General features: G+C 44.9%; 3 protein-coding genes across 3 annotated transcripts; 1 reads left to right on the forward strand and 2 right to left on the reverse strand.

Annotated features, from left to right (window-relative positions):
* Positions 1–23,594: 23,594 nt before the first annotated feature.
* On the reverse strand, positions 23,595–30,236 carry LOC109762731 (uncharacterized). The gene is made up of 3 exons (XM_020321603.1): positions 29,802–30,236; positions 28,372–28,377; positions 23,595–23,993 (listed from the first exon to the last, which is right to left on the reverse strand). Exons 1-3 carry the CDS (start codon positions 30,234–30,236, stop codon positions 23,595–23,597), a joined length of 840 nt encoding a protein of 279 aa, XP_020177192.1.
* A 2,564-nt stretch (positions 30,237–32,800) lies between these two features.
* Positions 32,801–34,507, forward strand: LOC109762725 (uncharacterized). Its single transcript, XM_073499578.1, has 3 exons — positions 32,801–32,884; positions 33,035–33,181; positions 33,827–34,507. The coding sequence occupies exons 1-3, from the start codon at positions 32,801–32,803 to the stop codon at positions 34,505–34,507; spliced, it is 912 nt and encodes a 303-aa protein (XP_073355679.1).
* A 2,463-nt stretch (positions 34,508–36,970) lies between these two features.
* Positions 36,971–39,012, reverse strand: LOC123497568 (uncharacterized). Its single transcript, XM_073499579.1, has 4 exons — positions 38,733–39,012; positions 38,430–38,644; positions 37,394–38,344; positions 36,971–37,303 (listed from the first exon to the last, which is right to left on the reverse strand). Exons 1-4 carry the CDS (start codon positions 39,010–39,012, stop codon positions 36,971–36,973), a joined length of 1,779 nt encoding a protein of 592 aa, XP_073355680.1.
* Between the last annotated feature and the right edge of the window lie 33,077 nt (positions 39,013–72,089).

Genomic DNA, 72,089 nt, shown 5'->3' on the forward strand with positions numbered 1-72,089 from the left:
AATAAAACAAGCAAAGACACATATCATACAAGACGCTCCAAGGAAAACACATATCATGTGACGAATAAAAATATAGCTTCGAGTAAAATACCGATAGTCGTTGGAAGAAAGCGGGGATGCCACTCGGGGGCATCCCCAAGCTTAGTTGGTTGCTCATTTTTGGATAATAGCTTGGGATTCCGGGGCATCCCCAAGCTTAGGCTCTTTCTATCCTTCCTTCATCCATCGTAAGATAACCCAAAACTTGAAAACTTCAATCACACAAAACTCAACAAAACCTTCGTGAGATCCGTTAGTATAAGAAAGAAAACCACTACTATAACTACTGTATCAAACCAATTCATATTTTGTTTTTGTATTATATCTACTGTATTCCAACTTTTCTATGGCAAAAATTCATCAAAGAAAACCATAGAGCCATCAAAATAAGCACACAACACAAAGAAAACAGAATCTGTCAAAACAGAACACTCTGTAGCAATCTGATACTCTTGAATACTTCTGTAAGTCCAAAAATTACGAAAAAATAGGACGACCAGGGTAATTTGTATATTAATCTTATGCAAGAAGAATCAGGGCAAAATCACTTTTATGTGATTTATGAAAATAATTTTCGTGAGTGCATAAGTTTCTGTTTTTCAGCAAGATCAAACAACTATCATCCAAGAAGATCCTAAAGGCTTTAGTTGGCACAAACACTAATTAAAACACACAAAAAAACAATCATACCAGTAGCATAATTGTGTAAACATACAAGAACATAAAGCAAAAAGCAAAAATAAATTTTATTCATTGGGTTGCCTCCCAACAAGCGCTATAGTTTAACGCCCTTAGCTAGGCATAAAACAAGGATCTAAGTATTGTGATCTTTGTTTCGAGATCCATAAGATGCCCTCATGATTTATTCATAAGGTGGCCTAATTCTTGTTCTAGGAAAGTGTTCCATACCCTTCCTCAAAGGAAATTGGAACTTAATACTGCCTTCTTTCATATCAATCACGACACCAATAGTGCGTAAAAACGGTCTACCAAGAATAATTGGACAAGACGGATTGCAATCAATATCAAGAACAATAAAATCTATGGGCACATAATTCCTATTTGCAAGAATAAGAACATCATTAATTCTTCCCATAGGCTTTTTAATAGTAGAATCCGCCAAGTGCAAATTCAAAGAACATTCTTCAAGATTGGTAAGACCAAGCACATCACATAAAGATTTCGGAATTGTAGAAACACTAGCACCCAAGTCACACAAAGCAAAACACTCATAATTTTTAATCTTGACTTTGATAGTAGGTTCCCATTCATCATGCAATTTTCTAGGAATTGATACTTCTAATTCCAATTTTTCTTCCAAAGTTTTCATTATAGCATCAGCAATATGTTATGTAAAAGCTTTGTTTTGTTCATAAGAATCGGGTGAATTTTGCATTGATTGCAACAAATAAATGCAATCAATCAAAGAGAAACTATCATAATTAAAGTCTTTGTCATCAAAAAGAGTGGGTGCATCACTAGCTAAAGTTTTGACCTCTCCAAACCCACTTTAATCAATTTTCTCAACAAGATTTTCACCCTCTGAATCATTGGGACGCCTTCTACCTAAAGTTGACTCTTCTCCAGTCCCTTTTTCATCAATCTTAACTTTACTAAACAAGGAATCAATAGAAGAAACACCAATCATTTTAATATCTTCATCACTTTTACGAAAGAAATCACTAGAAAACGCTTTTTCTAAAAATTCTCTTTTAGCTCTAAGCATAGCGATACTTTTCTTACTTTCATCCATAGAAACATAAAGAGCTTTCATTGATTCATCAACTTTAGGCACAAAAATTTTCAACTTGAGATTTTCCACATCATGAGCAATTCTATCAACACTTCTAGACAATTCATCAATCTTATTCAACTTTTCTTCTATGGAAGTGTTGAAAACCTTTTGTGTGTTGATAAATTCTTTAGTATTCTTATCAAGATCAGAGGTGTTCCTATTATTATTATAAGATTGATTTCCATAGGAATTACCATAATTATTAGAGGAATTACTAGGAAAACGCCTAGGATTCAAATTACCTCTATAAGCATTGTTATTGAAATTATTTCGAGAGATAAAATTCACATCTATGGCATCAATATTTTGCTCAATCAAAGTAGACAAAGGCATATCATTAAAATCAATAGGAGCACTTTTACTAGCAACCAATTTCATAAGAGCATAAACTTTATCACTAAGAAATTTCTTCAACCGAATTAACTTTTTTACTAGTAGGAGCCCTTTCGGTATGCCACTATGAATAATTTGCCATGATATTATCAAAAAATTTGGTGGCTTCACCCAAACTAATTTCCATAAAAGTACCACCTGTGGCGGAATCTAAAAGATTACGAGAAACAAAATTCAACCCTGCATAAATTTTTTGTATGATCATCCAAAGATTTAACCCATGAGTTGGGCAATTCCTTAGCATCATTTTCATCCTTCCCAAGATTGTGAAACATGCTCATGTTCAAGTTGCTTGAAATTCATGATCTAGGTTCTAAGGGAAATAATTTTTGCGGGCGGAAAAAACTTAGTGATAAAAGCATCTTTGCACTTATTCCAAGAATCGATACTATTTCAAGGCAAAGAAGAGAACCAAAGTTTTGCAGAATCTCGCAAGGAAAACGGAAATAATTTCATCTTCACCACATCATTGTCCAAATCTTTTTTTCTTTTGCATATCGCATAATTCCACGAAGGTATTAAGATGGGACGCGACATCCTCATTAGGAGTATCGGAAAAATTGATCTTTCATAACAAGATTCAACAAAGCAGTATTGATATCACAAGACTCCGCACTAGTGGCGGGAGGAGCAATCGGAGTGCCAATAAAATCATTGTTGTTGGTATTTGAGAAATCACATAACTTGGTGTTCTCTTGAGTCATGATGACCACACAACAAGATTGCACTCAAAAACAGATCCGGCAAGAAGACGGCGAACGGAAAAAGAGAGACGAATAAAACGGCAAATTTTTGTGAACTGGGGGAGAGGAAAACAAGAGGCAAATGGCAAATAATGTAAATTGCGAGGAGATGAGATTTGTGATTACGAACCTGGTATATGTTGAAGATCCTCCCCGGCAACGGCGCCAGAAATTCCTTTTGATGTTGCTTGAAGCTACATCGGTATTTCCCCAAAGAGGAAGGGATGATGCAGCACAGCGGCTGTAGGTATTTCCCTCATATAGGAAACCAAGGTTATCGAACTAGTAGGAGAACCAAGCAACACAACGTAAACAGCCCCTGCAGACAAATAAAAACACCTCGCAACCCGACATGTTAAAGGGGTTGTCAATCCCTTTCGGGTAACGGCGCCAAAAATTGCGTGTTGACGGGAGAAAGTTGTAATAGATTGAATAAATAGATCGCAAATAAAATAAAGTGCAGCGAAGTATTTTTGTATTTTTGGTTTAAAAGATCTGAACAAAAAGAGCAAATGAAATAGACCGCAAAGGCAAATATATGAGAAAGAAGACCAAGGGGCCGTAGGTTTCACTAGTGGCTTCTCTCTCGAAAAATAGCAAACAGTGGGTAAACATATTACTGTTGGGCAATTGATAGAACTTCAAATAATCCTGACGATATCCAGGCAATGATCATTATATAGGCATCACGTCCAAGATTAGTAGATCGACTCCTGCCTGCATCTACTACTATTACTCCACACATCGACCGCTATCCAACATGCATCTAGTGTATTAAGATCGTGGGAAAACGGAGTAATGCAATAAGAACGATGACATGATGTAGACAAGATCTCTCTATGTAGAGATAGACCCCATCATTTTATCCTTAGTAGCAACGATAGATACGTGTCGTTTCCCTTTCTGTCACTGGGATCAAGCACCGTAAGATCGAACCCACTACAAAGCACCTCTTCCCATTGCAAGATAAATAGATCAAGTTGGCCAAACAAAAAAAATATTGGAGAAGAAATATGAGGCTATAAGAGATCATGCATATAAGAGATCAAAGAAACTCAAATAAATTTCATGGATATAAAAAGGTATACTTGATCATAAACTCATAGTTCATTAGATCCCAACAATCACACCACAAAAAGAGTTACATCATATGGATCTCCAAGAGACCATTGTATCGAGAATTCAGCGAGAGAGAGGAAGCCATCTAGCTACTAACTACGGACCCGAAGGTCTACAAAGAACTACTCACGCATCATTAGAGAGGCACCAATGGAGGTGGTGAATCCCATCCGAGATGGTGTCTAGATTGGATCATGTGGTTCTGGACTCTGCGGCGGCTGGATGAATATTTCGTCGACTCCCCTAGGGTTTCTAGAATATTGGGATATTTATAGAGCAAAGAGGTGGTCCGGGGGCACCCGAGGTGGGCACAACCCACCAGGGCGCGCCTGGGCCTCCTGGCGCGCACTGGTGGGTTGTCCCCTCCTCGGGACTCCCCCAGGCACAGCCAGGGCCCAACAGGTTCCTTCTAGTCCATCAAAAATCTCTGTAAAGTTTCGTGGCATTTGGACTCCGTCTGATATTGATTTCCTGCGATGTAAAAACATGCAAAAAACAACAACTGGCACTTGACACTTAGGTTAGTACCAAAAAATGATATAAAATGACTATAAAATGATTATAAAACACCCAAGATTGATAACAAAACAGCATGGAACAATCAAAAGTTATAGATACGTTGGAGACGTATCAAGTGTCCGTGGGTCAATTATACGATATGCATCACAACAATCTTAGATTCATAATATTCAATCCAACACGAAGAACTTCAAGAGCATCCCGAGATTTCTACCGGAGAAAGGAATAAGAAAACACGTACCAACCCCTATGCATAGATTAGCTCAATGTCACCACGGGAATCCGCAAGTTGATAACCAAAACATATATCAAGTGGATCAATAGAACATCCCATTGTCACCACGGATATCCCATCGCAAGACATACATCGAGTGCTCTCATATCCAAAGATTCAATCCGACATAACAAAACCTCAAAGGAAAAGACTCAATTCATCACAAGGATATAGAGGGGAAGAAACACCATATGATCCAACTATAGTAACAAAGCTCGCGGTACATCAAGATCATGCCATACCAAGAACACGAGAGAGAGAGAGATCAAACAATAGCTACTGGTACATACCCTCAGCCCTGAGGGTGAACTACTCCCTCCTCGTCATGGAGAGCGCCGAGATGATGAAAATGGCCACTAGTGATGGTTTCCCCCTCCGGCAGGGTGCCGGAACGGGCTCCCGATTGTTTTTTCATGGCTACAAAGGCTTGCGGCAGCGGAACTCCCGATCCAGGTTTCTTTTCGGGGGTTTCTGTATTTATAGGAATTTTCGGCGTCGGTTTCACGTCAGGGCGGGTCCACGAGTCAACCACAAGGTCGGAGAGCGCGCCCTCCACCCTCGTGGAGGCCTTGTGGCTCTTCTGGCGCATCTCATTTGCTTCGGGGGCTTCTTCTGGTCCATAAAAAATCATCGTAAATTTTCAGCTCAATTGGACTCCGTTTGATATTTCTTTTCGGCAAAACTCAAAAACAAGGAAAAAACAAAAACTGGCACTAGGCTCTAGGTTAATAGGTTAGTCAAGCAAATCATATAAAATAGCATATAAATGCATATAAAACATCCAAGATAGATAATATAATAGCATGGAACAATAAAAAATTATAGATACGTTGGAGACGTATCAAGCATCCCCAAGCTTAATTCCTGCTCGCCCTCGAGTAGGTAAATGATAAAAACAGAATTTTTGATGTGGAATGCTAGCAAGTGCACATGTTTGATCAATGATAATTTCAATAACTTTTTCTAGCATCATTATATATCATAACAATGGCTCATATCATAAAGCTTTTCATGATCAAGTAACAAGCTATTTACATGTTAAAGCATAGATCATAAACTTTCTTGAAAACTAACAAACTATGTTCTCAGTCATCAAACAATTGCAATTCATCTTATTTTCAGGAAGGGTCTATGTAAGAGCTTTGATTTAGCAAATCCCACATACTCAACTATCATATAGTCTTCCATGATTGCTACCACTCAAAGCATATTTTTAGAACAAATAGCATTCATTGAACATAGAGAAAGATAGGGGCTTAATGTTTCGCCTCCCAACTTACTTATCATATAGAGAATTGTCAACAATAATAGTTCATGATCAAATATATTTGAATGGACATATATGCTTAGATCTTTCCCCATCACATGATGCTTTCCAACTAAAGAGTAGGTTGGAATGAGAAGGAATACTATTGACTCTTGCATAAAAGTAAAAGATAGGCCCTTCGCAGAGGGAAGCAGGGATTTGCAGAGGTGCCAGAGCTCAAAGCTTTTAAAACAGAGATGATAATAATTTTGAGAGGTATGCTTTCATTGTCAACATAACAACCAAGATTTCCCAATATCTTCCATACTAGACACATTATAGGCGGTTCCCAAACAGAAAGGTAAAGATTTTACTCCCCCTCCACCAACAATCACATTCCACGGCTGGTCCGAAACAACGGGCACCGTCCAACTATCCACAATCCTGGGGGAGTTTTGTTTAATTTATTTGCGATATTGTTTTTGATCTTTTGATCAAAGGACTGCGCATCCCGATTACCAGCCATTTTCTCATGAATGATGAGTGGAGTCCACTCACCGTGACAATAACCCACCTAGCATGGAAGATACTGACAGCTCCTAGTCGCTACATGAGCGATTCGGGCATATAAAACAAATTATTATTTGAAGGTTTAGAGTTTGGCACATGCAAATTTACTTGGAACGGTAGGTAAATACCGCATATAGGTAGATATGGTGGACACTAATGGAAGAAACTTGGTTCATGGATTTTGGATGCACAAGAAGTATTCCCGTTTAGTACAGAGATTTTGGCTAGCAAAAGATTCTAAAAATCAAGCACCACATGTTGGAGGATCCATAGCAATATAACTTATATACAAATATACCCAAGCATAACTCATTATGTTGTCTTCCTTGTCCAACTTCAACTAATTTGCCCAAGTTTGAAAATAATTAATGGGGCTCACAATCATAGAAGATGTCCAAGATAGTATATTTATATGTGAAATCTCCCTTCCTTCAATATTCTTTCATTAATTGTTCAAGTGACCAATACTATGTTTGCTAACTTTCAATAAATTTACCACCTCTACTTCTTATATGTGAAGTCATTACTCCCCATGGTATAAGCATATGAAACATATATAAATTCAGATTTATGATATTCAATTCATTCAACCATTTACTCATGGGATATAAGTGAAGCACGAGAGTAAATGACAAACTACTCCAAAAAGATATAAGTGAAGATCAATGAGTAGTCAAATAATTATTTAGCTATGTGAGGACTCTCTCTCACATTTAAGTATTTCAGATCTTAATATTTTATTCAAACAGCAAGCAAAACAAAATAAAATGACATTGCAAGTATAGCACAACCAATGTGAAGAAGCAAAAACTTAGGCTCAATCGAGGCTAACCGATAATTGTTGATGAAGAAAGGTGGGATGCCAACCGGGCCATCCCCAAGCTTAGATGCTTGAGACTTCTTGAAATGCTAATTAGGGATGCCTTGGGCATCCCCAAGCTTGAGATTTTGTGTCTCCTTAATTCTTCTCATATCATAGTTTCCCGGAATCTTAAAAACTTCATGCACACAAAACTGAACAAGAACTCATGAGATAAGTTAGTATAAACCAATGCAAAACCTTATCAATCTCTACTGTAGCAAATCACTAAAATTATTATTTGATATTTCCTACTAATTGCCTCCTCATATTTAATACTCCTATCCTCAAATAGATTCATTAAACAAGCAAACAATGCAAACATAACAGCAATCTGCCTAAACAGAACATTGTATAAAATGCAAGAGGAATCGTACTTTACTAACTCCAAAAATTCTGAAAAATTACCACACTGTAGAAAATTTGTTGTTACTCATTGTGTAAAAATTTCAAGATTTTATCATGTTCTGACTATTCACAAATATTCAAAACGTAACAGCAAACTTTCTGTTTTCAAACAACAACATATAGACTTGCAAAATAAGCATGGTAAAGGCTACACTTGACTTTTTATTGAACTAAAAGATGCAAAACATTACTCTAAATAACAACATTCAAATCCTAATAAAAGAAAATGACGCTCCAAGCAAAACACATATCATGTGGTGAATAAAAATATAGCCCCAGGTAAAGTACCGATGAACGAAGATGGAAGAGGGGATGCCATCCGGGGCATCCCCAAGCTTAGGCTCTTGGTTGTCCTTGAATATTACCTTGGGGTTCCTTGGGCCTCCCCAAGCTTAGGCTTTTGCCACTCCTTATTCCGTAGTCGATCAAGACTTTACCCAAAACTTGAAAACTTCACAGCACAAAACTCAACAGAAAACTCGTGAGCTCTGTTAGTATAATAAAAAAATCATTCACTTTGGTACTGTCAAGACAAGATTCATAAGTTTTTCTCACATGATGTCTATTGTACCCTATCATTTCTACAATTTATATTAAGCAATATAAGCCATAGAAACTAGAAAACAAGCAAACTATGCATCGAAAACAGAATCTGTCAAAAACAGAACAGTTTGTAAAAATTCTGAACAATTAGGACAATCTAGACAATTTGTATATCAATATTGTGTAAAAAATTCAGATCAAAAGCACGTTCCAGTGAATTTTCAAAATTCCTGTACTGGGAGCAAAAGTTTCTGTTTTTGAAGAGAATCAAGTAAACTATCATCCACACTATCCGAAAGGCTTTACTTGGCACTTTATTGAAACAAAAGCTATAAAACATGATTACTACAGTAGCTTAATCATGTGAACACATAAAAACAGTTGGGGTAAATATTGGGTTGCCTCCCAACAAGCGCTTTTCTTCAATGTCTTTCTAGCTAGGCATGATGATTTCAATGATGCTCACATGAAGGATAAGAATTGAAAGACAAATAGAGCATCATGAAGAATATGACTGGCACATTTAATTCTAACCCACTTCCTATGCCTAGGGATTTTGTGAGCAAACAATTTATGGGAACAAGAATCAACTAGCATAGGAATGTAAAACAAGCAAAACTTCAAGACCTTAAGCACATAGAGAGGAAACTTGATATGATTCAATTCCGACAAGCATATACTCCTCTCTCATAATAATTTTCAGTAGCATCATGAATGAATTCAACAATATAACCATCACATAAAGCATTATTTTCATGATTCACATGCACAAAAAATTTATTACTCTCCCCATAAGCAAATTCCTTCTCATTCATAATAGTGGGAGCAAACTCAACAAAATAACTATCATGGGATTGAAAATTGAGATCAAGATGACAAGTTTCATGGTTATCATTATTCTTTATAGCATACATGTCATCACAATAGTCATCATAGATAGGAGGCATGCTTACATCATAATAAATTTGCACATCAAAACTTGGGGGACTAAAAATACCATCTTCATCAAACATAGCATCCCCAAGTTTGTGGCTTTGCATATAATTAACATCATGGATATTCAAGGAATTCATACTAACAACATTGCAATCATGCTCATCATACAAAGATTTTATCCCAAACATTTTATAGACTTCTTCTTCTAACACTTGAGCACAATTTTCCTTTCCATCATTTTCACGAAAGATATGAAAAAGATGAAGCATGCGTGGCAACCTCAATTCCATTTTTTTGTAGTTTTCTTTTATAACTAAACTAGTGATGAAACAAGACACTAAAAGATTCGATTGCAAGATCTAAAGATATACCTTCAAGCACTAACCTCCCCGGCAACGGCACCATAAAAGAGCTTCGTTGACGGGGTGTTAGTGCCGCTTACCTAGCCTCCCAGGCAACGGCGCCAGAAAAGAGCTTGATATCTACTACACAACCTTCTTCTTGTAGACTCGTGTTGGGCCTCCAAGCGCAGAGTTTTGTAGGACAGTAGAAAATTTCCCTCAAGTGGATGACCTAATGTTTATCAATCTATGGGAGGCGTAGGGTGAAGATGGTCTCTCTCAAACAATCCTGCAACCGAATAACAAAGAGTCTCTTGTGTCCCCAACACACCCAATACAATGGCAAATTGTATAGGTGCACTAGTTCGGCGAAGAGATGGTGATACAAGTGTAATATGGATGGTAGATATAGGTTTTTGTAATCTGAAAATATAAAAACAGCAAGGTAACTAGTAACAAAAGTGAGCGAAAACGGTATTGTAATGCTTAGAAACAAGGCCTAGGGTTCATACTTTCACTAGTGTAAGTTCTCTCAACAATGATAACATAATTAGATCATATGGCAATCCCTCAACGTGCGACAAAACTTACTCCAGAGTTCCTATCGCGGAGAACATAAGATGAAATTTCTTGTATGGTACGAAACCACCTCAAAGTTATTCTTTCCGATCAATCCATTGAGCTATTCCTATAATGTCACAAACAGCCCTAGAGTTCGTAGTAAAATAATACCATATGACACACATCAATCAAACCCTAATATCACCTAGATACTCCAATGTCACCACAAGTATCCGTGGGTCAATTATACGATATGCATCACAAAATCTCAGATTCATAATCTTCAATCCAACACGAAGAACTTCAAGAGCATCCCGAGATTTCTATCGGAGAAAGGTATATGAAAACGCGTACCAACCCCTATGCATAGATTACCTCAATGTCACCACGGGAATCCGAAAATTGATAACCAAAACATACATCAAGTGGATCAATAGAACATCCCATTGGTACCACGGATATCCCATTGCAAGACATACATCAAGTGCTCTCACATCCAAAGGTTCAATCCGACATAACAAAACCTCAAAGGAAAAGACACAATTCATTCACAAGGATATAGAGGGGAAGAAACACCATATGATCCAACTATAGTAACAAAGCTCGTGGTACATCAAGATCGTGCCATATCAAGAACATGAGAGAGAGAGAGAGAGATCAAACACATAGCTACTGGTACATACCCTCAGCCCTGAGGGTGAACTACTCCCTCCTCGTCATGGAGAGCACCAAGATGATGAAGATGGCCACCGGTGATGGTTTCCCCCTCCGACAGGGTGCCAGAACGGGCTCCTGATTGTTTTTTGGTGGCTACAGAGGCTTGCGGCGACGGAACTCCCGATCTAGGTTTCTTTTCGGGGGTTTCTGTATTTATAGGAATTGTTGGCGTCGGTTTCATGTCGGGGGGCCACGAGTCAACCACAAGGTCGGAGGGCGCGCCCCCCCCCCCCGGGGGGGGGGGGGGGGGTAGGGCGCGCCCTCCACCCTTGTGGAGGCCTCGTGATTCTATTGGCCCAACTCTTTTGCTTCGGGGGCTTCTTCTGGTCCATAAAAAATCATCGTAAATTTTCGACTCAATTGGACTCCGTTTGATATTCCTTTTCTGCAAAACTCAAAAACAAGGAAAAAAACAGAAACTGGCACTGGGCACTAGATTAATAGGTTAGTCCCAAAAATCATATAAATGCATATAAAACATCCAAGATAGATAATATAATTGCATGGAACAATAAAAAATTATAGATACGTTGGAGACGTATTAGCCGAATCCCTCCTCTCTCCCTCACTCTCCCCCCTCTCTCCATATTCTCTCCCATGGTGCTCCTGCCCAAGCACACCTCCTCCTCTATGGCGCCCAACGAAGCCGCCTCCTCGCGCTGCTGGCGTCGAGGAGCTCGCCTGTCTTCCCCCTCGCCTCCATGCCACCACGACGAAGCAACTCACCACCGGCGACCAGCCCCGATGCACCCTCCATCTCCTTCCTCTCTCCCTTGTTTCTCTTTTTCCCTCTCCCCTCCCTCCGGTTATACTCACCTCACATGCCCATGCCTGCGCATGTCGTCGACATGGACAACCAGGAACTCTCTGTCTTGGCCCGGAAGAGGATCCTCACACCGTCATTTTAGCTGTCACCGGATCTGGTCTGCCGCTGCCTGTCCACACCTCCGGCGACCCCTGTCGTTGCTAGAACGAACCATTGACACCATTGACAGCACACACAGGATCGAGATTTTCTTTGACTTTTGAAAGTAATAGTATAAGCGCGGGTCACACACACACGCTACAGATAGTTAGTAGTAGCGCATGTGGAACCCGCCCTACTACTAATACACGTACTAGTAGCGCGGGATGCACCACGCTACTAGTACCAGTTAGCTGTAGCGCCGTAGTAGTAGCGCAGGCACCCGCGCTACTAATAGCTGTTTAACCCGCGCTACTACTAGGCTTTTTCCTAGCAGTTTAATATGAGTTAGGTTGAGATAAAAAAAATGATGCATCATACTACTGTTGCTAATCATAGTTTTAAGTAGCCATCTATAGCTCCGCAATAGCCCGCTATAGCCTTTTTAGCAGGGTTCCGCTAAATGGTCACCTTCACAAATAGCCCGCTATAGCTCCGCTTTAGCTGATTTGGAGGCCGGCCGCTATTTTCCATGGCCTGCTATTTAAAACATTGTTGCTAATTCCAAATTGCAGTTTTATGCTTCTTCTGTTTAGATAGTTGTTTCCAGATAAACTGCTTCTTCTTCTTCTTTTGCATTTTTGTTTTTTTTATACTTAGCGCCTTTGAAATGTAAATATTGTCCATCTTCCATCAGGTGCTCTTATACATACTTCTGTAATAATATTTCCTTCCCTGCCATGCTTCCTAATTATAATACATGTGCTTCTTTGGTCTAGATAATTTTACTCCATTTATGTTGTATATAGATCAAATTGTCTCTTATTTTCTCATATGTGCTTCCGTTGTACAGATGTATTGCGCCACACGATGCTAATCATGCATCATTAGTTTCCTAACCGGTCGCCTGAAGACATTGCATGTGCTTAACTCCACCACCAGCTCACTGACGAGCTCGTAGTCGCCTTGCTTAACTCTACCAGGAACGGGCCCTGCTCTACCTGCAGTTTTGGCCTCTAATCCACCTTTTCAGAGGGTTGTCTCGGTTTGGGAATGAGGCCAGCAGGGATAGGCTCTCACGCCATGGAGGAGGGTGACTTACTAGGTGACGAGGATGAAGCACATGGGAGTCCCGATTGATGCACTAGTTTGAAATTGGATTGCACGTATCGTTAATTCATCATTAAGGAATGCAAGAACCATAGTTTGTATTGTTCATTCTTCCATTGGTACATCTCCATGATGTTAAGCATGATAGAGTTCTTCTCCATATTTCTTGGATTTGTTCATCGATTTTTGTTAAATTTGTCTCACGATTATGTCTCGGATTGCAGGAAGCATAGAAGAAGGTAGTAAGATGCAGCATGTCTTCCCACAAGGTCATGGTGCGAGAGATAAGGTCTTCGCACTTTCGCTTGCAGTTCATGTCACTAATGTAGATGGTGCAGTGCTTCACGATCACCATGGAAGCAAATCCTCCATTTAAACAAGACAAATGTTTCGCCATTGTGGAAACATATCCCCATGTGTATAGTTTAAAATGTATATATTTCCCTTTTTGATCGAAAGAATATATGTTTGTATCACAATTCCCTGATATATGAAAATAGTATGATAATGATTTAGAAGCAAAATGTATATCTTTGGAAGTGGGGGTCAGCATTGTGCCCAGGCGATGCAAAACCTGAGCATATGCGTCTGTTATGTTGTATGGAAGCAAATCCTCATGTTTTCAGATGCAAGTTCAAAATTCTTTGGAAGCAAGTTCTCAGTTCTTTGGACCTAAAACCCAAATTCTTTGGAAGCAAAGTCCCAATTTAAATGACCTGTTGTAACTATCAAATTCTGGATCAAAGCAATCTCTGGTTACAATGGAAGTAATCTTCATGGCGAATGTAATAAACAAATTCTACCAAGATCGAAGTGATCGCCGATTGCCATGGAAGCAATTTGTGTGATTGATCGAAGCACATATTTCAACTAGATGGAAGTAATCTCCTGTTGCCCCGGTCCAGAAGAAAATTCTAATCTTTTTAAAGCAGTGTTTTCTAGATAAAGATTTTTAAAGCAATGTTTGATAGAAACAAATTAAACATGTCAAGAGGTCTTTTATGGTACAGTCGAAATAACTTTCCAGTCGCTTGAAGCATGTTTTTGTTTGCGTAGTAGACACAAATACGATCAAACTTGATCGAAGCGGTTGTCAGTTACCATGGAAGCAATTGTTTTGGCTGATTGAAGCAAAGAAATTCTAACACGATGGAAGGAATCTCCATTACCAAACAATTTCTAACTAGATGGAAGCAAACTGCATTCACCATGGAAAGACTTCCATAGGCTCACGTGTACAATCCAGACCCGAAATAAGGATTTTAAAAAATGGTATGAAAGAAAATCGCATGCATGGAAACCGACAACATGGCGCCCAATCAATTTGATATGCCCTGATTATTAGGAGCAGTTGGTAGGAAACAAATTGATTGCATTTAGTGCAAATCACGCATGCAAACTGATTAATGGGTCACACTTTTTAAGGAAGCGATCCCGCGTGAGGATGTACTGCCGAATCTGATGGTCATGATGCTTCTCATCCTACGGTCAATGACTAGTCTGATACATCGCAAGGGATCAATAGTCTGATCCCTAGCGCCTCCCTTTTTTTCCAGAGAAAACAAAGTGGGAAGGTAGGGAGGTTATATAGTGCAATTTTTTTTAACATTAGTATAGACACAAGCACTCATACATACGCACATACACTTACCCTTATGAACGCGCACACGCCCCCTATCCCTATGAGCACATCTGAGAGACTGGGCCGGCATATCACCTTGAGATTTTGTGAAGTCACTGTAGGCACCTCGTAGTCGACGGGAACATCTCCTCCCATTGAACGCATATCGTAAGAAATCCTAAAAAAAATCCAGAATAAATGCGAGCACCAGGACTTGAACCCTGGTGGGCTGGGGATACCACTGTCCACCTAACTATCCAACCACAAGTTGGTTCGCATATAGGGCAATTTAATTAGGGTGTCGTTTTGGTCATTTATTAGGGCTTTCTTTTGGGCGAGTGCAACAACTAGTGATGGGCCACTAAGTTGAATTGTATTACTCTCACACATTGTATTACATGGCCTCGATGGGCTTATATAGGGTACATCAGTAGAGTACAGAGAGGTGGGGTGAGAGGTTACATCGACATGCCTAGCATGCAGGACGTGCAGGCGCACGTTGAGCGAGAGAGAGGGGCTGGCCGTTTAGCCCAGCAGCAGACCCGGTCAGGTGGTTCAGCCACCTGATGACTGGAGAGTACGCGCAGTCGAACACCCCCCCGCAGCCTGAACGTGGGGCTCGCCAATGTTGAGGCTGGAACGAAAGTCGGTGAAGATGCGCGTCGGCAGCCCTTTCGTGAAGATGTCCGCGAACTGGGAGCTCGTGGGCACATGAAGGACCCGGATCTCGCCCAGTGCAACTCGCTCCCGTACAAAGTGGAGATCGATCTCAATGTGCTTCGTACGTTGGTGTTGCACTGGGTTGCTGGACATGTAGACGGTGCTAACGTTGTCGCAGTAGACCACGGTAGCTCGCGAGGGGTGTTGGTGAAGTTCTCCAAGAAGGTGGCGCAGCCACACTGCCTCGGCGACGGCGTTGGCAACCGCGCGGTACTCGGCCTCAGCGCTGGACCGAGAGACAGTGCTCTGGCGCTTCGACGACCAAGTGAGGAGGTTGCTGCCGAGGAAGACACAAGAGCCCGAGGTGGACTTCCGTGTGTCGGGGCAGCCGGCCCAGTCGGCGTCGGAGTAGGCAGTGAGCTCGGTGGCGGCGTCGCGGTGGATCTGAAGACCGAGTTGTGTCGTCCCGCGAACGTACCGGAGAATCCTTTTGACAAGCTGGAAGTGGCAATCCCGCGGTGCATGCATAAACAGACAACACTGTTGCACCGCGTAGGAGAGATCCGGATGCGTCAACGTCAGGTACTGGAGAGCACCGGCCAAGCTGCGGTAGAGGGATGGGTTGTGGAAGAGCGGCCCATCGTCGCTGGAGAGCTTGGCGAGCATGTCGATCGGCGTGGTGAGCGGCTTACAGTTGAGCATCCCGGCGCGGTCGAGAATCTCCAAGGCGTACTGTTCATGAGAGAGGAAGAGACCGCGAGCCGTGGTGGTGACGTTGATCCCGAGGAAGTGATGAAGCGCGCCGAGGTTCGTCATCGCGAACTCTCGATGAAGCGCCTGGATCACGGAGTGGAGGACGACACCCGAGCTGGCGGTGAGGATGATGTCATCCACGTATAGCAGCAGGTAGGCGAGCTGCTCACCACGGCAGAGGACGAACAGTGATGAGTCCGCCTTCGACGCGACGAAGCCGAGGGTACGGAGGTGCGTAGTGAAGCGGGTGAACCACGCCCGCGCGGCCTGCTTGAGGCCGTAGAGAGAGCGGTTCAGCCGGCACACATGCGAGGGCGAGGAAGGGTCGATGAAGCCGGGGGGCTGAGCGCTGTAGACTGTCTCGGCGAGGTGGCCGTGGAGGAAGGCATTCTTGACGTCGAATTGATGAATAGGCCACCCGCGCCCCGCCGCAAGACTGAGCACAGTGCAGATGGTCGCCGGCTTGACGACAGGGCTGGACGTCTCATCGTAGTCGACGCCGGCCTGTTGTGTGAAGCCGCGCAAGACCCACCGCGCTTTGTAGCGAGCGAGGGAGCCGTCGGAGTTGTACTTGTGCCGGAATATCCACTTTCCTGTGACGACGTTGGTACCTGCAGGAAGTGACACTAAACTCCAAGTGTTATTCCGCATTAGTGCATCATATTCTTCGCGCATAGCATTGGCCCAGTTGGGATCCTTGAGGGCAACACGGTAAGATGAAGGGATGGGACTGATAGCGGGGGACACAGGAGCGGGTGAGGAAGTGGTGAGAGCTTTGGGTTGTGCGAATCCGGATTTAGCACGGGTATGCATGCCGTGGAGGTTGGCAGGGGGTGCTACGGCGACGGCCCGAGGAGGAAGGGAGGCCGTAGCAGGGGGCGCGCGTGCATGGGGGCTGCATGGCGGGGTGGTCCCGAGGGACGTGGGTGAGACGCAGGGCACGGGCGTGCATGCAGGGTCACGGGCGGGAGATGGGTGTGGTGGGGCCGCGGCGGCTGGCGAGCAGCTCTGTGCGCGTGCAGATTGGGTAGGAGTGGGGGACACGGGGGATCCAGGAGGGCGCGCGGATTGGCTGGAGGCGCCGGGCGAGGGGGGATTGGTGGTTGGGATCGCGCGTGGAGTGGGCGGTGGGTGCTGCATGGCGGGGGGCGGAGAGACCGAGGCGGGGCCCTGACGAGGCAGGTATGAGGTAGGTGCGCATAGTTCGGGGGGGGGGGGGGATCCCGAGGCCCGGGTTTTCTGTGGTCGTACGAGTGCGTTGTGGTGGCGTGTCTCCAGATGAGTAGGGAAAAACCGTTTCGTCGAATGTGACGTGACGAGAGATGATAACCTTGCGGGTAGTGAGGTCGAAGCACCGATAGCCCTTGTGCTCTAAGGGGTAGCCGAGGAAGACGCAGCGAGTGGAGCGCGGGGAGAGTTTGTGCGGGCTGGTGGCAATGGTGTTAGGGAAGCAGAGGCAGCCGAACACGCGCATATGGTCATAAGTGGGGTGTTTGCCTAGAAGGCGGAAGAAGGGTGTCTCGGAGGCGATGGATGAGCATGGGCGGCGGTTGAGTATATATGTGGCGGTGTGAAGAGCTTCTACCCAAAATGGTGGCGGGAGGTTGGCATGGATGAGGAGCACTCGTAGGATGTCGTTTGTAGTGCGGATAAAGCGCTCGGCCTTGCCGTTTTGGGGCAAGGTGTGGGGGCAGGATAGGCGAAGAGAGGCGCCATACCGAGAGAAAAGGTCGCGAAGGGAGGTGGTGAGGAATTCTCCTCCGTTATCACACTGCATACACTGAATGGCAACGTGGAACTGAGTAAGTACGTAAGCGTGAAAGCGGTGAATAACGTCAACGGTGTCGGACTTGTGGCGCAAAGGGAAAGTCCAAGAGTAGTGAGAGTAGTCATCAAGTATCACTAAATAGTATTGAAAGCCAGAAAAACTACAAGTGGGGGAAGTCCACAGATCACAGTGTATGAGTTGGAATGGCGCACTAGTAGCAGAAGTAGAATTGGGAAAAGGCAGCCGTGGCTGCTTGCCTAATTGGCATACCGTACAAACAGAAGTTTTAGACACACCATTATTACATGTTGGAAGGAAAGTGCGAGATAAAATAGAAACAGTCTTGTTGCTAGGATGCCCCGTGCCACACGTGGCCGCCAACGACGGTGAGGAGAGCTTAGACGCCGGTGTTGGTGAAGAAAGGATACAAGTCCCCGTGACTATTGGATCTCATGATGATCTTGCGGGTGGCTAGGTCCTTCACGGAAAAACCGAACGGGTCAAATTCTATACTGCAGTGGTTATCAATGGTGAAACGACGTACGGAAATTAGATTTTTGATGATAGTAGGTGATACTAAGACGTCATTAAGTGAGAAGGAGGAAACGGAGGTGGAGCCAACAGCAGTAATAGGTAAACGAGATCCGTCACCAACAACTATTCCAGAAGAATGATGCAATGATGGGGAAGAATACTTGGAGAGAGTGGACGTCATACCAGTCACGTGGGAAGAAGCCCCGGTGTCCAAGAACCACTCCTGACCGCCGCCGCCATGGTGCTGCATGGACAGGTTCTGAAGCGCTGCGTAGAGCTAGTGGTACTGCTCCCATGTGGGGCCGCCGGCCGGCGGCGCGGTAGCCAGCGGGTACGCCTGATGAGGAGGCGGAGGGCGTGGCCCCAGCACCCCCGCGGCGTTAGGCGCGGCCCAGGCTGGACGAGGCGGAGGCGGCCCGGGCAGGAGCGTGCCGTAGGGGGCGAAGAACCCAGAGAGCGGCGAGCCAGCAGCGGGAGGGACGGCGCCGCGCCCGGTCGAGGAGCCACCCGCAGTGGGGGAGCCGCGTCCACGACCGCGGCCGCGCCCACGCCCGCGCGCGTTGGTGTCGGTGCCGGAGGACGCCGCGCCCTTGCCCTTGTCGTGCGAAGCCCGGTCGATGGAGGAGCCAGAGCCGGGGCGATCGGCGGGGGAGCCGGTGCCGGCGGTGCCGATGGTGAGCGCCGTGGTGGTGACCTCGGGGCGCCCCTCGAGGCGAGGGCGTTCGTTGGCCGAGATTTCTTCCATGAGGAGACGCGAGCGCGCCTGCGCGAACGTGGGGAAGGGCGACTGCATCGGGAGGAGAGTCGCCATGACGTGGAACTTGCGGTTCAGCCCACGGATCAGCTGCAGAGTCAGGGTCTGGTCGGTAACGCGCTCGCCGACCTCGGAGAGCTCGGTGGCGAGGGTCTGGAGGCGCCGACAGTACTCGGCGACGGAGAGATCCCCCTGCACCAAGTTGCGGAACTCGGCGCTGAGGGTCACGGCGCGACCTGCTTGGTTGTCGCGGAAGATCAGGTGCAGCTGGGACCAGATGTCGAAGGCGGTGCTCGCCGGGGAAGCGGCGACGTCCATCAGCTCATCGGCGACGACCCCATAGAACCACAGGACTATGGTTAGGTCATCATTCAGACCGCGCTCTCATGCAGCGGGGCGGCGGCCTCGTCGAGATGATGCTGCACGTTGTGTTTACAGCAGATGACATAAAAGAGATGACGCCACTTTGTATAGTTACCGGACTCTAAGTCCAGTTTGGACTGGAAGTGATGCGCGATCGAAGACGGCAGGCCGGCGGGAGCGAAGGAAGAGCCGGCATCGGGCGTGGAGAGGCGCGGGATCATGGCGCCGTGGGAGACGGGCGGGACGGGGACGTTGCCCGCGGTGCGAAGAGAGCCCACAGGAGGTGGCGCCGGGGCCACGGCGAGGTGGAGCCCGTGAGCCGTAGTGGTCGAGGAAGAGGGAGCGGCCTCGGGGACGGGCTCCTTGCCACGGATGACGTCCGGCGCGAGCCGGGTTGGACGGGCCGCGGGGACCGCGGCGGGGTTGGGGATGGCCGCGGCAGGAGCGTGGACGGCCGCGGGGGGCGCGGCGGTCAGGGGAACCGCGGCGAAGGGTCGCGTAGGTGCCGCCGGCGAGTCGAAGTCGGCGGAGCGAGAGCGACGGAGTAGGCGGTTCATGGCGGAAGCGAGAGAGGTGGATCGGAAGATGCGTCTGATACCAAGTTGAATTGTATTACTCTCACACATTGTATTACATGGCCTCCATGGGCTTATATAGGGTACATCAGTAGAGTATAGAGAGGTGGGGTGAGAGGTTACATCGACATGCCTAGCATGCAGGACATGCAGGCGCACGTTGAGCGAGAGAGAGGGGCTGGCCGTTTAGCCCAGCAGCAGACCCGGTCAGGTGGTTCAGCCACCTGATGACTGGAGAGTACACGCAGTCGAACACACTATTAGGCCTATCATGAGATTTTGTGTATAGATCGTATAACAACGTATTCCATCATGAAAATTTACACGCTTGCATCCCTATGTACATGTGTATTTTTTCCATATTTTTGTTAAACTTCGAGACGTGGTTTTTGAATGGGAATCGTTTGAGAACGGCATGCCGTACGAAGTTTCCGCCGGACGCATGACACGCTGGATCATGCGCCCACCCAAGCCGTCCCCCGCACGAGATGCGTGTATTTGCTGGACCCATGCAGACTGTCCCTTCATCCCCAACCTTCAGCCGCGCCCCTCCCCATGCCGTGTTTCTTCTCCCCCTTCCTCCGCGCTGCCGTGAAACCACCACAAAGCACACTTCAGCTGCGCCCTGTTAAAAAGCTCTCATGCCATGCTGCAATCCACAAGTTGAGCAGCGGCGTGCTGGAACAATGGTGAAATTTGCTGGATCCAGCCAGGGGAAAAGCTGGAACCACGGCCATGAGATGTTGCACAGATGCTGCGACAGGAGGCACCCCAAGGCGTTTTGGCTGCAACCAGCTGCGGTATATGTTGGAACCTGCAAGGAATTTTGCTACATCCGGTGTCTGTTTTTGCTGGAAACCGTCGCCTTTTTACTTTTTGCTACTACCAGCTTGTGTTTTTGCTGGAACCCGCAGCCAATTTTGCTACTACCATTTTTTGGGGTTTGCTGGATTGCGCCATTTTTTTGCTGGAACCAGTATCTTTTTTTGCGGGAAACAGTGTATTTTTTTGCTACCAACAGCTCCGCTGGCGAGCGACGCCGTCGTCACATTACTGTTGCAACCAGAGGGTGGGCAACACCGGTGAGCTCGTTTCTTGCTATCACCAGCGGCAACGGCGTGTTTTTGTTGGAAGCAGGGATTTTTTTTTTGCTGGAACCTGCATGCGTTTTTGCTGCTACTGGCAAATCAATGGAGTTTTTTGTTTTTTGGCTGGGATTATTTTGCAGGCGAACACGGTGGTCTGAGCGGACGATGGCGACAAGTCGTTTTTTGGTGCTGGGACCGGCGGTGAGGTGCAGCGACTAATCCCGTCGAGGAGGCGCGGTGCTGCCACCGGCGAGGAGCGGCGTCGCGGTGGCGGACCGTCCAGATTGGGTCAACGGGTGCAAGATTCAGGAGAAAGGGGAAGGACGCAAGGTGTGCTAGGCGTCGGGGCGAAATCTGACGGCCGCACAGCTCGCATCATACGGCTGGGATGCGACCGGCCCAAAGTTTGGGCCGGTGCGCTGGCACCTATCATCCCCCTTTTTGAATTGTTCAAAATTTCAGGCTCCATGGAGCCTGGGAGCCAAAAATCCACTCTCGACGGACCCCTTCCTATTTTGTGGATCAACAATTGATGACCTAGGAGATTACAATTACATACAGTTGTGGAGAAAGCCTGTAGCATAGACTACATGCATGTTGCGCAGGTGAGCCACCACATTGGCCTCCCATACTTAGCTCTCAAATCTCCTGGCGAATACTTGAGATCTCTAATCGATCAAAATATGTTGCATTGTAAAACTTGACCACATCCTGGTGCGACCAGCTGCCTTGCTCGGATGCTGCGCGTGGGGGGGGGGGGGGGGGGGGGGGTTGTTGGCACTTGGCCATGCGACGGCATGTGCACGAGCGTGGGCTAAGTTTTTTAGGAGCTCATTGAAGGTATGGGAGGCATGGTCACGCAATATGGCCCAAAGAATGGCGGTGCGGCCGGAGGGCCTTGGCACCAGAGGTGGGTGCTATGCAGCAGAGCAGTGGCGGGCGAGCTTGGTGGTGAGGTGGAGCTCACGGTCAAATCCTCTCATCTATCTCTTTCTCTCTCTTCTAAATCCACTATATCTCCCCAAGCACGAAGTTTCCAACGATGTGCTGTCATGGCCTGAAGTGACGACCTCGATAATGCGGATCTAACGAGCTCAGGGCTGCTGCAGGTGGGTTCTCGGCTGCAACCTCCTGCACAAGCACTGGCGCCTCCAACATAGAGGTGTAGGGGTAAATGTACCCGCAGATGCTTAGGATGGCAGCCATGTCCCGTGCCTGCTACTTGGCGGCACGACTTGATTATCAGGACGGTGTACTTGGCACTGGCGGAGGCTCGTTGTCTGCACAGTCTGATGTGAGGCAATGCTCTACGCCGGTGTCCTCGGTCACGTGGAAAGGGGGTCTCACTCACGTGTATACTCTTGCAGGTTGTGACCCTGCTCTGGAGTGTGCAAAGGAGGGCGAGGAGCACACTTGGCGGCGGAGCATGGCGAGGGCGGATTTCATAGTGGTGCGGCCTCCCAGGGAAACAACGCGCTAGAAATTTCACATGGAGAAGACAACTATTGGACAGGGGCCACCTATCCCACGCGTGTGAGAGGGGCTATAGGGCTTGTTTTTCGTGTGTTTGGGGCTCTATTTAGGGTCTCTTTGAAGATGTACTCTGAGACAACTAGTCATGGTAAACAGGAAGTTCAAACGGATCGGAGGTGTACTCTTCTGAAAGTTGTTGTATCACTCAACAGTCTGTGTGTGGGGAGGTGGTGCCGTTGGGCCCGTGATGGCGTCGACGGATGGCCGAACTGGCAAGGATGATGCGGATCGTTTTCCTGAAGATGTGTCAGCGGTTCGATGATGATGGCAGCTTCTAAAACATGTGCATGTAATGTACGATTTAGATTTGCTACACCGGCTATTGGTTCCGATACATTATGTGGATGGATTGGCGACGACACCGATTTTAGTTATAGGGAGTGCATTATCAAGTTTTTAGGTGTAAGTGATGGTTTCAGGTGGCTTGCCGTATGTTTTTATCTTGCCTTTGTTGAATAATAATTAATAAAGATGGTTGTATGCATCAATTGATGCAGTGGCCGGGGGTTTTAACCTCCTTTTCCAAACAAAAAAAAAACATCAACACTTAAGCGAGACCTGATTGTTTATACTTTGTTGATGACTATCATGAACTCCTGATTCTGCCTTTCTTTTCTCTACCAATTAGATCATTACAACCAACTGAGTAGATCATCAATAGTTTTGTAGCACCACAGCAAAACCTCTCCAATGACTGATCAAAGGCAGTTGTACACTCCACATGGCAAAATATTTCTGAGCATGATCTGCAGCCTATACACAAGGAGAAGGAACAAAATGAATAATAGTCACCTAAAGAACAACAAATATCTAGATAATAATAATCATGATGATGTTCTTGCATAATACCAACCAAAAACAGCTAGCATCAAAAGATGACGAGCAGGGAGAAGAGCATGAAGACGAGGAAGCACGGGTAGGCAATGAGCCCCCGATGCTCATCGCCATGGCCGCTACAAGCTACCAGCAGCCTGCTGCAGACTCTGGTGGACCACAGCACAAACCCCATGCCCACCACGAAGATGAGCCCGCCGCCCCGCGGCAGGAAGAGGGAGACGGCGGAGAAGATGGTCATGGAGAGCATGCAGTATCCTAGCAGGCTGGCACACCTGTAGAGGCTGAGGTCGCCACGGCCTCCTCGTCCCGGCGAGAGCAGCATGGAGGAGATGAAGTAGAGGAAGAAGGACGCGGCGGTGGCCCAGCCGAGGACGATCCCGAAGTGGAGCTTCCCGGCCAGCAGCTGGAAGAGGGCCAAGGAGAGTAGGATCTGATAGTACCTCTGGATCGCTAGGCTAGATGATATCCGGCAAACCTACCTTCTTCAGCGGTTGATGAACTCGAGCCGGAGGACATCATGGAGAGGGTGATGGTGGCGATGGCAGAGAGAGGTGAGGTGGTGGCGACGGGGGATGTGTGGGCCGTGGCAGCGGTGGAGCTTCCCATCGCTTCAGTGCCTCCCTCTGGATCGGATAGGGTTAGGAGTGGGGAACCGTGGCGGTGACGAACCTTGTACCCCGTGCCCCTGGTCCCCACCTCCTCTTTATAGCACTACGCGACAGGGGCCCACCAGCCTTGCTTGGGCTGGACACCCCCGATCAGGGCGTGGGTCAAGGGCCCAATGAGCCGTTGGGCCCATTGGTGGAGAGATCAACCTAACATTCTCCCCCTTGATCTCATCATTATACTTTTAACTTTATACTTTGAAATAACTCTTTTCAAAGTACTCGTTCCATCACAGATTTGCATGTAGAGCATGTCTCATCATCACGGTTCATTCCCGATAGAATCAACACCTACAACACACTCCTCTGTTTTGAAACAGATTCTTTAACCTTGGGCCCTTTATTGTCCGGAAATCTTAGACTATACCATAAAACCCATGTCGACTGAGTGTTCTCCGAACACACTGGGCGGCAAGCCTTTAATAAGCAGATCTGCAAACACTTGTCTGTTGCTTTTATGCTTCAAGCATTTCTACATGATTCCGGACTTTCTCCTTTACAACGCATAACTCTGTGTCAGTGTGTTTGGCATCAACACTTGACTCGTTGTCATAGGAGCGAAAAACTTAAAATGGTTATCGCTGTTGTCAACCATTATCAATTCCGGGTACTTGTTTCTTTAACCTTTTTGCCTGTCCCTCAGCCTCATATCATGTTGTACATTATCTTTACATCATATTAATGATAATTGATTCATTCTTTAGAGTTTTTCCACACAAAAACTCCAAGTGTGAAAGTCAGCGACAATTGTGGATTTCGCTGTATATTTCACGAGTCCTGTCTTTGTACTCACAATCTTTTGAGAGCACTTATTTCTTTCAGCATGAGGCCGATATCCTTGACTCCATTCCAGTGATCTATATCTGGACTGGACATTACCAAAACAACCCGGTTACGTGAACTGTGTCACGGTAATGTTATACTTTTGCATTCATTAAGCTTCCAACAGCTGAAGCATATGGTACCATATTCATTTGGTCTATTTCACATTGACTCTTGGAACACTAAAGTTCCCAAAATCATTACCCTTTACTATAAGAACAGGCGTAGGTTTTCTCGCATGCATACTTTAGAAACTTTCCTTAGCATGCCCATGCGACACACCTAATACCCCTTTTATTCTTTTCTCGGTGAATCTCGATCCTTATAACGAGAGACATTCTTTTAAACTTTGAGGACAAGAACTTCTTTTCCTCCTGCAGTCGAATTAACATCACTACTAACAAGCAGAATGTTATTCGCATGCACAAGATATAGGAAATGAAATTCCCATTCTATAACTTTATATGGATACAATTGTCCTCTCATTTTCTTTAACCCAAAACAACATTTGATTTCTTTAGTCCATAAAAGACTTCTTCAGACAGTATCCCCTGTGTTCTTTACTTTCATCTGATGTAACTCAGATCATAATATCTTTCATCTGATGTAACTCAGATCATGATGTGCTACCAACACACATTGTAATCTATTCAGTGTAAAATGCGCAAAAAACCTTTCGATTTTAGTCGTGTTTTACACCTTTACATATTTCCTTTGGAGTCACATTGACCTTGTAGACATTTTACAGCCTACTGTTTTGGCTCCATTGGAAATTACTCATGAGTCCCGAACATCGTCAGAATTCACCAATTTCATTTCATCTCACATAGTCTCTTATCATTTAGATAAGCAGACACTTCTCAAAACTCGATTGAGCGCTTTAAATGAGGTGGGATCAACCTCCATTTGAATTTCACTACCATAGACTTTATAGTAATCAGAAGTATCTGATTTTCTCATTCCTTGAGACCATCTGTGTCTCAGGTACTGGCACTTCTTTCATATGGGGCTGTTGTTGCTCTGTCATTGCCAAGAGGCAAATTAATTGTAGTCTTTCACTTCCAAGAGGCAATAGGTTTTACAGGACCTGTATCACAAGATCCATGTTTACTCATTCCTCCTTTATGGAGCTAACAACAGGTGTTGTATAAGTCATACAACATGCACCCCAGATACAATCTATTCGAGTCTTAGGTATTTTCATACCATGCTCCCCCAGATTACTCCATCTTTACTAAAAATGGCGTATCTTTAAACTTTATTATTTGGGTTTATTCTGTTAAAACTTTCTTCTTTATGGCACTTTTAGCACCGTCTTAGTATTCCTTAGTCTGCTTTCGGAACTGTAAAAGATCGAGGAATACATCTATTTCTTTTCTTTAGGGGTATTATTATGATTGTCGTACTCCCCCAGATGATCACATTCTTCATTAATGGATATCTCATATGTCTTTCTCCCCCTCGAAATGTGGCAAGAACTTTTCTGCCACAATTTCGAAAAACCATTCACAACTCTTGTGAATTGAGAAAACTTTGAGTATCTACTTCATGTATCTGATTACTTCATATGTAATGAAGTTATCTGTTAACGGTATGGGAGTACTTTTTCCTTATTCCTCATTCCATTTCGGAAACTCAAAAATAGTTCTTTATCATTAGTACTTTTGCAAGTCACACTTGCATATCATTCTTATCTTTAGGTTCGTCTGTAACTTTTATTCTCTTTCGATTTATTGAGTGCTTAATGACCGTTGCACATAAGGTGTACGGTCGATACTAGGAAAGCATAATAGCTACTCCATACTTTTCTCCCAGTGTGGGACACATTAAACGCACATGAGTCATCATATCTTTCTCCTTTGACACAGGATAAGTCTTAGCCAAAATTTCTCCTGACGTATAAGATTTTTGACATAATACTATGTCAACTTTACCCAGTTACGCAGGTATTTTCCCAGACTTTCCCCGCCATGCGGGTTTTATCATAATCTTCTTTTCCCGCTATGCGGGTAATTCCCTGTAAGGAACATAAATGCCAGAATTGGCTCTTTTGACTGCATATGCAGTCATGAAATTCAGAAATAAATCCGAACGCTCTTTGACACACATGCTTAATCCAACGTTGGTCAAATTAAACACGCATGTTGCTTGTTTCATCTCAAATCGTGTTGACTGAAAAATCTTCTTCATATAGAATACATGGAAGACATTCGTCAACCAAGACTCTCAATGATCTATTTGTTTTCTTTTCTTGGATTAATATCCAAGAATTCTTTTCTTTTGAAGCCATTCTTTAGAGAGAACATACTCCCTCACGTTATGACCTTTCTTGGTCATCTTTCGGGTAACAAGTACCCAGCCATTCGCTTTCACGAATGAAAGCATGGAAAACTTTTAGTGTGAGAAAACTTAGCCAATAATCAACAATAATGAGCATAAAAAATAACCCCATGTTGGTCTGGTTAAAAAAAATATGCACATTAAACTTTGAAAAAACTTTCTTATATTCTAAATCACCGTTGGGCAGAATTAGAATAAAACATCATCCTTCTACATTAATTCCATATCACCGTTGGGCGGAAATGGAAATAATGCATATAACTCGTAAATAGTGTGATGATAAAATTTCTATTAAGCGACTTTGCTAAGAAAATAATCATCATTATCAACTTTATTGCAGCGGAAAACTTTTAATATACATTTCTCAATCTTTATCAAATGCTCTGAAAATTGGTCACTTTGATACAAAAATTTATCAGAGATTTAAGCTTTGAACATAAGACTCATAGAATTATAGTACTGTTATCATCAACGTTGGTCAGAAAATAACAATACCATATTTTAACTTTAAAACATCTTTCTTTTGTCATAACAGAAACTATCTGCATCTTATTTCACCTGCATCTTATTTCACCCACAGGGGAAAAACAATGCTAAGAACAGTTCTTCCAATTAAATTTTCCCGTTGGTTCCAATTTAATTGGAGGATAAAACTTTTACTTTGCAGCGGAAACTTTACAATATTCTATTCAAAAACAATTCTGTGCTCTTTTACTCTCTAAGCAATTTTAACCGGTTGGTTCAAAATGCATTAGAGAAGCAACAATTTAATCTTTTACTTTAGTTCTATTCAGTTATGAAAGAGCACTTTTATTTTTATTTTGCAGCGGAAAACATGAATACAAAATTCATGGACTTTATTCTTTTCAGAAACAAATTCTTTTACTTTGCTGTTATAGACAAATTTTTTTATTGGACAATTTGAATAGAAAAACGGTATAAATTTGCCCCAAAAAATGGGCAAAAGAAAACAGATAAAACTAAAAACTGCTGGTCGCGCCGTCCACGGCCCAGCGCGCTCGCGGCAGCGCCTCCTGGCCCACAAGGCCCAGAGGCGGGCGCGCCGCAGCTGCGGCCTTGGTCCGACGGCCCTTCAGCCCAAAGGCCCAAAGGCGGGCGAGCGGGTGGCAGCCTGGCCACATGGCCCAGTGCCCCACTTTCTTTCGGCCCACTGGCCCGGGTCGGATCTAGGTTATTGATCGTGGCCGTCCATCTAGATCGGACGGACCACCGCACTTTTCGTCTGAAGAAAACCGGGACAGCAATCCCCCCGACCCGAACCCTAGCTCCCATTTGCATCGCGTCGCCCTTACCCTTCTCTTTCACCAGACGGTGAACTAGGGGCAGCGCCCCGGCCGCCGGCGGCGGTTGCCACCGCGCCGGACGCGGCCTTCTCTCCTTTCCCCCGCCTTTCCTTTGGCAGAGAGAGAGAGAGGGACGCTTGCTGCGCCCTCCTCTGCTCCCCTTGCGCCTCGACGGCGCCCTTTTCTGTTGGAGTAACGGCGGGGCACGGCTGCGCCGGCCGCCGCCGCCGGCAGCGAACCACCGCACCGCGCGAGCGGCTTCCCCTTTCCCTTTCTACCTTCTTTTTCCCATCCACCACTTCTTCCTGTGGCAGAGAGAAAGAGAGAAGGAGAGTGCCGTGGCGCCGCTACGCCCCCTCTGCTCCCCTTCCCATCTGCGCCGTTGCCACCCCCTTCGCCGGTAGCGCGTTTTCCCTTGCGGTAAGCGCGCCGCTGTCGAATGGCTTGGCTGCGGTGCCCTTTGCCCCGTGTGGGGTTGCTTCTTCGTCCCCGCACCTCGGCTTGCCGATGCGTGTGGGGATCGAGAGGAACAGGCGCGGCTGAGTGGCGGCGCACTTTGCCGGCGGCCCAAGGCCTTCTCCGGTGTACTTTTGTGTTCTTTTGTTTGCTTTTCTCTGCCTTGTTAGGGTTCTTTGGGGAGTGGTATCTTGCTGTTCTTTCTTCTCTTACCGTAAATATCACTAGGACCCAGTGGCATCTGATACCATTGATAGTACCTCTGGATCGCTAGGCTAGATGATATCCGGCAAACCTACCTTCTTCAGCGGTTGATGAACTCGAGCCGGAGGACATCGTGGAGAGGGTGATGGTGGCGATGGCAGAGAGAGGTGAGGTGGTGGCGACGGGGGATGTGTGGGCCGTGGCAGCGGTGGAGCTTCCCATCGCTTCAGTGCCTCCCTCTGGATCGGATAGGGTTAGGAGTGGGGAACCGTGGCGGTGACAAACCTCGTACCCCGTGCCCCTGGTCCCCACCTCCTCTTTATAGCACTGCGCGACAGGGGCCCACCAGCCTTGCTTGGGCTGGACACCCCCGATCAGGGCGTGGGTCAAGGGCCCAATGAGCCGTTGGGCCCATTGGTGAAGAGATCAACCTAACAGGATCAGCACGGGGCCGGAGAGGTCTGCGTCCGCGTGGAGGGACGGGTCCACGGAGCGGAGCGGGTGGAGGATGGAGACCGCCTTCCGCCAGATGAGACCCGTGTCGATGTCGAGCTCCTCCAGAAGCGGCGACTCGTCGTCGAAGTTGGCGGCGACGTTCCCGTTCCCGGGGATAGGGTGGTGGGTCGGCGTGGCCTGGTTGAGTACCACCCCTTGGAAGAAGGGGAGGTATCTGTTCACCATGGCTGCTGCGGCGGCGGCGAGGGTTCCGCCTCGGCGAGGGAGAGATTCGGTCGGGGTGTCCAGCTCGTCGAGAAGCGGCGGCTCGTCGTCCAAGTGCAGCAGCGGGTTCGAGGTGGAAGTCCAGGCGATAGTGTGCCGGCGGTAGGTCGGAGTGGAGGGGTTGAAGACCACCTGTGGGAAGGTGAGGTCCTTGTTCGCCATATGGCCGCCGCGGCTGGCGACGGCGAGGGTTCCGCTCGAGATTCATTCGATCATGGTGTGTATGGATCGGAAACCAACGAGCGAAGGCTCTGTTTTTTTCTTTTCGGGAGAACGAGAAGGAGCGAAGACGCACGCGGGTGTACACATATATAGCTTGCTGGCTAAAACCCGTATCGGAAACAAGGAAAGGGACGATCTAATTTGCTGGATCACGCACGCACTTTTCCTTGTTCTCCATGGCTAGCTGCGGCCGCGGCGAGGGTTCCGAGATTCGATCGGACGTGGTGTCTCGAAATTAAGTTGTCTTTTTCTTCTTTCCTAAGTAATCATATAAGCCTAATTATATATACTAGTCCTATGTACGAAGGAAAGGAATCCGTTAGTGATCGTAGTACAACTCTTCCTCGGCCATTGGAGACGATGATCTCAACCGATTTTCAAGCCCTATGACTCTTAGGACGCTCACACGTGTGGTGGAAACAACATCGGCCACACGTTCTATAACACACAGATTGCGCCACGTCACCGCACATGCATATGGAAATCTTTTTGGATTTCCAGTTTTTAAAATGTTTTATCTTTTAAATGAAAAATCTGATTGAAGATCCGTTTTCACCATCGCGACGTGATCTTCAAAACTAGATCTCACTAGTCGTCAACCCGTGCAGTTGCACGGGCTAGTATTTTTAACATATTTCAAAATCTACCTTTTTTCATTGACAACAAATCTCACACCTTCTCCACACACACACACACACACACACACACACACACACACACACACACACACACACACACACACACACACACACACACACACACACACACACACACACACATATATAACCATTTCGACAATGGAGTTCATCGATACATTAGCTCCCCGCTTTGAGCTAGAAACATTAACATTTTGGTCCCAAAAACATGATCCCTGCTCGCATGTTGCTTCATGTGGGTTCTGCAACCTTTCTAAGGAAACGATACAACATCTTTTCTTGGGCTTTTCTGTCGTCGCCATTACTTGGATCTCGGTGCTTCAATGGGATAATCTTAGCAAGGTCGTCCCCCCCAACATGTTGTTCTGCACAGGGTCTGGTACTCTGGTGGCAGGAGGCAGGGAGAGGGTTCAGGCCTCTAAGGAAAGTGCTCTGAACTCCCTTGTGCCACTGGTAGTTTTGAGAATATGGCGGGGGAATGGAAGGGTTTTTGATGACTCTGCATATGCAGCTGCCACTACAAAGGATCATCAAACAATTAAAAACTGACGCTTGTTAATGGGCTTAAGCTAGTCTAGGTTGTTTATGTTTACTCTAGTTGAAGTGGCTTAGGTGTGCGCTATTGTTCATATCCCATGTGATGTTGGTAGAAATTTTGGGTCCTTTGTTGTTGGTGGTGATACGTTGTACCGCTCTTGGACCTGTGTTTTCTTTTCTCCCGTCTTTAATATGCTACATGTAATCCCCATGCATGGTTGAAAATAATCATTTAGAGAGAGAGAGAGAGAGAGAGAGAGAGAGAGAGAGAGAGAGAGAGAGAGAGAGAGAGAGAGAGCGGTTGAGCAAATTGTATTGATAAGCCATGATTGGCATGATCGGTAAGAAATATAGCATGTGGATATTATGCAGCAGATCATCAGGGCGCAAAAAGAAACATGTAATAAGATAGCTTCAGTCTCTACTGTTGTAATCAGGTTGTTGTACACAGGGTAAAATATATTGCCTTGGTGCTGTTTCTTGGGAGGAAAGAACTACACAAAGTACCAAAATATGCAAAAGTCAAATATCGGTTAAACTGACAAATATTGAATGGGCGCCTTGGTGTTGTTTCCTCGAAGGAAACAACTATAGTAAAAAAGGAAATTTAAAATATTAGTTGAACTAACATATATTCAATAAGCATTCAGATATGGTTTAATTAAACATCAACCAAATGGTAAAAAACCAATTTTCAGTCATAAATGGAACAGAAACAAAAAAAATGTATCAGGTAGATTAAACTGATAAATTACACTTTAGCACCTGATATTCCATAAGATAAAGATCCATTTGTGTATTGAGTCTATCAGAAATTTATCATTTAGATGCTCAGCAAAGGCAGCTCCATGAGGATCTTGTTGGATGTCAGCATCAACTTTCAGCAATAATATCTAGCCCGATGAAGTTCATAAATTGAACAATAGAGTTTAGATATCTATGGGAGTAAATTGCACAGAAGTACCACAATTGGGGCATTGGAAGCAGATTGGTACCAAGATTGGTAATTTTTACGTGTCAGTACCAAGATTGGGGCTAGCCGTTGTAAAAAAGTCTAAAAGCTCGTTTTGTACGTATTGACACTAAAGCTGACCGATTGGGCCCGCCCGTCAGGCGCCACGCTGGCCAGTGCGCGCGTCGCCTGCGCTGGCTGCGCGCTGACTCGGACGAGGCCCGCTCGGACCGTTTATGTGCGACTGAGCCAGACCCCGACCCCAACCCCGCTCGCCTTCTTCTTTCTTTCTTCCTGCTCTCTGCCTCGCCGTCGCCTGCGCCCGCCACCGCCGGCCGCCACAGCACGCCGCCGCAGCCATGGTTCTGGAGGACGAGAGCAGCGACGACAACTCAAGCCTCCCGTACATGCACTCAGAAACCTCCACCGATGGGCTGAACCAGGTAAGTTACTCCATTGGAGCTAGGGTTAGGGTTAGGTTTAGGAAATTTGGGGATTTTTGTGTGTAGGTGGTCTTTGTTGTTAGGATTTCGTTTGATTTGATTTGTCCTCGTCCTCTGCACATGATGGTAACTTGGATTTTGCTTGGGCAGGTGCCTTTCTCTCTTGAGGACCCGGATTACAAGGGTCTTGAGCTAGATCTGATAGTGTTGTGCGAGAAGCATGGGAAGCCATCAGAGAGGCTTGTTGCGTTTGAAGGAAGAATGACTGGGAGAAGGTTCTTAGCATATGCAGAGCCGGTAATTTTCTTGCCTTGGTGATTAAGCACTGGATGTGTTCATTGAAAGTGGCAGAGTCTTGTTTGCCACCTGTGATTCAGTTATGTGCATGCTAAATTTGTTAGGAATGATCATTATTAAGTTCAGTGGAATGCATTTCTGCTAAAATATATGCTCCTGTTGTGTGCACATGCTATTTATTTACACTTCTTTCCAAATGCAGTATTGCTCAATATTAAGTTCAGTGGAGCCAGTTAGTAACAATTGCTTACTGCTGATAGTAGGTAGTCTCATTAGCTAGTTTGTTGCTGCAGGCTAGTGTAGTGTATTTAGGTGGGCAAAGTAGTTCACATTGTGTTGCTTATTACTGTTAGGATTTCATTATATTAATGGTCAATTCTTAGCAACTGCTGTTGCTTAGCACATGGCTGCTTAGCAACTTCTAAGTTGAATGGAGTGTTACTCTGGTGCCTGGTAAATATATGAGTTGATCATCCATTGTAGGATTACATTAATTTATTTTACAATGTGGTCCTATTGCTTAGCAAATGGCTGTGCAAATCCAGTTAATGTTAGTGCCAACATTAGGTACTGCCATGAACTAACTGTTGCTTAGTACTCTTAGTAGTTGTATTGTACTAAATTTTGCCCTTCTAATTTTTCCAGGAAGGTCAGAATTGTGGGTTTGTTCAGTGGGTTGATGAGCAGTGGCCCCCAACAATGGAGAATGCATTGCTGAAGCTTTGGTCAATGGTTGAAGAGAGCAAGTCTGCTAGGGTGAATGATAATCTTCAAAGTGCTCTAACTATTCATCAGTTGACAGAAGAAAAGAACAAGCTGGATGCAGACTATGACAAGTTAGTGAAAGATGTGCATCAACTTGTGGACTTTCAGCAGGATAGGGTTGTGGATTTCAGTTATCTGCAGTCTGCTGTCACATATCAGCACCAATGCAGAGCTGAATTGGTGGCTGGTATGAATGCAGAAATGGCAAAGAAAGATGCAGCTACACAGAAGCTTCAACAAAAGTATGAACTCCTGTGCAACCTGACAAGTGCTCAAGCAACTGTCATCCAAAACTTGAAGTTGAAGAATATGAAAGAGAAGGAATTGTTGAGTGAGGCTAGGATGAATTTGGAGTTGAAGAATGCAGAGTTCACAAAGTTTGAGGAGAAGCCCACCCAAGAGAAGCTAGAGTTGAAGCTCCAGGTTGCTTATCTGCTGAAGCTCAAGGAAAACCATAATGAAGAGAAGCAGATGCAAGAGTTTAAGATTACTGAGCTCATCAAGGCAGAGGAGAAGCTGAAGGAGAAGATCAAGGGGATCCAGGCCATCTTGCAGAACTGAACAAGATGACTTGAGATTAGTGGGCATTGCAGACCTTTTGGGAATTATGGTTGTGCAATGACCTAGTAACTTAGAATTATGGTTGTGTAATGAATGGTTCTAGTACTAATTGTGAACTCTGGTTGTTTATGTACCTAGTAGTTATGCTATTCATCCTTTTGTGAGAAAAGGATGGATTGTGCATTTGAACTCCACTATGTAATGTGAACAATGGATGTGTATTGTATAATGTGTTGAACTCCAGTGTTACTTATGTTATAGTGATGCTTAAATGCTTAAATGCATTTGCAAAAGTAATGCTTATGTTAGAGTGATGCTTATGTTATATTGATGGTTTAAATGCATTTGCAAAAGGAATAGTTACATATGTTATGTTACAGTGATGCTTTAGGTGGTTCCGTCGACCCCGAGCCACCCTAGACCCTAGTTGAATGCTTTAGGTGGTTCCGCCGACCCCGAGCCACCAAAACCCTAGTTGATGCCTTTAGGTGGTTCCGTCGACCCCGAGCCACCCTAGACCCTAGTTGATGCCTTTAGGTGTTTCCGTCGTCCCCGAGCCACCCTAGACCCTAGTTGATGCCTTTAGGTGTTTTCGTCGACCCCGAGCCACCAAAACCCTTATTGATAGGTTTAGGTGTTTTCGTTGACCCCGAGCCACCCTAGAGCCTAGATGATAGGTTTAGGTGGTTCCGTCGACCCCGAGCCACCCTAGACCCTAGTTGATGCCTTTAGGTGGTTCCGTCGACCCCGAGCCACCCTAGAGCCTAGATGATAGGTTTAGGTGTTTTCATCGACCCCGAGCCACCAAAACCCTAGTTGATGCCTTTAGGTGGTTCCGTCGACCCCGAGCCACCCTAGAGCCTAGATGATAGGTTTAGGTGTTTTCGTCGACACCGAGCCACCAAAACCCTAGTTGATGCCTTTAGGTGGTTCCGTCGACCCCGAGCCACCCTAGAGCCTAGATGATAGGTTTAGGTGTTTTCGTCGACCCCGAGCCACCAAAACCCTAGTTGATGCCTTTAGGTGGTTTCGTCGACCCTGAGCCACCCTAGACCCAAATTGATAGGTTTAGGTGGTTCCGTCGACCCCGAGCCACCCTAGACCCTAGTTGATGCCTTTAGGTGGTTCCGTCGACCCCGAGCCACCCTAGAGCCTAATTGATAGGTTTAGGTGGTTCCGTCGACCCCGAGCCACCCTAGACCCTAAATGATGCCTTTAGGTGGTTCCGTCGACCCCGAGCCACCAAAACCCTAGTTGCTGCCTTTAGGTGGTTCCGTCGACCCCGAGCCACCCTAGAGCCTAATTGATAGGTTTAGGTGGTTCCGTCGACCCCGAGCCACCCTAGAGCCTAATTGATAGGTTTAGGTGTTTTCGTCGACCCCGAGCCACCAAAACCCTAGTTGATGCCTTTAGGTGGTTCCGTCGACCCCGAGCCACCCTAGAGCCTAGATGATAGGTTTAGGTGTTTTCGTCGACCCCGAGCCACCAAAACCCTAGTTGATGCCTTTAGGTGGTTTCGTCGACCCCGAGCCACCCTAGACCCTAATTGATAGGTTTAGGTGGTTCCGTCGACCCCGAGCCACCCTAGAGCCTAATTGATAGGTTTAGGTGGTTCCATCGACCCCGAGCCACCCTAGACCCTAAATGATGCCTTTAGGTGGTTCCGTCGACCCCGAGCCACCCTAGACCCTAGTTGATGCCTTTAGGTGGTTCCGTCGACCCCGAGCCACCCTAGAGCCTAATTGATAGGTTTAGGTGGTTCCGTCGACCCCGAGCCACCAAAACCCTAAATGATGCCTTTAGGTGGTTCCGTCGACCCCGAGCCACCCTAGACCCTAGTTGATGCCTTTAGGTGTTTCCGTCGTCCCCGAGCCACCCTAGACCCTAGATGATAGGTTTAGGTGTTTTCGTCGACCCCGAGCCACCAAAACCCTAGTTGATGCCTTTAGGTGGTTTCGTCGACCCCGAGCCACCCTAGACCCTAATTGATTCTATTAGATGGTTCCGTCGACCCCGAGCCACCGAAAACCCAAAGTGCTTCTTTTTTAGCCTAGACCTTAACAACATACCCAACAATGTATACAGCAATATATCCAGCAACAGAGTTACTCTATCCAATAGTATGCACCATTGTCATGAACATATCAATCATAAAAAGATATAAAAAGAACCATCCACATGAACATAGTCCATTCCAGGCATTGATTAACTAATAAATAGCAAGATCACATCCATCCACATGAACAAAAGCCAGCTCCAGAAATGGCATTAACTAATAAATAAATCCATCCATCCACATGAACAAAAGCCATATATGGCATTGATTCTTAAAGTACACCAGCAAAGTACAATAAGAGCACCAGCAAAGTACACTGAGAGCACCAGCAAGATCACATTGTACCATAGGATGCAAGAACACACATGAAGTATCTAGTTTTGAACATTACATGGCACATGTGCCATTTAGTGGTTACCACTTGCATAGAAGTAGGCTCTCCATCCTCTGTTTCTACCACCAGAAGGTGGAGTAGCAGTAGATGTAGAGGGAGCAGTAGATGTGGAGGGACCAGATTGCCTTGGGGCAGAGAATGTACCTCTCCCTCTCCCAGCACCTGGTGCAACACCTCTACCAGCACCTCTAGCAGCACCACTCCCAGCAGCTGCAGCTGCAGCCCCTCTCCCAGCTCCTCTCCCAGCTCCTGTTCCAGCTGTTGGTGTTGTTGTAGGAGTTGGATGAGAAGTTCTTGATGCTTGTGTAGTAGCAGCAGCACCAGCATTGGAATTCCTTGCAAGAGGCTTGCATAAACAAAGAAGGAAAATGAGTTAGTACTTAAAAAAATAGAATGTACAAGAAGGAAAACATGTTACTACTTATTAGAGGATTACCACATGTTTGTTCTTCCTCAAAGCCAGCTCAGGCTTCAACTGCTTGTTGCAGCTTGTGTACCTATGTCCTTGCAGTCCACAATTGCCACATGTTATAGTCCCCATTCTTGATGTCTCCTTAGGCTTTGGAACTTCAAATTTCCCCTTGATCCTCTTCTCTTTCTTTCTTCCTCTCTTCACTTTAAATGCAGGTGGGTCAATGTCTGGACCAGGGGTCCTTGTCCAGTCATGCTCACCAGGAACTGGATAGATCATTGGTTCATAAGCTGCCAGATAAATTTCTTTCTTGAAGAACTTGCTGACATAATCCTCTGGTGTTCTTTTGGCCTTGTTTATTGCTGAGATGGCATGGTTACATGGGATGCCACTTAGGTCCCATTTTCTGCACCCACATGTGTGCATTTGCAAGTTAACAGCATGGGTTTGCTGCCCACTTGTAACTTGCCACAAGTCCACACCAGCTTGAATTGGTTTGCAATATTTGGCCCTCTCCTTCTCAACCTCTAGCTTCTCACTATAATGGGGTGTTATGTCCCATCTAGCTTTCTTTCCACTCTCCCTATTCCTATGCCACCTCACCATCTGCTTATCCTTTATTCCATCACACATTGTCCTAATTTGTTTCTTCCTAACATCTAGGACATACTTGTTGAACACCTCAGATAAATTGTTAACTACAAGGTCAGTCTTGCAGTTTGTGTCAAATGCATGCCTTGCCCATGTTTTCTTGGGTATTTGACAAAGCCACTCCCAAGCTTGCTCACACTCAGCTCTAAGGTCATTCATTGCAATGTTAAATTTGTGTTCACTATATGCATAGGCAGCATTATCCATACACTTTTTCAGATCTTCCCCCCTAAACCCAGCATTTTGGAAGTTTGCATAGATATGCCTAAGGCAGAACCTTTGGTTGCACTTAGGAAAGACAGCATTCACTGCATTTAGTAGGCCCTGGGACACACAATTAAACTAGCTAAGCTACTATCTAGCACAAAACAACCATATAGGAACAATGACATAAGATGCAAGCACATACCTTTTGTCTATCTGACATTATTGTATATGGACCAAACCTTCCCACTTCTCCTCCTAGGCAGATTTTAAGTTGGTGTAGAAACCAACACCAGTTAGGTGTGTACTCTTGCCCAACAATACCAAATGCTAGTGGGTATATATTGTTGTTGCCATCTCTACCAGTGGCAGCAAGTAGTTGAGCACCAGTAGTTAACTTAATGAAGCACCCATCAACACCTGAGCAAGCAAATTCAGTATTAAAAACATTCAAATGCATTTCAAGATGAAACAATATGTAACTAATGCACAAGGTGAACAAACTAACCAATGAATGGTCTGCACCCCTTGAGAAACCCCTCCCTTGCTCCATTGATGCAATAGAACATAGCATGGAATCTTGGACCTGGATGGGGGATTTTTTCAGTGGGTGTTGGAGTTACAGTAGTGACTACTACTCTACTCCCAGGGTTTGTATCCATCATTGTCTGAGCATAGTCTTTCAACCTAGGGTATTGCTTCTTGTGGTCTCCTAGCACAACATCAATAGCTAGGTTCTTTGCCCTATATGCCATTGACTTGGGCACATCCACACCATACTTCTCCATGCAGGCATCAATCAAAGTCTGAATGCCAGTTGTTAGATCAGATCTAAACAGTGACTCATACTTCTGTGCAAGCCACTTGGCACTTACCCTTGTTGTCTCTGTACTAATAGGGCAAGTGTGCTTAATTCTCATCTTCTTAATTACAAAAGTAGTTTCACCTTTTATAACTGCTGCCACCATAAAGAAGTTGCAATGTTTTTGGTTGCATTCTACAATTATTCTTTGATCTGAGTTCCTATGATATTTGAAGTTTCTGCCTTGAGTGATGTGTAAGTTCAACAAAGCCTCTCTGAATTGATGTTGATCCTTGAAACACATCTGTAGACATAATTGCTCATGTGGTGCCTCCATTTTCTCATTGTACCATTTTCTAGGAGGCCTCTACTTTGCCCTGCTCTTCCTTTTCTTTGGCAGCACAAATGACAATGGCTCATAACCATCATCATCAGCCTCCTTCAACAATCCTTTCTCTTCTTCATCAGATGAAGGTTGGAAATCAGGTTCCTCCTCTTGAACTACACTTGAATGTGTCCTTGTTGTAGGCCCTTTCCTAACTGGAAGCTTCTGTTTCTTCTTCTTCTTCTCTTCATGTACAATTACAGTTTCTTCATCCTGTGAAACAACCTTGTCATCTTCATCCATTTCAAAAGGTTCCTCAACCTCTGTGTCACCAGAGTAATGCACCATTTCTTCCTCCTCAGATTCTTCATCATCTGTTTCTTCCTCTTCTACTTCATCATACTCTCTCTGTTTCTTTCCCTCATCCATCTCTATGTCATCAGCATCACCCATATAAAAAGGGTTTACATCACTGTCATCTTCACCTTCACAATCAGAACCACCACTGCCATCATATCCCTCTTGTTCTTCTATTTCCAAAACAGCTTTCAGTTTTCCTTTTACATTCTTGCTCTCTTGTGTGCAAACACCAGTACCATGAGCTACTAAACTGCAGCTGCTACTCTGACTTTCAAAGGCAACTCCTTCTTCATCAACAACATAGATGGGTGGCTCACTGAGATCATATAACACAGGCTCTTCATACACAACAGTGGATAATTCTTGCCTCTCAAACTTGCTGCAAGGAGGTGGACATGCCCTCACTAGCAAATTTAAAACCTTACACTCCTCAACCTGCCTCTTTACTAGTTGCAACTCAGCATTACTCTCTACCATCTCCAATCCTTTCTCCCCTAAATCTGGATTCTCAATGTGAAACAGCAGATCATATTCACTAAATCCTTGGGTTTCCATCACTGCAATCATATTCAGGTATGTTACATCTGAACTGCAGAGCTTCAGCTCTAACATTTCTGAAGCATCAAAAAAGAACCTAACATCCAAAATGTCATCATACAAACTGCAAAATAAAATAACAGACAAAATTGGTTAATAAACAATTTTACTTAACATACTGTCTAACATATAAACAAAGATTTGTTTCAGTTAACATATAAACAAGTTAACATATAAACAGAGTTTTGTTTAAGTTAACATATACACAAGTTAACATATAAACAGAGCTTTGTTTAAGTTAACATATAAGCAAAGCTTTTATTTACCCTAGCTAGGTAACACCTAATGCTGCTCTGACAATTTGGACTAAGAAATAACAATGTAATCCACTGATGCTGCTCTGCTCTGCTCCAGTTAGGTAACACATAATGCTACTCTGCTCTAGTTAGGACTCATGTAATCCACTATACTACTCTGCTCTAGTTAGGCCTAGCAATTAGAGTGCTAAACATGCAGGCAGTAAACTCTAACCCTAATCCCCAATTTCAGTGAGCAAGAATGGAGCAAGAATGGAATAGTGGAGCACTTACAGAACACCACCGAAGCCATGAGTCCAGTGATGGGCGGTGCTAGGGTTGTCCACCCAAATTCGCGCAATCCACAGCCTCTGCTCCATCGACAACGCCGGCTCCGCAAAATCTTCCTCCGCGCTACTGTACTCCGAGCTGGAGTAGCCGCCACTGCCATCGAAGCGGGGGAGGTCGCCGCCGCTCGCATCGCCCAGGCCATCGCCGCCTGCCGGAGTCGCCGAGGCCATCGTCGCCTAGGGCACAGCAGCCGCGGGGGAGAGGAGGGCACAGCGGCCGCGGGGGAGAGGAGGGCACAGCGGCCGCGGGGGAGAGGAGGGCACAGCGGCCGCGGGGGAGAGGAGGGCACAGCAGCCGCGGGGGAGAGGAGGGCACAGCAGCCGCGGGGGAGAGGAGGGAGGTGACAGCGCCTAAGCAGTTCGATCCATGGCTACGGCGGCGTGGTGCGGCGGCGGCGGGGTGGGCGGGGAGGCAGCCGCCGGCGAGGGTGCGAGGAAAAGGAACAGGGCAGAGCGGCGGGGTCGGGGTCTGGCTCGGTCGCACCAACGGGCCGGCCTCGTTCGAGTCAGCGCGCAGCCAGCGCAGGCGACGCGCGCACTGGCCAGCGTGGCGCCTGACGGGCGGGCCCAATCGGTCAGCTTTAGTGTCAATACGTACAAAACGAGCTTTTAGTCTTTTTTGCAACGGCTAGCCCCAATCTTGGTACTGACACGTAAAAATTACCAATCTTGGTACCAATCTGCTTCCAATGCCCCAATTGTGGTACTTCCGTGCAATTTACTCAGGGATATCTATGGTGAATAGAATTATAATCAGCAGGAAACACTTTTTGATAGTGTGTCTTCTAAGAAAAATTGATATACACCATGGTTATTTGGTTGTGCGATGCAAACAGTAAACATGAATTAAAAAAGTGAGACTCGATTGATACCTCATGATATGTTATTTTCAATCTTCAAAGACGATTGTGCATCCTATCATGTTAGAAAACAATGTTTTCACCTGATTGAACTCACCGCCAGTTAATTTTCAAAATTTGGTCATCAGAACTAAAGAAAAGGTGGAAATTGTAAATTATCATTTCAATCCAACATTACCTTCTGAAGCTTTAGAAAAGGCTAATCAAAACACAGTCTGGTGAAATGTATTTGTAAAAATATGTCGGAACTACGCACCATGACTCGTGTTATTTAGTGTGCTTGTTACCGTGCCTGGTTCTCCAGCTAGCTGATGAACGATTTTCCTATTATAGGAAATTTATTGAAAATGCTTCACGCAACTTAAAAGTAATGCTTGATGCAGTTCTTTATTTTGTGAATCTTTTGCACAGTCAATGACAATAACTGAAACTAAAGCCTAAAAGACTAATTATACACGCTGGACACTGAATCATGTATTCATGTTGAATGCTCAGCCCTCCAAACGGAATTATCTGTCGGTAAGAACAGGATATGACGGTCTGTTTTGTCTACCACATCTGAATGCATACCCTAAAGTAATTGTTATCAACGATCGTCTATATCAGCTGCCCATGAATCATGATTGCCCAATGCGTACTGTATATGTGATAAGGACCATTTTTCTGCTGTAATAAAAGTTGAATGATGATTGCAAGATTAGTTTAGCCCAGATTACCTACATATCCAATACACTTAGCACAAATCTGGCTTACAAAATAGCAGAAATAGCATTAACATTTTGGATAGGCAGTACTATTAGAGATATATTATATGAATAAAAATTTGTGCAGTGCTAAAAATTTAGGATATATTATATGGGTTCTCTCTACTTCTAGTTCTCTTCTTCTAATACATCTTGCGCGTTCGCAAAAAAATAAATTAGGACAGATACTTCCCTGCTGAGTGGATACAGATGTGACCTTCGCCAAAAACAAAACAGTTTTTAGAAGGTGAACATCTAGGCCAGCAGCCTGATATAACCTGAAACTTGGCAGCCTTATTCAACAAATTTGGCTCCGTAGCCTCGCTTGCTGTATACATTACCTCAAACATGGACGGATCAAGATTGAAGCTGGGCAGGAGAAAGGTCCACTTTGCATAGATTATTGTCTTACTGGAAGGAGTACTTTTGGATCACCGCCTCATGCCGGAGCTCCTCTAATGCCTCGGCCGCCAGCCATGCGTGCCGCTCCAGGCAAGGCACGCTACAGGCCAGCAGACTCTTGGCAAAGCGTTGTCACCGCACGCACACAGGCGCCGACACATCCACGACTCCAACGTTCCTACTGCCTACGACGGTGAGAGGCGCGAGGTGGTGAGGCAGAGGGCGCTGGGACTTTCTTCGGACAGCCAGGCTAGGGCTTGCGGCTGCAGGGTCAGCGACACCACAAGATTGGGCGAGACGACTATTAGATTGTATATATTTTTTTAGTTAAAGAGATAAAGAACCCAACACCACGTTATATGGAAGGAGGCCGCTGGAGATGAGTAGATAGAGGTTTTTTTAGACAGGGTAATAAAGAGATAAAGATTGTTGTAGTTTTTTTGAGAAACAAATCAAGATTGCTTTAGTTTAGGAGGAAGAAACGGTGGGTTACTAACAATATGAACGTGGGCATTTCCTATTTGGCGCCACAAGCGCCAGTTAACGTGCATTTTCGTTAACTGGCGCATGTGGCGTCCGTAAACGGGCCGGCCCATCTAGGCGGCGGTTGACATTTTTTTTAATATCTATGAACTTTTGAAAACTTTCAACAGTTTTTTGTCAGATTGATGAACTTTTTTGAATATCGATGAACATTTTTAAATATAGATGAACTTTTTTGAAATTTGATGAACATCTTTTTGAAAATGGATGAATTTTTTCTTTATTTATGAACTTCTTTCAGTTCAATGAAAATTTTCTAGAAATTCATGAACTTTTTTTGAATTTCTATGAACTTTTTTCAATTTTAATGAACTTTTGCTAAATTGGACGAACTTTTTTTCAATTTGAATGAACTTTTTTTTAAATTGATGAACTTTTTTCAAAATTGCTGAACCTTTTTTAAAGATATGAACTTTTTTCAAATGTATGACCCTTTTTTCTTTAAATATGTAAACCTTTTTTGATTTCATATTTTTATTTTCGTAAAAAAAATAAAAAAACTGGGACATCACGCTAGTGGGCCGGCCCATGCTAGCAGCCCTGCAGGCGCCGGATCGTTAACGGGCGCCTGCAGCGCTGCATAGGAGCTCTCATGAACGTGTCTTACGTGAATTGATTTTTGCAACCGACATGAAAGATCGTGGGCCTTCCAAAGTTTTTATTTCACAACGGAGCAAAATATTAATGGAGAACAACATACGTCGATCTACACCGTGATAGCCTAGTCCCACCAGATTAACGGCTCGTAATTTCTAATTAACGTGGTAATTTCATTGGAGTCACAAATTAGTATAGGTATAGATTGATAGATAGATATCAATATGTTTCAACGACTTTTTTTTAGAGTTAAAAGTTGCCATGTCTATTGCACATGAATTACTATGGTGTTTACACTGAAGTTGCCATGATATGTTTCAGCTATTTTGCTTTTACGTTTAAAAGTAAATTTTGACATATTATAAAATGAAGAATTAAGAAACTAGACTTGCCATGAACCATAAACTAAAATTGCCATGATGCATGCACTTAAAATGGCCATGGTTACAAAAAATAATTTCCATGGTCAAAGTACTGAAATTGCCATGGTCAAAATACTAAAATTGCCATGATCTATAAACTGAAATTGCCACATGGCAACTTTAGTGTAAACACTATCGCAACTACAGTGTAAACATCATGGCAACTTTTGGCCCCAAAAAATTCATCGAAACATGTCAACATGGGTTCTAGTTTTGAAGATCTCGTCGAGACGGATTTAATGGTGAAAATAGATTTTTAATTGGATTTTTAATTAGGAGATAAAACATTTTTAAGCTAAAATTTTAAAAAAAATTCCGCTGATGTCATCTGTTTTGACGTGAAAAATGGATGATAATGAAGGCGTTTGGGCCATATTGCTTTGTGCCACACGTGCGGGCATTATCACTTAGGAAAAGTTATACTACTCCCTCTAGTTCAATACTTTTGGACCATAGTAACTCTGCATGCACACACTCTGTACACATGCATGTGGATGTGGCTGCACCTCCCGTGAACAGTTGAGGGTAATGTCATTTAGTTCATGCGCACTATATTGTGAGTTCTAGCAAAAAACCAAATACGCATTACTTATGGGAATGGAGGGTGTACTAATTAATACCTCATTTTCCAAAAGCCCGTTAGATAATTTTGTTCATTATCAAAGGTGAAAGCCCAAATTATTTTTTATGAAAGGCAACAACTAAATTTTTTCCCGCACAAATTGAAAGTTGAAAGTGCAGTAGACGACAGCTCATGTATAATATAGAAACTGTAATTTTTTTTGAACAATTATAAGTCCCATATTCACGGAAGCTAGTGGTTTGTATTCACAAAGTTTTGCGGGCATATATCTTTTGTTGAAAGCGGATGGGGCATATCTTTGATAGTGTTGCGGTGATGGAAAATCGTCGAACTGCCGGGAGCATAGTCGATGCTGCAATGGAGCATCATCGGTGCTAGCTGCAATGGAACATCGTCAGGCGGCTTGAACATTGTAAATGCTGCAACGGAACATCACTGGCCTGACGGACGGATCATTTCTGGTGTTGCAATGGGGATTTGCAGCATCACCCTTGCCGCGAGGTGTCACCAGAGATGCGATGCTAAGATGCACCATCGAACTACCGGACCGCACTATGCTACGGTGGAGATGCGATAGAGCATCAATGGGCTGTTGGTAGTACGATGGCGGCCTGCTACGAGTGACAATCGACGATTTTACGAACTGGGCAACGATGCACTGCCAGCAGGGGTAGGTTTGGCAATGAGTTCCAGCTGCAGGGAACACAGTACTTCATGGTCGGGGCTCGGGGGTCGTGCAGACCATGAATTGCGTTAGAGAAACAATCCTACGGTTGTGGCCCCTTCCATTGGATGGTGCACATGGCGACTGATCCCGCGTGGGGTTCAGTTGGATGATGCTTATGTTGGGGAACGTAGTATTTCAAAAAAATTCCTATGATCAAGCAAGATTTATCTAGGAGATGCATAGCAACGAGACGGGAGCGTGTGTCCACGTACCCTCGTAGACCAAAAGCGGAGGCGTTTAGTAACGCGGTTAATATAGTCGAACGTCTTCACGATCCAACTGATTTAATTACCGAACGTACGGCACCTCCATGTTCAGCATACGTTCAGCACGATGACGTCCCTCAAACTCTTGATCCAGTTGAGGACGAGGGATTCTGTTAGCACGACGGCGTGGCAACGGTGATGATGAAGTTACCGGCACAGGGTTTCGCCTAAGCACTACGACGATATGACCGAAGTGTTAAACTGTGGAGGAGGGCACCGCACACGGCTAAGAGATTGTGTGTTGTGCTTTGGGGTGCCCCCTGGCCACGTATATAAAGGAGGGGGAGGAGGAGGCTGGCGGCCAAGGAGGGCGTGCCAAGGGGGGGAGTCCTACATGGACTCCAAGTCCAAGTAGGATTTGGCCCCCCGTTCTTCCTTCCACCGGAGAGGGAAAGGGGAAGGGAGAGAGAGGGAGAAGGAAAGAGGGGGGGGGGGGCGCCCCCTCCCCTAGTCCAATTTGGTTTGGGCAAGGGAGGGCGCGCGCCTCCTCATGTGGCCTGCCTCCTCTCCTCCACTATGGCCCAATAGGCCCAATAACTTTCCGGGAGGGGGGGGGGTTCCGATAACCCCCCGGTACTCCGATAAATCCCTGAACCTTATCGAAACCATTCCGATGTCTGTATATAACCTTCCAATATATCAATCTTTACCTCTTGACCATTTCGAGACTCCTCTTCATGTCCGTGATCTCATCCGGGACTCCGAACAAACTTCGGCCATCAAATCACATAACTCATAATACAAATCGTCATCGAACGTTAAGCGTGCGGACCCTATGGGTTCGAGAACTATGTAGACATGACCGAGACACATCTCCGGACAATAACCAATACCGGAACCTGGATGCTCATATTGGCTCCTACATATTCTACGAAGATCTTTATCGGTTAAACCGCATAACAACATACGTCATTCCCTTTGTCATCAGTATGTTACTTGCCCGATATGCGTTCGTCGGTATCTTCATATCTAGTTCAATCTGGTTACCGGCAAGTCTCTTTACTCGTTCCGTATTGCATCATCCCGTAACTAACTCATTAGTCACATTGCTTGCAAGGCTTATAGTGATGTGCATTACCGAGAGGGCCCAGAGATACCTCTCCGATACACGGAGTGACAAATCCTAATCTTGATCTATGCCAACTCAACAAACACCATCGGAGACACTTGTAGAGCATCTTTATAATCACCCAGTTATGTCGTGATGTTTGATAGCACACAAAGTGTTCCTCCGGTATTCGGGAGTTGCATAATCTCATAGTCAGAGGAATATGTATAAGTCAGAAGCAATAGCAATAAAACTAAACGATCATAATGCTAATCTAAGGGATGGGTCTTGTCCATCACATCATTCTCTAATGATGTGATCCCGTTCATCAAATGACAACACATGTCTATGATTGATGAGCTAGTCAAGTAGAGGCATACTAGGGACACTCTGTTTGTCTATGTATTCACACATGTACTAAGTTTTCGGTTAATACGATTCTAGCATGAATAATAAACATTTATCATCATATAAGGAAATATAAATAACAACTTTATTATTGCCTCTAGGGCATATTTCCTTCAGTCTCCCACTTGCACTAGAGTCAATAATCTAGATTACATAGTAATGATTCTAACACCCATGGAGCCTTGGTGCTGATCATGTTTTGCTCGTGGAAGAGGCTTAGAAAATGGGTCTGCAACATTCAGATCCGTATGTATTTTGCAAATCTCTATGTCTCCCTCCTTGACTTGATCGCGGATGGAATTGAAGCGTCTCTTGATGTGTTTGGTTCTCTTGTGAAATCTGGATTCCTTCGCCAAGGAAATTGCTCCAGTATTGTCACAAAAGATTTTCATTGGACCCAATGCACTAGGTATTACACCCAGATCGGATATGAACTCCTTCATCCAGACTCCTTCAATTGCTGCTTCCGAAGCAGCTATGTACTCCGCTTCACACGTAGATCCCGCCACGACGCTCTGCTTGGAACTGCACCAACTGACAGCTCCACCATTCAATATAAATACGTATCCGGTTTGCGACTTAGAGTCATCTGGATCAGTGTCAAAGCTTTCATCGACATAACCATTTACGACTCGCTCTTTGTCACCTCCATAAACGAGAAACATATCCTTAGTCCTTTTCAGGTATTTCAAGATGTTCTTGACCGCTGTCCAGTGATCTACTCCTGGATTACTTTGGTACCTCCCTGCTAAACTTATAGCAAGGCACACACCAAGTCTGGTACACAGTATTGCATACATGATAGAACCTATGGCTGAGGCATAGGGAATGACTTTCATTTTCTCTCTATCTTCTGCAGTGGTCGGACATTGAGTCTGACTCAACTTCACACCTTGTAACACAGGCAAGAACCCTTTCTTTGCCTGATCCATTTTGAACTTCTTCAAAACTTTATCAAGGTATGTGCTTTGTGAAAGTCCAATTAAGCGTCTTGATCTATCTCTATAGATCTTGATGCCCAATATATAAGCAGCTTCACCGAGGTCTTTCATTGAAAAATTCTTATTCAAGTATCGTTTTATGCTATCCAGAAATTCTGTATTATTTCCAATCAACAATATGTCATCCACATATAATATTAGAAATGCTACAGAGCTCCCACTAACTTTCTTGTAAATACAGGCTTCTCCAAAAGTCTGTATAAAACCATATGCTTTGATCACACTATCAAAGCGTATATTCCAACTCCGTGAGGCTTGGACCAGTCCATAAATGGATCACTGGAGCTTGCACACTTTGTTACCACCTTTAGGATCGACAAAACCTTCTGGTTGCATCATATACAACTCTTCTTTAAGATATCCATTAATGCAGCTTTGACATCCATTTGCCAAATTTCATAATCATAAAATGCGGCAATTGCTAACATGATTCGGACAGACTTAAGCATCGCTACGGATGAGAAGGTCTCATCATAGTCAATTCCTTGAACTTATCGAAAACCTTTCACAACAAGTCGAGCTTTGTAGACAGTAACATTACCGTCATCATCAGTCTTCTTCTTGAAGATCCATTTATTCTCTATGGCTTGCCGATCATCGGGCAAGTCAACCAAAGTCCACACTTTGTTCTGATACATGGATCCCATCTCAGATTTCATGGCCTCAAGACATTTCGTGGAATCTGGGCTCATCATCGCTTCCTCATAGTTCGTAGGTTCGTCATGGTCAAGTAACATGACCTCCAGAACAGGATTACCGTACCACTCTGGTGTGGGTCGTACTCTGGTTGACCTACGAGGTTCAGTAGTAACTTGATCTGAAGTTTCATGATCATCATCATTAGCTTCCTCACTAACTAGTGTAGGAATCACTAGAACTGATTTTTGTGATGAACTACTTTCCAATTCGAGAGAAGGTACAATTACCTCATCAAGTTCTACTTTCCTCCCACTCACTTCTTTCGAGAGAAACTCATTCTCTAGAAAGTATCCATTCTTAGTAACGAATATCTTGCCTTCGGATCTGTGATAGAAGGTGTACCCAACAGTCTCCTTTGGGTATCCTATAAAGACACATTTCTCCGATTTGGGTTCAAGCTTATCAGGTTGAAGCTTTTTCACATAAGCATCGCAGCCCCAAACTTTAAGAAACGACAGCTTAGGTTTCTTGCCAAACCACAGTTCATATGGTGTCGTCTCAACGGATTTAGATGGTGCCCTATTTAACGTGAATTTAGTCGTCTCTAAAGCATAACCCCAAAACGATAGCGGCAAATCAGTAAGAGACATCATAGATCACACGATATCTAATAAACTACGGTTATGACGTTCGGACACACCATTACGCTGTGGTGTTCCAGGTGGCATGAGTTGCGAAACTATTCCACATTGTTTCAAATGAAGACCAAACTCATGACTCAAATATTCACCTCCACGATCAGATCATAGAAACTTTATTTTCTTGTTACGATGATTTTCCATTTCACTCTGAAATTCTTTGAACTTTTCAAATGTTTCAGACTTATGTTTCATTAAGTAGATATACCCATATCTGCTCAAATCATCTATGAAGGTTAGAAAATAACGATACCCGCCGCGAGCCTCAACACTCATCGGACCGCATACATCAGTATGTATTATTTCCAACAAGTGAGTTGCTCGCTCCATTGTGCCGGAGAATGGATGTCGGTGCCAAAACCGGAGGATCTCGGGTAGGGGGTCCCGAACTGTGCGTCCGAGGATCGAAGGTAATAGGAGACAAAGGGTGATGTCGCTTGAAGCTACGTTGGTATTTCCACAAAGAGGAAGGGATGAGGCAGCACAGCGGCGTAGGTATTTCCCTCAGATATGAAACCAAGGTTATCAAACCAGTAGGAGAACCAAACAACACAACGTAAATAGCCCCTGCACACAGATAACAAATCCTCGCAACCCGACGTGTTAAAGGTTTGTCAATCCCTTCCGGGGTACGGCACCTCAAGATAGGCAAACGGACGTGAGATAATTTTGTAGTAATTTCATAGATAGATCGCAAATAAAATAAATAGAAAGAAAACACAGCAAGGTAGTTTTTGTATTTTTGGTTTAATAGATCTGAAAATAAATGCAAGAGAAAATTAGATCGCAAAGGCAAATATATGAGAAAAAAGACCCGAGGGCCGTAGGTTTCACTAGTGGCTTCTCTCGAGAAAAATAGCAAACAATGGGTGAACAAATTACTGTTGGGCAATTGACAGAACTTCAAATAATTATGACGATATCCAAGCAATGATCATTATATAGGCATCATGTCCAAGATTAGTAGACCGACTCCTACCTGCATCTACTACTATTACTCCACACATCGACCGCTATCCAACATGCATCTAGTGTATTAAGTTCATGGAAAACAGAGTAATGCAATAAGAACAATGACATGATGTAGACAAGATCTATCTATGTAGAGATAGACCCCATCGTTTTATCCTTAGTAGCAACGATACATACGTGTCGTTTCCCTTTCTGTCACCGGGATCAAGCACCGTAAGATCGAACCCACTACAAAGCACCTCTTCCCATTGCAAGATAAATAGATCAAGTTGGCCAAACAAAACCCAAATATCGGAGAAGAAATACGAGCCTATAAGATATCATGCATATAAGAGATCAAAGAAACTCAAATAACTTTCATGGATATAAAAAGATAGATCTGATCATAAACTCAAAGTTCATCGATCCCAACAAACACACCGCAAAAGAGTTACATCATATGGATCTCCAAGAGACCATTGTATTGAGAATTCAACGAGAGAGAGAGAGAGAGAGAGAGAGAGAGAGAGAGAGAGAGCCATCTAGCTAATAACTATGGACCCGAAGGTCCACAAAGAACTACTCACGCATCATCGGAGAGGCACCAATGGAGGTGGTGAACCCCATCCGAGATGGTGTCTAGATTGGATCTGGTGGTTCTGGACTCTGCGGCGGCTGGATGAATATTTCGTCGACTCCCTTAGGGTTTCTGGAATATTGGGGTATTTATATAGCAAAGAGGTGGTCCGGGGGCACCCGAGGTGGCCACAACCCACCAGGGCGCGCCTGGGCCTCCTGGCGCGCCCTGGTGGGTTGTGCCCCCCTCGGGGCACCCCCCAGGCGTAGCCAGGGCCCGTTGTGTTCCTTCTGGCCCATAAAAATTCTCTGTGGAGTTTCGTGGCATTCTGACTCCGTCAATAGGTTAGTACAAAAAATGATATAAAATGACTATTAAATGGTTATAAAACATCCAAGATTGATAATATAACAACATGGAACAATCAAAAATTACAGATACGTTGGAGACGTATTAGCATCCCCAAGCTTAACTCCTACTCGTCCTCGAGTAGGTAAGTCATAAAAACAAAACTTTTGATGTGGAATCCTGCCTAACATGTCATATCATATTATTTTCCTTATAGCATGGACATTTGGACTTTTAGTTGTTCAAAGCAATAGTCTAGTTTTGACATAATAATTTAGATACTCAAGCATATCAACAAGCAACCATGTCTTTCAAAATATCAACGCTAAAATAAGTTATCCCTAGCCCATCATGCTCAAACATTGATCCATTCATGAAACACACTCAAATATTAGCTACACGCAATACTTAAGTACGATCATATTGCCTCCTAGTTGGTGCTTTTTATAAAAGAAGATGGAGACTCAAATTCAAAATAAAAATATTGCATAAAGTAAAACAAAGGCCCTTCGCAGAGGGAAGTAGGGATTTGTAGAGGTGCCAGAGCTCAAAGCGAAAAACTTAGAGATAAAAACATTTTAGGAGGTGTATCCATCCCACCAACGAAAACGACTTAGAGTTCCCAACACTTTCCATGCTAGGTATATCATAGGTGGTTCCCAAAAAAAAGTTTATTCCCTTTTCCACCATACTTTCACTTTCCATGGCTAACCATATCCACGGGTGCCCTCCATACCAACACTTTCCAAGGAATTTATTATTTGACAACATAAAGTAAATACATTTTTGCATTTCGGGACTGGGCATCCCTAATACCTTTGCCTTACTCTCGTGCAATGACAAGTGAATAAACACTCCTCGTGAGAATAACACATCTAGCATGGAAAATATTAGCCACCCCTCACCGCTCCGCGAGCGAAACAAACACACAAAAGAGAAGTTTATTTTGAAAATTAGAGATGACACATGCAAATTTGCTTAGAACAACAAAAGAATACCTCATATAGGTACATATAGTGGACTCATGTGGCATAACTGGTTTAAAGGATTTTGGATGCACAAGTAGAGATCATACTTGGTGCAAAATGAAGGCTAGCAAAAGATTGAGAAGCGACCAACCAAGAAACGGATAATCTCATAAACAAGCATTAAGCATAAATAACACCGAATAATGCACCACAAGTAGGATATAATTTCATTGCATGACTATTGACTTCCGTACTTGCATAGGGTATCACAAATATTAACACCAATATTCTTACTAAAACATAATTACTCATCAACATAACTCACATATCACATCATCATATCTCAAAACTATTACTAAGAATCAAGTTTATTTTGTCCAATGATCTTCATGAAAGTTTTTATTATACCCTTCTTGGATATCTTTCACTTTGGGACTAATTTTCATGTGTTGCTTTTCATAAGCTCAAACAAATATAAGTGAAGATCATGAGCATAATTTTTCTTCTTTCTCTCAAAATAATTTCAGTGAAGCAAGAGAGAATTTCATGAAAACTTTACTAACTCTCAAATAAATCTAAGTGAAGCAAGAGAGCATGTCTTCAAAAATACTAAGCACACCGTGCTAAAAAAGATATAAGTGAAGCACTAGAGCAAGTCCATTGCTCATAAAAATTTAAGTGAAGCAAAGAGAGAAATTCTAACAAGTCATGACATAATTTTGGGTCTCTCAAATAGGTGTCTACAGCAAGGGATCAAGACTTAAAACACAAAATAAAACAAGCAAAGACTCATATCATACAAGATGCTCCACGCAAAACACATATCATGTGATGAATAAAAATATAGTTTTGAGTAAAATACCGATGATCGTTGGAAGAAAGCGGGGATGCCACTCGGGGGCATCCCTAAGCTTAGTTGGTTGCTCATTTTTGGATAATAGCTTGGGATGCTGGGGCATCCCCAAGCTTAGGCTCTTCCATCCTTCCTTCATCCATCGTAAGATAACCCAAAACTTGAAAACTTCAATCACACAAAACTCAACAAAACCTTCGTGAGATCCGTTAAGAAAGCAAACCACTACAATAAGTACTGTATCAAACCAATTCATATTTTGTTTTTGTATTATATCTACTGTATTCCAACTTTTCTATGGCAAAAACTCATCAAAGAAAACCATAGAGCCATCAAAATAACCACACAACACTAAGAAAACAGAATCTGTCAAAACAGAACAGTCTGTAGCAATCTGACTTTTTAGAAAACTTCTGTAACTCCAAAAATTCTGAAAAACTAGGACGCCCTGGGAAATTTGTATATTAATCTTATGCAAAAAGAATCAGGGCAAAATCTCTTTCTGATAAAAAATGAGAATTTTTTTCGTGAGCGCAAAGTTTCTGTCTTTTTCAGCAAGATCAAACAACTATCACGCAAGAAGATCCTATCGGTTCTACTTGGCACAAACACTAATTGAAACACAAAAAAGACAGTCATAACAGTAGCATAATTGTGCTAACACTCAAGAACAGAAAGCAAAAAGCAAATATAAAATTTATTCTTTGGGTTGCCTCCCAACAAGCGCTATAGTTTTACGCCCTTAGCTAGGCATAAAGCAAGGATCTAAGTTTTGTCATCTTTATTCAACTCTTCAATCAAACACTTAGGATCCTTAAGAGATTTAGCATAAAGATTTTCAATAACAATACTCCTAGGAATAAACTGAAAGAATTCATTCTTGCAAAAAGGATCTCTTATCACTTCAACAAACTCCGGGTGAATACTAATCATTTTAAGATCTCCTTTATTATTGTTACTAGAAGTTGCCCCCATGTTCTTGGATCTACCATTCTTTACGGGAGTTTTCTCGATAGTTTTAAAGGAAGCAAAAGTCGTGCTTAGATTACTAAAGATTTCTTCTAATTTATCAATCCGAGACGGACTTTCTTCTATTCTTTCAAGGATTATGGTACCCTTCTCTGTTAACAAATTAAAGATATCTCCCGCTTTTGACCCAATATTACTGGCAAAATTATGCAGCTTTTTATCTATAATTTCCATATGATCTTCGGTGCAAATTTTCTTCTCAATAGCATCTAGTCTTTCCATAACATGCTCAAGAGTAAAAGTTGTTTCATTAATCATGGGAGGTGGTGAGCCCACTAAATTTCCCATAGCATTAAAAGCATCAAGAGAGGGACACATACAGAAATTTCCACCGGTAATCGTATCAAGGACGAATCTATACCAAGTGGTGATGCCAACATAAAAACAGCGAAGAAGAACAACGGTAGATTGCTTACGGATAGATCTATTATGAGCATTGCAAATTCTATACCAAGCATCTTTTAAATTTTCTCCTCCCCTTTGTTTAAAGTTGAGAACCTCCTTCTCGGGAGTGCAAGAGATAGAGGAGGAACTATCCACAGTAGCGGCAAACAAGGTTGCACACAAAAATAGATCCGGCAAGAAAACGGCGAACGGAAAAACAGAGGCGAATAAAATGGCAAATTATTGTGAAGTGGGGGAGAGGAAAACGAGAGGCAAATGGCAAATAACGTAAATTGCAAGGAGAAGAGATTTGTGATTAGGAACCTGGTATATGTTGAAGATCCTCCCCGGCAACGGCGCCAGAAATTCCTTTTGATGTCGCTTGAAGCTACGTCGCTATTTCCCCAAAGAGGAAGGGATGATGCACCACAGCGGCGGTAGGTATTTCCCTCAGATATGAAACCAAGGTTATCGAACTAGTAGGAGAACCAAGCAGCACAACGTAAACAGCCCCTGCACACAGATAACAAATCCTCACAACTCGACGTGTTAAAGGGGTTGTCAATCCCTTCCGGGGTACGGCGCCTCAAGATTGGCAAACGGACGTGAGATAATTTTGTAGTAATTTGATAGGTAGATCGCAAATAAAATAAATAGAAATAAAACGCAGCAAGGTATTTTTTGTATTTTTGGTTTAATAGATCTCAAAATAAATGCAAGAGAAAACTAGATCGCAAAGGAAAATATATGAGAAGAAAGACCCGGGGGCCGTAGGTTTCACTAGTGGCTTCTCTCCACAAAAATAGCAAACGGTGGGTGAATAGATTACTGTTGGGCAATTGAGAGAACTTCAAATAATTATGACAATATCCAGGCAATGATCATTATATAGGTATCACGTCCAAGATTAGTAGACCGACTCCTGCCTGCATCTACTACTATTACTCCACACATCGACCGCTAGCCAGCATGCACCTAGTGTATTAAGTTCATGGAAAAACGGAGTAATGCAATAAGAACGATGACATGATGTAGACAAGATCTATCTATGTAGAGATAGATACCATCGTTTTATCCTTAGTAGCAACGATACATACGTGTCGTTTCCCTTTCTGTCACTGGGATCAAGCACCGTAAGATCGAACCCACTACAAAGCACCTCTTCCCATTGCAAGATAAATAGATCAAGTTGGCCAAACAAAACCCAAATATCGGAGAAGAAATACGAGCCTGTAAGAGATCATGCATATAAGAGATCAAAGAAACTCAAATAACTTTCATGGATATAAAAAGATAGATCTGATCATAAACTCAAAGTTCATCGATCCCAACAAACACACCGCAAAAGAGTTACATCATATGGATCTCCAAGAGACCATTGTATTGAGAATTCGGCGAGAGAGAGAAAGCCATCTAGCTACTAACTACGGACCTGAAGGTCTACAAATAACTACTCACACATCATCGGAGAGGCACCAATGGAGGTGGTAAAACCCCATCCGAGATGGTGTCTAGATTGCATCTGGTGGTTCCGGACTCTGCGGTGGCTGGATGAATATTTCGTCGACTCCCTTAGGGTTTCTGGAATATTGGAGTATTTATAGAGCAAAGAGGCAGTCCGGGGGGCACCCGAGGTGGGCACAACCCACCAGGGCGCGCCTAGGCCTCCTGGCGCGCCCTGGTGGGTTGTGTCCCCCTCGGGGCACCCCAGGCGCAGCCAGGGCCCGTTGTGTTCCTTCTGGCCCATAAAAATTCTCCGTGTGGCATTTGGACTCCGTCTGGTATTGATTTTCTGCGATGTAAAAGAACATGGAAAAACAGCAACTGGCACTTGGCACTATGTCAATATGTTAGTACCAAAAAATGACTATAAAATGATTATAAAACATCCAAGATTGATAATATAACAGCATGGAACTATAAAAAATTATAGATACGTTGGAGACGTATTAAAGGGGGCACGATGTTTACCCAGGTTCGGGCCCTCTTAATGGAGGTAATACCCTACTTCCTGCTTGATTGACTTTGATGAGTATAGGTGTTACAAGAGTTGATCTACCTCGAGATCGTAATGGCTAAAACCCTAGATGGCTAGCCTATATGATTTGTGATGATCTCTACGGACTAAACCCTCCGGTTTATATAGACACTGGAGGGGCCTAGAGTTTTACGGAGTTCGTTTACAGAGAAAGGAAACTACACATCCGAATGCCAAGCTTGCCGTCCACGCAAAGGAGAGTCCCATCCGGACACGGGGGAAGGCCTTCTATCTTGTATCTTCACGGCCCATCAGTCCGACCCATGTCGCATAGCCCGGACGCTCGAGGACCCCAAGAGGCATGGTTTGCAAGCATCAAGTGATTCATAATCAAGTGATTCCAAAAACCCAATAGCATGGAGTTTCTTCATGCGCTTTACACCAATATGACCTAAACGGCAGTGCCACAAATAAGTTTCACTATCATTATTAACCTTGCATCTTTTGGCTTCAATATTATGAATATGTGTATCACTACAATCGAGATTCAACAAAAATAGACCACTCATCAAGGGTGCATGACCATAAAAGATATTACTCATATAAATAGAACAACCATTATTCTCTGATTTAAGTGAATAATCATCTCGCATCAAACAAGATCCAGATATAATGTTCATGCTCAACGCTGGCACCAAATAACAATTATTCAGGTCTAAAACTAATCCCGATGGTAGATGTAGAGGTAGCGTGCCGACGGTGATCACATCAACCTTGGAACCATTTCCCACGTGAATCGTCACCTCGTCCTTAGCTAATCTTCGTTTAATCCGTAGCCCCTATTTCGAGTTGCAAATATGAGCAACAGAACCAGTATCAAATACCCAAGCGCTACTACGAGCATTAGTAAGGTACACATCAATAACATGTATATCAAATATACCTTTCACTTTGCCATCCTTCTTATCCGCCAAATACTTGGGCCAGTTCTGCTCCAGTGACCAGTCCCTTTGCAGTAGAAGCACTCAGTCTCAGGCTTAGGTCTAGACTTGGGCTTCTTCCCTTGAGCAGCAACTTGCTTGTTGTTCTTCTTGAAGTTCCCCTTCTTCCCTTTGCCCCTTTTCTTGAAACTAGTGGTCTTTTTAACCATCAACACTTGATGCTCCTTCTTGAGTTCTACCTCCGCAACCTTCAGCATCGTGAAGAGCTCGAGAATAGTTTTTTCCATCCCTCGCATATTATAGTTCATCACAAAGCCTTTGTAGCTTGGTGGCAGTGATTGAAGAACTCTGTCAATGACAGTGTCATCAGGAAGATTAACTCCCAGCTGAATCAAGTGGTTGTGGTACCCAGACATTCTGAGTATGTGTTCACTGACATAAGTATTCTCCTCCATTTTGCAGCTATAGAACTTGTTGGAGACTTCATATCTACTCGGGCATTTGTTTGAAATATTAACTTCAACTCCTGGAACATCTCATATGCTCCATGACATTCAAAACGTCTTTGAAGTCCTGATTCTGAGCCGTAAAGCATGGCACACTGAACTATCGAGTAGTCATCAGGTTTGCTCTGCCAGACGTTCATAACGTTCGGAGTTGCTCCTGCAGCGGGTCTTGCACCTAGCGGTGCTTCCAGGACGTAATTCTTCCGTGCAGCAATGAGGATAGTCCTCAAGTTACGGACCCAGTCCGTGTAGTTGCTACCATCATCTTTGAACTTAGCTTTCTCTAAGAACGCATTAAAATTCAAGGGAACGGTAGCACGGGCCATTGATCTACAACAACATAGACATGCAAAAACTATCAGATACTAAGTTCATGATAAATTAAAGTTCAACTAATCATATTACTTAATAACTCCCACTTAGATAGACATCCCTCTAGTAATCTAAATGATCACGTGATCCATATCAACTAAACCATGTCCGATCATCACGTGAGATGGAGTAGTTTTCAATGGTGAACATCACTATGTTGATCATATCTACTATATGATTCACGTTCGACCTTTCGGTCTCAATGTTCCGAGGCCATATCTGCATATGCTAGGCTCGTCAAGTTTAACCCGAGTATTCTGCATGTGCAAAACTGGCTTGCACCCATTGTATGTGAACGCCGAGCTTATCACACCCGATCATCACGTGGTGTCTTGGCACGACGAACTGTAGCAACGGTGCATACTCAGGGAGAACACTTATACCTTGAAATTTAGTGACGGATCATCTTATAATGCTACCGCCGTACTAAGAAAAATAAGATGCATAAAGGATAAACATCACATGCAATCAAAATATGTGACATGATATGGCCATCATAATCTTGTGCCTTTGATCTCCATCTCCAAAGCACCGTCATGATCTCCATCGTCACCGGCTTAACACCTTGATCGCCATCGTAGCATCGTTCTTGTCGCCAACTATTGCTTCTATGACTACCGCTACCGCTTAGTGATAAAGTAAAGCAATTACATGGTGATTGCATTTCATACAATAAAGCGACAACCATAAGGTTCCTGCCAGTTGCCGATAACTTCTACAAAACATGATCATCTCATACAACAATTTATATCTCATCACATATTGACCATATCACATCACAACATGCCCTGCAAAAGCAAGTTAGACGTCATCTACTTTATTGTTGCAAGTTTGACGTGGCTGCTACGGGCTTCTAGCAAGAACCGTTCTTACCTACGCATCAAAACCACAACGATTTTTCATCAAGTGTGTTGTTTTAACCTTCAACAAGGACCGGCCATAGTTAAACTCGATTCAACTAAAGTTGGAGAAACACACACCCGCTAGCCACCTATGTGCGAAGGACGTCGGTAGAACCAGTCTCATGAACGCGGTCATGTAATGTCGGTCAGCGCCGCTTCATCCAACAATACCGCCGAATCAAAGTAAGACGTTGGTGGTAAGCAGTATGACTATTATCGCCCACAACTCTTTGTGTTCTACTCGTGCATATAACATCTACGCATAGACCTGGCTCTGATACCACTGTTGGGGAAAGCAGTATTTCAAAAAAATTCCTACAATCACGCGAGATCTATCTAGGAGATGCATAGCAACGAGACGGGAGAGTGTGTCCACGTACCCTCGTAGACCAAAAGCGGAAGCGTTCAGTAATGCGATTGATGTAGTCGAACATCTTCATGATCCAACTGATCCAAGTACCGAACGTACGGCACCTCCGTGTTCAGCACACGTTCAGCATGATGACGTCCCTCGAACTCTTGATCCAGTTGAGGACGAGGAGAGTTTCGTCAGCACGATGGCGTGGCGACGGTGACGATGAAGTTACCGGCTCAGGGCTTCGCCTAAGCACTACGACGATATGACCGAGGTGTTAAACTATGGAGGGGGGCACTGCACACGGCTAAGAGATTGTCTGTTGTGCTTTGGGGTGCCCCCTGGCCACGTATATAAAGGAGGGGGAGGAGGAGGCCGGCGACCAAGGAGGGCGCACCAAGGGGGGGGAGTCCTACATGGACTCCAAGTCCAAGTAGGATTCGGCCCCCGTTCTTCCTTCCACCGGAGGGGGAAAGGGGAAGGGAGAGAGAGGGAGAAGGAAAGAGGGGGGCCGCGCCCCCTCCCCTAGTCCAATTTGGTTTGGGCAAGGGGGGGCGCGCGCCTCCTCATGTGGCCTGCCTCCTCTCCTCCTCTCCTCCGGGGGGGGGGGGGGGGTTCCGATAAATCCCCGAACCTTATTTGAACCATTCCGATGTCCATATATAACCTTCCAATATATCAATCTTTACCTCTCGGCCATTTCGAGACTCCTCGTCATGTCCGTGATCTCATCCGGGACTCCGAACAAACTTCGGTCACCAACTCACATAACTCATAATACAATCATTATCGAATGTTAAGCGTGCGGACCCTACGGGTTCGAGAACTATGTAGACATGACCGAGACACATCTCCGGACAATAACCAATAGCGGAACCTGGATGCTGATATTGGCTCCTACATAGTCTACGAAGATCTTTATCGGTCAAACCGCATAACAACATACGTCATTCCCTTTGTCATCGGTATGTTACCTGCCCGAGATTCGATCGTCGGTATCTTCATACCTAGTTCAATCTCGTTACCGGCAAGTCTCTTTACTCATTCCGTAATGCATCATCCCGTAACTAACTCATTAGTCACATTGCTTGCAAGGCTTATGGTGATGTGCATTACCAAGAGGGCCCAGAGATACCTCTCCGATACATGGAGTGACAAATCCTAATCTTGATCTATGCCAACTCAACAAACACCTTAGGAGATACCTGTAGAGCATCATTATAATCACCTAGTTATGCTGTGAGGTTTGATAGCACACAAGGTATTCCTCCGGTATTCGGGAGTTGCATAATCTCATAGTCAAAGGAATATGTATATGACATGAAGAAAGCTATAGCACTAAAACTGAATGATCAATATGCTAAGCTAACAGATGGGTCTTGTCCATCACATCATTCTCCTAATGATGTGATCCCATTCATCAAATGACAACACATGTCTATTGTTAGAATCATAGCCTCTCTCAAGAGCCGTTGACTAAGCCTCTCTCAAGAGCAAAACATGATTAGCACCAAGACTCCATGGGTGTTAGAATCATAGCAATGTAATCTAGATTATTTGACTCTAGTGCAAGTGGGAGACTGAAGGAAATATACCCTAGAGGCAATGATAAAGTTGTTATTTATATTTCCTTATATCATGATAAATGTTTATTATTCATGCTATAATTGTATTAACCGGAAACTTAGTACATGTGTGAATACATAGACAAACAGAGTGTCACTAGTATGGCTCTACTTGACTAGCTAGTTAATCAAAGATGGTTAAGTTTCCTAGTCATAGACATGAGTTGTCATTTGATCAACGGGATCACTTCATTAGACAATGATGTGATTGACTTGACCCATCCGTTAGCTTAGCACTATGATCGTTTAGTTTATTGCTATTGCCTTCTTCATAACTTATACATGTTCCTATGACTATGAGATTATGCAACTCCCGAATACCAGAGGAACACTTAGTGTGCTATCAAACATCACAACGTAACTTGGTGATTATAAAGATGCTCTACAGGTGTCTTCGATGGTGTTTGTTGAGTTGGCATAGATCGAGATTAGGATTTGTCACTCCGATTGTCGGAGAGGTATCTCTGGGCCCTCTCGGTAACGCACATCACTATAAGCCTTTCAAGCAATGTAACTAATGAGTTAGTTACAGGATGATGCATTACGGAACGATTAAAGAGACTTGCCGGTAACGAGGTTGAACTAGGTATGATGATATCGACGATCGAATCTCGGGCAAGTAACATACCGATGACAAAGGGAACAACGTATGTTGTTATGCGCTTTAACCGATAAAGATCTCCGTAGAATATGTAGGAACCAATATGAGCATCCATGTTCCGCTATTGGTTATTGACCGGAGATGAGTCTCGGTCATGTCTACATAGTTCTCGAACCCGTAGGGTCCGCACGCTTAACGTTCGATGACGATCGGTATTATGAGTTTATGTGTTTTGATGTACCGAAGGTAGTTCAGAGTCCCGGACATGATCACGAACATGACGAGGAGTCTCGAAATGGTCGAGACATGAAGATTGATATATTGGAAGGTTATTGTTGGACACCGGAATGGTTTCGGATGAGTTCGGGCATATATCGGAGTATCGAGGGGTTACCGGAACCCCCCGGGGTGTTAATGGGCCTTAATGGGCCATGGTGGGAGACAGGAGGAGGCAGCCAAGTGGGAGGGGAGCACCCACCAAGCCCAATCCGAATTGGGGGGGGCGTCCCCCCTTTCCTTCTCTCCTTCTCCCTCTTCCTTCTTCTCCTACTCCAACTAGGGATGGGGGGAAAACCTACTCCTACTAGGAGTAGGAATCCTCCTTGGGGCGCACCATAGAGAGGGCCGACCCTCCCCTCCTCCACTCCTTTATATACGGGGGATGGGGGCACCCCATAGACACACAAGTTAATCTTAGCCGCAGTGGCCCACCCCACATATTTCCACCTGGGTCATATCGTTGTAGAGCTTAGGCGAAGCCCTGCGTCGGTAACTTCATCATCACCGTCAACACGCCATCGTGCTGACGAAACTCTCCCTCGGCCTCAGCTGGATCAAGAGTATGAGGGACGTCACCGAGCTGAACGTCTGCAGATTGCGGAGGTGTCGTGTGTTCGGTACTTGATCGGTTGGATCGCGAAGACGTTCGACTACATCAACCGCGTTACTTAACGCTTCCGCTTTTGGTCTACGAGGGTACGTGGACACACTCTCCCCGCTCGTTGCTATGCTCTCCAAGATAGATCTTGCGTGATCGTAGGAATTTTTTTGAAATACTACGTTCCCCAATAGTGGCATCCGAGCCAGGTCTATGCGTAGATGTTATATGCACGAGTAGAACACAAAGAGTTGTGAGCGATAATAGTCATACTGCTTACCAGCCTGTCATACTTTGATTCAGTGGTATTGTTGGATGAAGCGACTCAGACCAACATTACGCATACGCTTACGCGAGAGTGGTTCTACCGACGTGCTTCGCACACAGGTGGCTAGTGGGTGTCTGTTTCTCCAACTTTAGTTGAATCGAGTGTGACTACGCCCGGTCCTTGTTGAAGGTTAAAACAGCAAACTTGAAGAAAATCGTTGTGGTTTTGATGTGTAGGTAAGAACGGTTCTTGTTAACCTGTAGTAGCCACGTAAAACTTGCAACAAGAAAGTAGAGGACGTCTAACTTGTTTTTGCAGGGCATGTTGTGATGTGATATGGTCAAGACGTGATTATATAAATTGTTGTATGAGATGATCATATTTTGTAACATAGTTATCAGCAACTCGCAGGAGCCATATGGTTGTCGCTTTATTGTATGAAATGCAACCGCCATGTAATTGCTTTACTTTATCACTAAGCGGTAGCGATAGTTGTAGAAGCAAATAGTCGTAGAAGCAATAGTTGGCGGGACGACAATGATGCTTCGGTGGATATCAAGGTGTCAAGCCGGCAACGATGGTGATCATGACGGTGCTTTGGAGATGGAGATCAAAGGCACAATATGATGATGGCCATATCATATCACTTATATTGATTGCATGTGATGTTTATCCTTTATGCATCTTATTTTGCTTAGTTCGCGGTAGCATTATAAGATGATCTCTCACTAACACTACTGCAGGACGCTGTTAACGCGACACTACGATCAGAGACCCTTCGAGAAACTGTGTGCGATGCAATAATTGCAAACGGTGCTGTATGAAAACCGTCAGAAATGTGTAAAACGTTTGCGATGACGGATGCATCAAACACGGTTCAGGTTTTAGTTGCGTGTGCGATGAAGGGCATACGGTTCAATTCAATTAACTGTTTGCGATGAGGAGGAGCAAAAGAAACGGGCTGCTAGATGAAGGTGTGTGCGATACACATCATACAGTTCACTTGGATGAACTGTTTGTGATTAGGCAACACAAAAGAAATAGTCAACCAGATCAAGGTGTGTGCGATATACCGCATGCGGTTCACTCGGATGAACTGTTTGCGTTGAGACATGAGAACAGAAACGGTTCAACTTAACAAAGATGTGTGTGATACGCGGCAAACAGGTCTGTAATCAGAAATGTGTGTGAAGACCGATAATAACATAGACGGTTGCTGCTAATAAGACGTGTGTGTTGTGCGATGGGATTGCATACAGAACAACAACATATACACACACACACACATTCTTATAAGGACATGCTTGCATAACCAAATTAAACATCCACTTACATAGGTGGCTACTACAACCATGGCATTTGCACACACCAAAGTAAACTATTACATGCATAAATACATAGGTGGCTACTACACACATGACATTTCCACACACACCAATAAAGTAAACTATATACTACATGCATGATTGACTAGCATAAATGATCATCTGATCATCATCTACTTCTTGTGACGCTTGCTCTGCTTGTGGCTCAATCCGGGTTCGTCGATTTGGGTAACGAGGCACTTCCTCATGTCAACGATCCGCTTGTGCATCTCGTAGCATGTGCACACGCTCTTGGCCGCAAACCTGAGGTGAGGTTCATCCAATTGCCACATCCAGGCCCCGTGCCAGGATACGGGACTTATTCTCTGGGCATCCTGCTTCATATTTTCGTAGTAGGGGTCGATGATGGCCGAGGCGAGTTCGACCAGGGAGTCCTTCGTGCTGCCCCAGACTGTGTAGTGGTCACGGATTTCGACAAGGTTCTTGCAGGCCAAGTCCGTAACACTCAGCGCTTTTACATTGTTGGTGGTATCCACCGTGGCGAACTTGTAGTCAGTGTTGTTGACAAAACTGTTGAAACGGTCGCAAGGCTCTGTGGCCATGCAGTAGTGGTAGATGAGGACATGATGGCGCACGCACAACTGGGTGACGGCAACCTTCTGATCTATGCCGAAACGACCGGCGGTGTACTGGAGGTCGATGCCGACCACCTTGTACTTGTCTCCATCAAGCAACTGCTCAACGTTGTTGATGTAGTCGTCCACCACGGATGGGTCGATGGTGTACACCACCGAGAGATCCGTCTCCCTTGCGTGGGTCTCCACTCTATGCTCGCCGAACACCATTGGAGCGCCGCGGACATCCCCTCTCTATGTGTCATCGTGGGTGTGCTTGTTGTGTTATGGGGCGCGATCGAAAGGTTGAAGAGACTAAGGTTATAATGGCCGCGGGAATTAAAAGGGAAGCCGGACGGCCAGAAATATCGGCAGGCCCTGATGGCAGTTCTATTTTGCAGCGCGTAACTCCATTGTGCCTTACGTAACTGCATCGCCTGGCAACGCGTGCGGCGCAACCGCATACATATGGGGCCCTCGACATGATCGTGCGCACGCCCAACCGCTGGCAGAGCGCGCGCGGAGGGACGCGAGCAGAGCGCTCCGTGGTCGCCTCAAGGAAAAGCTGTCCACAAGCCGAGCGCGCCGACGGACGCGAGCAGAGCATGCCAACAGACGCGACAGAGCGCGCCGCGGCGCCTAACGGCGAGCACAGCGCGCTACGGCGCCTAACAGCGAGCAGAGCTTGCTGAGGGACGCGAGCAAAGGACGACACAGTGATACGTGGCAAATAAGATGAACTATGCGAGCGATGTCGAAGACATCAAGGATGAATCAGATTAGAGTTGTGTGTGCGATACGTGGCAGACTGTTGATCCATCAGAGCCGTTTGTGATGGAATAAGCCGTGTGTGTTGCGGGAAACGCTTGCTGCTGTATAACCTTAAATTTAACCAAAAAAGTGTTAATGCATGTTACAAAAATTCTATAGCTGGAAACTATGTTCAAATACGACTCCAACGATATAATCTATGGCGACATGCATTCGTATTTTATTAGTTAAATCCTACTTATAAACCAGGACGGGGGTATAGTAGGTAATTAAATCACAAATATTTTTTATTAACTGTATGTGTACGTGTCCTCTCGTCCTCCTCTTGCACGTCTTGTCACCCCGCTGCCGCACACGGCTTACAGCGCAAGCTTGCGTAGCGTGCGGGGGCGTTCTTTTGGCCAAACGGTGGCGCCAATGAATCGTCGGTGAGCTCGTTCCCACGCAACCTCGCAGGTTCCCGCGCAAGCTTCTCACCCGACTCGGTGAAATCCCCCAAAATCCCAATGTTTGCAGGCCTGCTATAAAAACCATCACGGCCGGCGCGTCCTGCGCCGCATTTTCCCCTCCCTCCCTGTAGCTTATCTCGTCTGCTTCTCCCGCAATCGCCAATGGCACCGGTCTGTCGTCGTCGCTCAGCCACTCCGCCGTCATTAGAGGACAGCTCCAGCTGGGAGGCTACACCGCGGCGGCGCAGTCCCCGGCGTTGTGTAGTGCACGTGGCGTCCCTGTTGGGTGTGCGCGGAACACCCACCACACGCTCCGCCGCCCCTGCCCATCGGCAGCTGTTGCCGGCCATCGTTGCCGCCACACCACCGTCGAAAGCAATGGCTATCTCCCGCTCCGCCACCGCGGCCCGAAGGCGGGAGGTGGCCGTCGTGGCCGCCACCACATTGTCGGCCACCGTGGCATCACCCGCTCCGCCACCGCGGCCCGAAGGCGGGAGGTGGTGGTCGTGGCCACCACCCCATCATCGGCCACCGTGGCCGCCAGCCCACCATCGACCGCTGGGATCATCACCCGCTCCGCCACTGCCGCCCGAAGGAGGGAGGCGGAGGTGGAGGCCCGCACATGCGTCAGCGACCTTGCGCGCTACATCGAGTTCCTGCGGGAGGAGGAGGAGCGCCTCGTCGAGCACGCAAAGAGCCTTACCGCAGCCGTGGCCGCAGCACACACCGATGCAGAGGTGAGGAATCAGGAGATCTATGATCAGTCCGCCCACTTCGAGAGGGATCGTCTAGAGCGGCAGTGGGCGTTCGAGCTGGCGAGCGTCACTGAACGTGCAGCAGCGGCAGGCACCGTATTGCATTTTTCCAGCTCGTCGGTAGGCTCCTCCTCCTCCTCTGCCTCTTACTGAGCGCGCTCGGTAGAGGAGAGGCTGCCGGAAGTAGCACAAAGCCCATCCATGGTAATAGTAGTATTTAGGGGCTATTTTGTTCAGTTCATCTGACTATAGATGTGTGGTCGAACTGTACAACGTACTTAAAATTAGCTAGTATATATAGTTGAACTAGCTATTTCAGTACGTGGTTGGGAACAATTGGGGAGAAGTTTGGTCGGTTCAGCTGTCGAGTTGAACTGTTTGTATAAATTAAGAACGTCTGCTTAATTACTAAATTTTAGTTGCAAAAATTACATAAAGCTAATGATTTCTAGCTGCATATTTTGACAAATCGCAGTGTTACAAGGATTGACAAATGGCAACGTTACTAGATCAACAAATGTAAATCTTTTCAGTTTGACAAATGGCAACATACCCAATATGACAGATGCAAATCTTACCAAATTGTTTGTACGTGGTTGCACACGGGTCATCCAAAACAACCATTTGCGTTGAAGGGATGAACAAATCATGCGCTGCTCTCACTTTGCATACGGGTGTTCTATCTAAATCGTTTGCGATCAAGAGCTGCAGAAATCCTGCTCGGTACATTTTCTCTTGGCTTCCTGGGGAAGCTGTCGGTTTGCATACGGGTGTTCTAACTAAAACGTTTGCGATGAGTGTTTTATATTTAAAAAAGCGAATTAAACTGCGGCTTGGGCGCCATTAATGGAGAGAATGCGAGCAAGGAGGCCGCCATGGAAGTTAAAGGGCTCGCTTCCCAGTGAGCCTGCGCAGCGTACAGCTCGCACGCTTCCCGGTGAGCCTGCGCACTCGAGGACAGCTTGCAGGCCTCTCGGTCAGCCTGCGCACCGTTCGGCGCTCGCACGCCTCCCGTTCAGTCAAGGTCAAGCAGCTGTCCGCACGGCACCTCCTATAGCCATTAAAACCAAGACACGTGGCGTCACGTCAATGGTTAACAGAATTTTGGATTTACTAGAACTTAAAAACCAGGCATCTCAATGTTTTGCCGGCAATCAACGGTGCCCTGGTGTTTGAAATTCATTCCCAATTTTTGCATGGGACCTAAGCATGCACCCAAGGACACAGATTTGATTTTTCAACCAATTCATATGCACTAGAGCATGTGCATGTAGTTCAAATTTGAATTATGCACATAAATGCATTGAAAACTCAGTTAATGCATAAAAATGTCCTAACGAACCCCGAAAAATCACAAAAATTCACACAACACTCCTTTTGTTCAATGTTGACACGAGAAAAAAATTGAAAGTACTAAGAGGCAATGGATATTGTTTCGTCCCCAAAGGTCGGACGTTCCCTACCAAAAACCATCATGCTTGTTGTGAGAAGCTCCGGTTTGTGAGAAGCATATACCCAAACCTGCCCCAAATGCGACAAAATTTGTACCACGGCATGTTGATGCCGCTCCATGATAGCATGCCAAGTTTCATGAATTTCAGACGAGTTTAGGATTTACTAGAATTTAAAAACTAGGCATCTCAATGTTTTCCCGGCAATCAACGTTGCCTGGTGTTTGAAATTCATTCCCATTTCTTGCATGGGACCTAAGCATGCACCCAAGGACAGAGATTTGATTTTTCAACCAATTTATATGCACTGGAGCATGTGCCTGTAGTTCAAATTTGAATTATGCTTATAAATGCATTGAAAACTCAGTTAATGCATAAAATGTCCAAACGAACCCCGAAAAATCACAAAAATTCACACAACAGTCCTGTTGTTCCATGTTGACACGAGAAAAAAAATTGAAAGCAATAAGAGGCAATGGATATCGTTTCGTCCACAAAGGTGGGACGTACCCTACCGAAAACCATCATGCTTGTTGTGAGAAGCTCCGGTTTGTGAGAAGCATATAGCCAAACCTGCCCTAAATGGGCAAAATTTGTACCACGACATGTTGATGCCGCTCCATGATAGCATGCCAAGTTTCATGAATTTCAGACGAGTTTTGGATTTACTAGAATTTAAAAACCAAGCATATCAATATTTTGCCGGCAATCAACGGTGCCCTGGTGTTTGAAATTCATTCCCATTTCTTGCATGGGACCTAAGCATGCACCCAAGGACACAAATTTGATTTTTCAACCAATTTATATGCACTGGAGCACGTGCATGTAGTTCAAATTTGAATTATGCACATAAATGCATTGAAAACTCAGTTAATGCATAAAAATGTCCAACCGAACCCCGAAAAATCACAAAAATTCACACAACACACCTGTTGTTCTATGTTGACACAAGAAAAAAATTGAAAGCAATAAGAGGCAACGGATATCGTTTCGTCCCCAAAGGTGGGACGTTCCCTACCGAAAACCATCATGGTTGTTGTGAGAAGCATATAACCAAACCTGCCCCAAATGGGACAAAATTTGTACCATGGCATGTTGATGCCGCTCCATGATAGCATGCCAAGTTTCATGAATTTCAGACGAGTTTTGGATTTCCTAGAATTTAAAAACTAGGCATCTCAATGTTTTGCCGGCAATCAATGGTGCCCTGGTGTTTGAAATTCATTCCCATTTCTTGCATGGGACCTAAGCATGCACCCAAGGACACAAATTTGATTTTTCAACCAATTTATATGACCTGGAGCATGTGCATGTAGTTCAAATTTGAATTGTGCACATAAATGCATTGAAATCTTAGTTAGTGCATAAAAATGTCCAAACAAACCCCGAAAAATCACTAAAATTAACACAACACTCCTGTTGTTCTATGTTGACACGAGAAAAAAATTGAAAGCAATAAGATGTTGGAAATATGCCCTAGAGGCAATAATAAAATGGTTATTATTGTATTTCCTTGTTCATGATAATTGTCTGTTGTTCATGCTATAATTGTATTAACTGGAAACCGTAATACATGTGTGAATACATAGACCACAACATGTCCCTAGTAAGCCTCTAGTTGACTAGCTCGTTGATCAATAGATGGTTATGGTTTCCTGACCATGGACATTGGATGTCATTGATAACGGGATCACATCATTAGGAGAATGATGTGATGGACAAGACCCAATCCTAAGCATAGCACAAGATCGTGTAGTTCGTTTGCAAGAGCTTTTCTAATGTCAAGTATCATTTCCTTAGACCATGAGATTGTGCAACTCCCGGATACCGTAGGAATGCTTTGGGTGTACCAAACGTCACAACGTAACTGGGTGGCTATAAAGGTGCACTACAGGTATCTCCGAAAGTGTCTGTTGGGTTGGCACGAATCGAGACTGGGATTTGTTACTCCGTATGACGGAGAGGTATCTCTGGGCCCACTCGGTAATGCATCATCATAATGAGCTCAATGTGACCAAGTGTTTGGTCACGGGATCATGCATTGTGGTACGAGTAAAGTGACTTGCCGGTAACGAGATTGAACAAGGTATTGGGATACCGACGATCGAATCTCGGGCAAGTAACGTACCGATTGACAAAGGGAATTGTATACGGGATTGATTGAATCCTCGACATCGTGGTTCATCCGATGAGATCATCGTGGAACATGTGGGAGCCAACATGGGTATCCAGATCCCGCTGTTGGTTATTGACCGGAGAGTCGTCTCGGTCATGTCTGCATGTCTCCCGAACCCGTAGGGTCTACACACTTAAGGTTCGGTGACGCTAGGGTTGTAGAGATATTAGTATGTGGAAATCCGAAAGTCGTTCGAAGTCCCGGATGAGATCCCAGACGTCACGAGGAGTTCCGGAATGGTCCGGAGGTAAAGATTTATATATGGGAAGTCCTATTTTGGCCACCGAAAAATGTTCGGGATTTTTCGGTATTGTACCGGGAAGGTTCTAGAAGGTTCTGAAGTGGGGCCGACCTGCATGGGGGGACCCACATGAACGTGGGTAGTGGGGGCAAGGCCCCACACCCCTGTTCAAGGCGCACCAAGATCCCACCTTAGAAGGAATAAGATCATATCCCGAAGGGATAAGATCAAGATCCCTAAAAAAGGGGGATAACAATCGGTGGGGAAGGGAAATGATGGGATTTCTTTCCCCCACCTTTGCCAACGCCCCAATGGACTTGGAGGGCAAGAAACCAGCCCCTCCACCCCTATATATAGTGGGGAGGCGCATGGGAGGAGCACCCCAAGCCCTGGCGCCTCCCTCCCTCCCGTGACACCTCTTCCTCCCCGCTTGCGCTTGGCGAAGCCCTGCCGGCATCCCGCTACTTCCACCACCACGCCGTCGTGCTGCTGGATCTCCATCAACTTCTCCTCCCCCCTTGCTGGATCAAGAAGGAGGAGACGTCCCCGCTCCGTACGTGTGTTTAACGCGGAGGTGCCGTCCGTTCGGCGCTAGGTTCATCGGTGATTTGGATCACGACGAGTACGACTCCATCAACCCCGTTCTCTTGAACGCTTCCGCTCGCGATCTACAAGGGTATGTAGATGCACTCCTCCCCTTTCGTTGCTAGCATCTCCTAGATTGATCTTGGTGACACGTAGGAAAATTTTGAATTATTGCTACGTTCCCCAACATTGGCATCATGAGCCAGGTCTATGCGTAGATTCTATGCACGAGTAGAACACAAAGTAGTTGTGGGCGATGATTTGTTCAATTTGCTTACCGTTACTAGTCTTATCTTGATTCGGCGGCATTGTGGGATGAAGCGGCCCGGACCGAGCTTACACGTACTCTTACGTGA

The sequence above is a fragment of the Aegilops tauschii genome, chromosome 5 (genome assembly GCF_002575655.3).
Source record: "Aegilops tauschii subsp. strangulata cultivar AL8/78 chromosome 5, Aet v6.0, whole genome shotgun sequence".
NCBI lineage: Eukaryota > Viridiplantae > Streptophyta > Magnoliopsida > Poales > Poaceae > Aegilops > Aegilops tauschii.

Bases quoted from the DNA above. Each gene is read 5' to 3' on its own strand.
- LOC109762731 (XM_020321603.1), bottom strand. From the start codon at position 30,236: ATGGCGAACAAGGACCTCACCTTCCCACAGGTGGTCTTCAACCCCTCC.
- LOC109762725 (XM_073499578.1), top strand. From the start codon at position 32,801: ATGGTTCTGGAGGACGAGAGCAGCGACGACAACTCAAGCCTCCCGTAC. The intron at 32,885-33,034 runs GTAAGTTACTCC...TTGCTTGGGCAG, and splicing joins CCACCGATGGGCTGAACCAG to GTGCCTTTCTCTCTTGAGGA. The intron at 33,182-33,826 runs GTAATTTTCTTG...TAATTTTTCCAG, and splicing joins TCTTAGCATATGCAGAGCCG to GAAGGTCAGAATTGTGGGTT.
- LOC123497568 (XM_073499579.1), bottom strand. From the start codon at position 39,012: ATGGAGAAGTATGGTGTGGATGTGCCCAAGTCAATGGCATATAGGGCA. The intron at 38,345-38,429 runs GTATGTGCTTGC...TGTGTGTCCCAG, and splicing joins TAATGTCAGATAGACAAAAG to GGCCTACTAAATGCAGTGAA. The intron at 37,304-37,393 runs GTAATCCTCTAA...TGTTTATGCAAG, and splicing joins TGAGGAAGAACAAACATGTG to CCTCTTGCAAGGAATTCCAA.